General features: G+C 38.0%; 1 protein-coding gene across 3 annotated transcripts; it reads right to left on the bottom strand.

Annotated features, from left to right (window-relative positions):
* Window positions 1-64,044: 64,044 nt before the first annotated feature.
* On the bottom strand, window positions 64,045-71,880 carry LOC107793520 (uncharacterized). Of its 3 annotated transcripts, none has more exons than XM_016615885.2 (10): window positions 71,669-71,880; window positions 70,616-70,908; window positions 69,032-69,170; window positions 68,641-68,762; window positions 68,264-68,467; window positions 67,962-68,021; window positions 66,923-67,061; window positions 66,141-66,259; window positions 65,504-65,734; window positions 64,045-64,322 (listed from the first exon to the last, which is right to left on the bottom strand). In XM_016615885.2, the coding sequence occupies exons 1-10, from the start codon at window positions 71,847-71,849 to the stop codon at window positions 64,128-64,130; spliced, it is 1,683 nt and encodes a 560-aa protein (XP_016471371.1). In that variant the 5' UTR covers window positions 71,850-71,880; the 3' UTR covers window positions 64,045-64,127. The 3 variants fall into 3 exon arrangements, with proteins under 3 accessions (XP_016471371.1, XP_016471372.1, XP_016471373.1); XM_016615886.2 differs by having other exon boundaries at window positions 65,504-65,728; XM_016615887.2 differs by lacking the exon at window positions 67,962-68,021.
* Window positions 71,881-72,089: the final 209 nt, after the last annotated feature.

Raw genomic sequence — 72,089 nt, 5'->3', positions numbered from 1 at the left:
TTGGTAGTGGAAAATGCACTAATTGAATGCCCATTTAAGGGAGTTGAAAATCAGATTAGAGAAGGAAAAAAAAGAGGGGGGCGAAGAGAGCGGTATACACTCGATATACACCCTGGATACACTGGATATACAGAGATAGAGAGCTAAGAAAACTTGGAAGAGATTCTGAGAGAGGGAGAACATTAAAAGAGGGTAGAAGGCTAGGAAATTCAGAGAGGAAAAAAAAAGAAGGGGGCGGAGAGAGCGGTATACACTCGATATACACTTTGGATACCCTAGATATACAGGGGCAAAGAGCTAAGAAAACTTGGAAGGGATTCTAAGAGAGATATAGGAAGAGAGATACACAGAAATAGATACAAAAAAAATCAAAAACGATTACAGAATTTCAGAAAAATACATTGTTTCATTGAGTCATTTGGTATTTTATGAAGTTTTCTTCTAATATGGAAGCAATTCCTGGTTAGCTGATAATAAAAAGGGTTTAAGTCGAGTCTAGTTTGGGGTCTGCTGATTCACTAAGACTGAAATTAGGGTCTGACTATCGTATCACATCTCTTAGTTTCAAAATTAGTCTGCTGGTTCAATTTCTGGTGTTGAATACTACTGTTGTTGTTGGTTAATGCTGATACCTCATTTTTCTGCTTCCTTCTTTCATTTCCAGGTGCACACTTGAACTCAAATTGATGTAGCTTTGAGATGAACATGAAATGAAAGTACTCAGACATTTGTTTACTGGATGATGCATGTTTGGACGACTATACATCTGTAGTTAAGTAGATATTAATGATATGTAACTGTGTAGTGTAGTCTAATTGGATTTATATTCACATGAAACTCAAACTGCGTAATTTGTACCTAATTGGACTGTTTGGGACTGTTAATTTGTGGTTATCCAGTTGTAGCCTTAGTATAGCTTAGAACTTGCTTTAGTTTAACGGTTTTGTTTTTTTTTTAAAAATCAGAAATAGTTTGGGTGTTGCAATTGATTTTGAGATCAGCGTATGATATCCACATTAATTTTAATTTCAAGCTGAAGAGACGTCTCAAACAACTTTGTATTGCAGTAGCTAAGATCAGTAGATTAGTTACTCATATCAACATCTGCGTTTCATTAAGTAGTTTAGTTTAGCTGTATGATGATTGGATGTGAATAAAGTGTGAAGTTAGGCTATTAACCTGTTCGTGTTAGTGTAAGTAAAATCTCGTAATTAAGTTGCTTAGCCTGCTCATCTGAGGTTTATATTCATGACTATTTTTGTTAAAATTCAATTCATGTTTCCCAGTTTGTTTTGCCTTTAGTAATATCCAGAAGTTCACTAGTAGGTAAATAGATAAGAAAAATCTGAATTTTAGAATATAAATCCAATCCAGTCGGTTTAGACGTCTAGCTGTTTTGAATTTTATTGAGATGAGCATATGAGTATGTCAAGTGTTGATTTGAATAAATGTGAAATAGCTCCATCATTTGCAAGTTAATAAGCCTGAATGTCAAGGTTGGGCCTGAATGAAGTCTGTCCGAAGCCCAACTTGAGTTTTGACTGTGTCTTATTCTTACTGGGCTGAGCTTGAAGCCCAAGGGAATTACTGAAATTTTGAATAAAAGTCAAGGACGTAAGTATATTAGTTCTTGAACAATACTAATTAATCAGGGCTTTTTCTTTTATTATTAGAGACAAACTAAGTAGAAAATTGTAGTTTGCTTTAGGTTGGCCTTTAAATAATAAATGAGGCGAGCCCTGCTAAACAAAATGCATAAATTGCGGGGTCCTCTTAAATGTCTATAATAAAATACTTAGAATTCGAGATGGGCCGTTTAGCGAATTTCACAGCCCTCCCCAAAAATAGTAACGCATTAGTCACTTTAGGTACACTTTTAATAATTTACCTTCTTAAACTCGGGTGTGCATTTCATGTGACCCAAATCAAATCCCAAAAATGTTGAATAAAATGTGTTCAGGATTGCGGGTGCATTTCATGTGATGCGATCCAAAGACACGTTTTAAACGACGTTCAACTTTCTCTAAAAATAATTAAATAAAAGCGGTTGAAAGCTAAAATTGGCACATAGGTTCAACATATATTAAAATCAGATAAATAAGCTGAATATGACAGTTGAGCTACCGTGCTAGAACCACAGAATCCGGGAATGCCTAACACCGTCTCCCGGGTTAACAGAATTCCTTACTCGGATTTCTGGTTCGTGGACTGTTAAACAGAGTCATATTTTCCTCGATTCGGGATTCAATCGGTGACTTGGGACACCATAAATCTCCCAAGTGGCGACTCTAAATTTCTTAAAATAAATCCCGTTTGGATTGTCCTTTAATTAGAAAAACTTCCTTTACATATACCCTTTTCCGGGGTGTAGGTGAAAAAGGAGGTGTGACAGCTCTGGCGACTCTGCTGGGGAAGCAAACCCAGAATCTCTAGTTCAGGGTTCAAGAATTCGAGCTTAGAATAATTGTTATAGTTGGCTTTATCCATTATCTGATTTTGTTACATGATTTGGGCCTAATGTGCTAATTGATTGCTTTTACCGCTTTGATATTCTGTGAACTGTATATAAACTGTTGCGAAATCCCTCTTCTCTATGAGTCTTCTAAATCATGAAGAAGTGTGCACTTCGTGTAACTTCTCTTCTGTTAGAATCATATCCTAAATTTAGAACGAGGTTCGGACAAGTTGCAAAGCCGGCGAAGCTTCTGTATTCCCGGTACGCTGCCCCCCCTCGGCTCGAGCTGTCCACTCAGGTAAGCCAGGTCTAGAACAAACACCCAGGTTCTGAACCTAGAATAACTCAACTTCATGCCGGATCCCTAGTAGGAACGCTTATTTGCATCATGTGCATTTGACTTAGGGGATTCAACACAGGGGTTGGGTCCGTCTAGGACAAGCAACCTGAAATGAAAAAGACCATCCTGATGCATCCTACTTGTTTTCTGTGCATTTATTTGTTCGGACTTGCATGCTGACCGGCTTCTGAATTTCGGGAATATCAGAAATTTGAGAAAAAGAAAAAGGAGAGAGAGGAAATAGCAGTGTAGAGAGTTAATTACCTATTTTTAGAATAAAACCAATGCCCAAATACTGTCTAAACTCTGCCAAAATTTTGAGAAAATAAAAAGAAAATATTTTATGTTTTTAAAATTGTTTGTTTTACTCAAAAAAGCAAAAATGCGTGGAAAAAGAGTCTTTTATTTTAGTTTGTCCTATTTTAAAAAACGGAGAAGAAAAATAGTTTGTTTGTTTGTTATAAAAGGAACAAAGGAAAAAGAATCTTGTTTTCAAAAATAGCTAGTTTCTCTGCCCGAACTACACAAACCCGATTCTCGTCTTTCGGGGCGTGATACGTAGGAAACCCACATAGGGTCCGGTCTTCCTAGTAAATCTTAGGTTCTTGGCTTCGCGGGTTCATAGCCAAATTTTGCACTTCTAGCCACCTTTTGGCCAAATAAGTCATTTTGCAAAAGTAGCCTCAATCATGTCAACCATGTGTCCAGTAGGGAGTGTTATTGTCTCACATAGTGTTGGTTTAAAGTTTTCTCATACAGGTGTGGATTTATTTACCGGAGTTTGAGCATGAGAGACACCCCGTGACCATCCAGTCAGGATCGCTCAATCAGGAGTTGCTTAAATTTGTTTTATTTTTATGTTTTGACTCTGTTCTTCATTTTATGTCTGTCTTTTACTTTCTAGTTTTGTACAATAATGTCAAGTCTTTTGTTATTGTATTTTCTTCTTTATATTTGAAAAACATGTGTTGTAACTCAAAAATCCAGAAAAAAAGAGATATTGCATTTTATATTTCCGTTATAAGTTTTCTTTAGATTACTAATTCTAGAAATGGGAAAAAGAAAAATTTTTGAGGTTGTTTTTCCTTTAGGAAATCAATATCTAGGACTTAAAAATGAATTGTTTTTATGTTTCCTCTAAGTATATTAGGACCAAAATTCCAAAAAAAAAGAGAATTTTCTTTTAGTACTTCTTTAAAAGCTTTATTTAAGGTGTTAATTCAAAATCTAAAAAGATTTTCTTTTGAGAAGTTTCTTTGGGAAATTAGTGAATTTTTTTTTATTAGGATATTGTACATAGAAGAGAAAGAAGACAACATACTTTACCTTTGATTTATTTTCGGAGTTTCTCTTTTAGGCAATCAAAATTGAAATCAAAAATATTTTTTTTAATTGTTTCGAAATCTTGCGTCAAGATATCAAATGAAAATTCAAAATATTTTTCTGTGGTTTATTCTTTAGATTTTCTTCCTAAAAAAAAAAGAATAAAAAAAAAATCTCTTCTACGATTTTCCCTTAATAATTCCCATAGAGTATTTGTTTCCAAAAGAGAGAAAAAATATGTGTTCGTTAAGCTTGAGTTTGGAATAGGTTATAAAACATTCAGTTTAGAAAATTCAAATTCTTTTAGTTCTTTTTCTCATCAGAGTAGTCATTAAGGTAAAAAAAATGTCAGTTTGTTTACTTTATTCCCAATCTTCTAGAACTACACAAAGATCTGATTCATGCGGCGTCATGATACGTAGACAACCTACATAGGGTTCGATCGAATCATTTTATTTTTTTTAAAAAAGAAAAAAAGAAGGAAAAAAGGGGAAAAAAGAAAAGAAAAAAGGGTGAAATTATGGGACGTGAGAAATGAGAGGAAAGAAAAGAGTGATAATTAGAAGAAAAAAAAAAGAGGAAGGAAAATGATCAAGCAAGTGCTAGAAAAGCAAAGAAAAGAGAGGTTGAAATGAACAAATTGGGATGATGCCAAGTGACCTTATAACCCTCGAACTCTAGAACCGTTAATTGTGGCTAAATGCATTGCACGCAATGTGATATTTTTGTTGTTAAATGCCCTAACGCTAAAGTGATGGCCTCATTTTGTTATATTCATAGCAGAAGGGTGGTTGGTTTGTGGTTTTTAAAGTGGTAACTCTTCTCTACAACACAAATTCAAAAGACAATGGCAGACAACAACAGAACTGAGTTGGTTGATACCGGTGCCGGAAAGCAGTTGGTTGAACAGGACAATGGGTTGGTTGAAGAGGTAGAGATGTTAAGACAACACATGGCGGACATGTATCAGGCTTGGATGACTAGGAAGGCACCACCCCCGCCACCACCTAGCTTCCTAGATGCTGCCCTTACCCAAACTCCGGACACAATGCCAGATGATCCTCTATACTCTCCAGATCTACCCGCTTATCACAACTTTCCCGACCACCCTAGTAGCTCCATCACTCGTCCTCCAACTATCTTTTCCCAAAAGTGACCTCCTGTCATATCCACTATTCCCAACAATGAATATCCACTCAAAGCTCATGACCAAAACTACCCCGTAGAGGTTGCCTACAAGGTTCCTGACTCATACAAGAAGAGCCCTCGGGATAAGCTTCATGTTGAAAATGAAAGTTTTACAGGAAGAGAAGGGAAAGAAGGGATACCCAGGAGGCTGAAAGGCATAGAAAAATCCTTGAAGAACAAACAAGAAAGGGAAGACCAGGGTAGCATGGCTTACAAAGAACTGTCTGTGTCCCCTGACGTTCGCCTGCCCGCGGGGTTCAAAGTGTCAAAATTTAACTTGTATGATGGGTGTGGAGATCCGGTAGCCCACCTGAGGGTCTATTGTAGTGAAATGAGAAGCGTTGGAGAGAAAGATGTCCTGTTGAGGGCATATTTCAGTAAGAGCCTAACTGGGGCAGCTTTGGACTGGCATATTCGTCAAGATGTTGGTAAGTGGCCTACATTGGGAGACATGGCTCAAGATTTTGTTCGATACTTTCAGTACAGATCAGGCATTACCCCAGAGACTGCTCCTCCCTATCTAGAATGGAAAAGAAGCCGAAGGAAAGCTTTAGAGAGTTTGGGCTCAGATGGAGGGAACATGCTTCTCGAGTCAATACCCCGATTGGTGAAGAAGAAATGGTTGAGCTTTTCCTACGAGCCCAAGGGCCCACCTACTTCAGTCATTTGATCCCGGCCTTGGGAAAGCCTTTCAAAGATGTGTTAAAAATGGGGGAGCTAGTAGAAGAGGGAATCAAGTCAGGCAAAATCATGAGTTGTTCGAAAGACATTCAGAACATCCCAGTAAGCTTGGGTGGAAGAAAGAGAAAAAGAAAAGATGATCCGATGGGCTTTCCCGATCAACACTTCCAGCCTCGACATCGTCCCCATGGATATCCTGATGCACCTGGTGATCATCCCCAATGCCACTTCTCTCCACGGAACTCCCAAAATCGTACATCACTCTCTCAGTACCCAGCTCCACAAAATGCATATCCACCCATACGAGCCTATCGAAAACCCCCTGGATCAGGTTTCTGGCCCAATCAAGCATTTAAGAATGAGATGTTGCTAAAAAAAGAAAAGGCTTTCACCCCATTGGGAGTGTCATACGCCAGTTTGTTCCAAAAGTTGAAACAATTGGACATGTTGAAGCCGATCCAGATAAAAATGCCGAACCCCCTGTCAAAGAAGTTTGATTTTTCTCAAAGGTGCGCATATTGCTCAGATGCCCCAGGACATGACATAGAGAAGTGTTGGAATCTGAAGAATGTGATTCAGAAGCTTATTGATGAAGGCGACATTGTCGTGCAAAATCCAGATGCAACAGACACCGGCCAAAGTCCATCGCCTGTGCATAATGAGACGCATATGGTGGGTATGATTTATTTTGAAAAGGAATGTGAGAATTCTTCTGGGAGCCTCGGAGGCTCACATGCTACTAAGCTTTTAGCGCTGTCAGAGGTTGATCTTAAGAACGAGCCGGCGAAAGGAACCCAAAAGCAATTTGTTAAGAACAATGTGATGAAGACGTGTGAAGTTCCTAGTATTGTTGATGCAGAAGTCAGTGGCTAAGATGTTGAGTTTGAGGATTGAAAAGATGCTCTTTTTTTGGTGATCCAGGGAGGAGCTTTGGTGGCTTAGTTTGTTGTCATTTCTGTTTTCCGGGTTATTTCAGGGTTGTAATCCGGATATTGTCTTGTGACTCAAACCCTTCTATCCTTTTATTTTGTCTAGTTCATTTAGTCGTAATATCTCATTTAGTGCTATCTAGGTTTGTTCTAGGGTTGTATCCCAGTTTGTTTTACTTGTTTTGTTATTCGATCCGTTTCACCGTCTGTCTAATGCAATGTCCTGCCTTTTGTTATTTCCAGTCGTTTTCTTTGTTTAGTTCTTTTCTATCCTTTCATTTTGTCTTTTGTCTAATGCTGGTTCTAGTGACATGACATGCATGCAAAATTCTAGGCCTGGTCTTAAAGTCAGTTTAGTTATGAAACAATGGAACAATTTTGAAGATGATAGGGACATTTGAGGGAAATAAGTAAAGGCATTTTGAGATCACTTCCAGCCCGAATTGTGTGAAACTGGGGCAGGTAGAAAGAAAACTCTACTAAAATGCATCATGCCGCATCGGGTTGAAGCTAAAGGCAAGTTTGCCCAAATTGACAGGAGTCATTCGTGGTAATGAGGGTGAGAGTGTTGTCCAATGGTGCTTTATATTTAACAGATGTAGAAGGCGAATGTGTAGATATGGTTATCAAGTCTGGTACAATCAAAAGATGTTACGATTGTTTTCCTTGGTTTGTTTAATTGTGTTGTTTGTACTTGGCATGTTTTGAAGATTGGAATGACGAAGACATTTTGTTTTGCTATCTAAAACACCTTATCCTTCGTTACCCCTTTGAGCCTCATTTATTTTGTTTCATACCCCTCTTTTAGAATCAGTAGCAAAGTTCAGAAATGCGAGCGCAAAAGATAAGTAAAGGAAAAGGAGAAAATAATAGAACAAAAAAGGAGAGAAGAAAAATGAAAATTGAACAAAAAAAAGAAGAGAAAAGAAGAAAAAGAAAAAAACAACAAAACAACAAAAAAAGAAAAAGGAAGAAAGAAAAGAAAAGAAAAGAAAAGTCACAACAGCAGAGCAATTCCTATGATATGAACTACGTTCGACCTGATTCCTTTTAAGGATACGTAGGCAGCCTCACGGTTCGGTCTCATTAAAATAAAAATCCAAAAGTCCCCAAGCAAGAAACTAGGGAAAAAATTTGGTTGTTGTAAGGAATTTGGTTCCGAAAGTTGTAATTTTGAACCCATGATGAGTTGTTTTGAGCCTTTTGATACCCTTTCTTTCTAACCCCATCCAAAAGCCCACGTTACGGTCCAAAGAAAGACCTTCCGATCAGTCTTCGAGGAATGCAAAGTCAAGCAAGGAGAGGTAATTCATATCAGGGGCAACACTCTGGTCCAATCAGAAAAACAATGAAAATGAGAGAGTCTTATTGGTGAAAACCCTTGCGGGAACCGTAAGGCGATGGTAAGTGGAGAGAAAGAATAAAAAATGAGAGAGGACTGATGGTGAAAACCCTTCGGGCACCACAGGTCGAATAAGGATTGTGAATCAGATAGGATAATCGGAGCATTGAAGCCTAGTTTTACGGTTTAGGGGTGTAACATGAGTTGAACATCAGACTTGCTCAACAGAATAGGCCACAGGTGCATGTCATGGTCATTAGAGTTGGTATCCACATCTGATAGGTTTCTACTTTGTAGTTTTCTTGTTAGGAATCATTTCTTTCCTTTGTCCTTTACTCTGTTCCTTTTGTCTTGTTTACTTCCTTTTTCTGAGTCTGTTTGGTCAGAACAAGTGAGAAATGACTTCAAATTTTGCCGCCAGCTTGCCTATTGCACAAAACGGGATCTGGCCAGCACATCAAGGTGGCATAAGTTAGGAAAGAACAACAAGCGCACTGAGTTGGTAGCAATCAACATGTTTTAGGGTCCATGAGAAATACAAAGGTTTGGTATATTTCAACTCATGAACAGTACAACAGATAGAGGATGTTGGGTGAACGGGTCAAAGGTATTCTCTGTGATGAGATCAACAAAGAAAGTGTTTAACGAGTGACAAATGAGGTCTTCCAAGCAGAAATCAAAGTTGTCATGGCAAGTGAAGGAGCAATAGACCTCAAGGCCAATGCCAATGGGTTAAGTTAGGAAAGAGCAACATGCACATTGAGTGGACGGTAATTGACGTGCTTTGGGATTCATGTGAAATACAAATGTTTGGTACATATCAATCCAAGAACAATGCAACAAGATAGAGGGTGTTAGGTGAACGAATCAAAGGTATTTTCGGTGAAACACAAAGGTTGGTAAATGTCAATTCATGAGCAATGCAACAGATAAAGGGAATTGGGTCTGAACGGAGAAGGGGTATTTTCTGTGATAAGGATGATTGAGAAAGTGGTTAGTCCATAAGCAAGCAAGGTCCTCGAGTGGAAATCAGTTATCATGGGAAGTGAAGGAGCAATGCAAAGTCAAGGCCACAAACCAACCACCACATTTTAAACTGACAAATTTTTTTTTGATTAAAACAGGGGCTAGAAATTTCGGTTGTTTCGGAGAAACCCTCCGTGGAGAAAGGCAGTCACTAAACAAGTTTGATTTTTGATTTTCAGGACCCTCCTGTAAAATGGGACCTAGTTTAAAAAAAAAATCAAAACAATCATAAGTAGCATAAATATACCCTAGGGAATATAAGTTGGTTTCAAAGTTTGCATGTCTAAGATAGGATGTAATTAGGAGTTTTCAGGACCCTCATGGATAATGGGATAGCTTTAAGGCCCTCTTAGATAACAAGATTTAGCGGAAGTCACACCTTTAGAAGATATAACTTAGATTTAAAATTGTCGTTTAGGTAAGAATTGTCAGGACCCCCTGGATAATGGGACCTAACTTTCGAATTCTTAGTAATATTTGGTAATATGATTCAGTTTAACACTCACATATGTGCCCAACCTCCAAACGGGGGTAGAAAGTTTTCTTTGTTTTATCTGTTTCATTGAAGTCAGGAGCCCGCCTGGAGAGCAGAGAATACTTTCAAGCGCAGCAGTTAGGAGCCCACCTGGAGAGCAGGTAATCATTCAAGTTCAGCAGTCAGGAGCCCGCCTGAAGAGCAGGGAATACATTTCAAGTTAGCAGTCAGGAGCCCGCCTGGAGAGCAGGGAATACATTCAAGTTCAGCAGTCAGGAGCCCGCCTAGAGAACAAGAGAGTACAATTCAAGTTTTAGTTTTTAAGTTCTTATTGATATTTGGTAATGTGATTCGTTTTACACTTACATATGTTCCCAGATACCCAAACTGGGGCAGAAAAATTTCCTTTGTTTTCGTCTATTTTGGTTGAATTCAGGAGCCCGCCTGAAGAGCAGGGAATACATTTCAAGTTAGCAGTCAGGAGCCCGCTTGGAGAGCAAGGAATACATTTCAAGTCTAGAAATCAGGTACCCGCTTGGAGAATAGGGAGAAGCAGTTCAAGTTTAGCAGTCAGGAGCCCGCCTGGAGAGTAGGGAATGCATTTCAGTCTTTACATTTTTCAAGTTTTGAAGTTGGGAGCCCGCCCATATAACAGAGGAATACATTGAAGTTTGAAGTCAGTAAAGCGGAGGGTTACAACAAAATCCCCAGCAGAAATCAGAAGGAAGACCACAAGTCGAGCCAGAAGTAAAGAAACAGCGGAGGAAGCACAAATAGACAAGGCAACATCAGTCACAAGATCAAGTTTGGAAATAAATCTTTGTAAAGCATAAATTATAGCTTAGTCTAGCTTCTTCATTTTTGTCATGGTGTAATAAGGAGGTCAGTAGGCAGTATCAGCAGCAGTAACAGCAAAACCGCAGCTTCATTTAGTCCCAGCTACCAAACTTCTCGAACTACATTGACCTGATTCCTTTATAGCCAAGGATATGTAAGAAGCCTTTGAAGCAGAGGTTCGGTCAAATCTTTCAAAAAATGCTTCCCACGGAGTGTTCAAACAGGCAAAAATCGCTCGTGTCCGCTCACTTTATCTTTGCACGAAAACTCTTCGTGTTTCCGGACAAAGAGGGGCAGCTGTGAGCACGTGATTTTTGCCTCACACAAATTACTCCAAAAGAATTCCCAAAATTAGGTCTTTTCTTTAATTATTTGTTATTTAAGGAATTATTGCGTGATTTTTCTGATTGTTTGCATATATTTGTGGGCATGCTTAATTTTATTAATGCATTAAAAATACAAAAATATAGCATTGACATTTAAGATTTGATTTTACATTTTTTGGAATTAATTAATAATTAGGAGTTTTACAAAAATGAAAATTCAAAAAAAAAAATAATAACATATTTTTGTAATTTTAGTCAAATTGTGTGATTTTCTTTTAATTTGGCATTTAATTATTTGTGATAATTATTAGTTAGAATTAATTAGTATTTTTAAGTTAATTTGGTGTTTTATAATTAATTGGGATTGTAGTTTTAACTGTTGAAAAGAAAAAAGAAAAGAAAATTGAAAAGGAAAAGAGAATAAGAAAAGGAAAATCTGGTTGGGCCAATTTAGCCAGGCCCAAAATCAAAACTCAGCCAAACCCATTGAGAATAAGAAGAGGAAAATCTGGTTGGGCCAATTTACTAATTGAGAAGCTCCTAATAGTGGTAGGGTAGTATTTGCATTATCAAATTAGCTAAAAGCACTAATTGAGTGGACAATTAAGTGGATGATTAAATAAATAAAAAGTTGAATTGGTAGAGGAAAATACACTAATTGAATGCCCATTTAAGGGAGCTGAAAATAAGATTAGAGAAAAAAAAAGAGGGAGGCGGAGAGGGCGGTATACACTCGATATACACTCTGGATACACCGGATATACAAGGGCAGAGAGCTAAGAAAACTTGGAAAAGATTCTAAGAGAGGGAGAACATTAAAAGAGGGTAGAAGGCTAGGAAATTCGGAGAGGAAAAAAAAAGAAGGGGGCGGAGAGAGCGGTATACACTCGATATACACTCTAGATACACTAGATATATAGGGGCAGAGAGCTAAGAAAACTTGGAAGGGATTCTAAGAGAGATATAGGAAGCGAGATAAACAGAAATAGATACAGAAAAAAAAATCAAAAACGATTGCAGAATTTCAGAAAAATACATTATTTCATTGAGTCATTTGGTATTTTATGAAGTTTTCTTCTAGTATGGAAGCAATTCCTGGTTAGCTGATAATAAAAAGGGTTTAAGTCAAGTCTGGTTTGGGGTATGCTATTCACTAAGACTGAAATTAGGGTCTGACTATCGTATCACATCCCTTGGTTTCAAAATTAGTTTGCTGGTTCATTTTCTGGTGTTGAATACTACTACTGCTGTTGGTTACTGCTGATACCTCATTTTTCTGCTTCCTTATTTCATTTCAGGTGCACACTTGAACTCAAATTGATGTAGCTTTGAGATGAACATGAAATGAAAGTACTCAGACATTTGTTTACTGGATGATGCATGTTTGGACGACTATACATCTGTAGTTAAGTAGATATTAATGATATGTAACTGTGTAGTGTAGTCTATTGGATTTATATTCACATGAAACTCGGACTGCGTAATTTGTACCTAATTGGACTGTTTGGGACTGTTAATTTGTGGTTATCCAGTTGTAGCCTTAGTATAGCTTAGAACTTACTTTAGTTTAACGGTTTTGTTTTTTTTAAAAAAAATCAGAAATAGTTTGGGTGTTGCAATTGATTTTGAGATCAGCGTATGATATCCACATTAATTTTAATTTCAAGCTGAAGAGACGTCTCAAACAACTTTGTATTGCAGTAGCTAAGATCAGTGGATTAGTTACTCATATCAACATCTGCGTTTCATTAAGTAGTTTAGTTTAGCTGTATGATGATTGGATGTGAATAAAGTGTGAAGTTAGGCTATTAACCTGTTCGTGTTAGTGTAAGTAAAATCTCGTAATTAAGTTGATTAGCCTGCTCATCTGAGGTTTATATTCATGACTATTTTTGTTAAAATTCAATTCACGTTTCCCAGTTTGTTTTGCCTTTAGTAATATCCAGAAGTTCACTAGTAGGTAAATAGATAAGAAAAATCTGAATTTTAGAATATAAATCCAATCCAGTTGGTTTAGACGTCTAGCTGTTTTGAATTTTATTGAGATGAGCATATGAGTATGTCAAGTGTTGATTTGAATAAATGTGAAATAGCTCCATCATTTGCAAGTTAATAAGCCTGAATGTCAAGGTTGGGCCTGAATGAAGTCTGTCCGAAGCCCAACTTGAGTTTTGACTGTGTCTTATTCTTACTGGGCTGAGCTTGAAGCCCAAGGGAATTACTGAAATTTTGAATAAAAGTCAAGGACGTAAGTATATTAGTTCTTGAACAATACTAATTAATTAGGGCTTTTTCTTTTATTATTAGAGACAAACTAAGTAGAAAATTGTAGTTTGTTTTAGGTTGGCCTTTAAATAATAAATGAGGCGAGCCCTGCTAAACAAAATGCATAAATTGCGGGGTCCTCTTAAATGTCTATAATAAAATACTTAGAATTCGAGATGGGCCGTTTAGCGAATTTCACAGCCCTCCCCAAAAATAATAACGCATTAGTCACTTTAGGTGCGCTTTTAATAATTTACCTTCTTAAATTCGGGTGTGCATTTCATGTGACCCAAATCAAATCCCAAAAATGTTGAATAAAATATTTTCAGGATTGCGGGTGCATTTTCATGTGACGCGATCCAAAGACACGTTTTAAACGACGTTCAACTTTCTTTAAAAATAATTGAATAAAAGCGGTTGAAAGCTAAAATTGGCACATAGGTTCAACATGTATTAAAATCAGATAAATAAGCTGAATATGACAGTTGAGAGACCGTGCTAGAACCACGAAATCCAGGAATGCCTAACACCTTCTCCCGAATTAACAGAATTCCGTACTCGGATTTCTGGTTCGCGGACTGTTAAACAGAGTCATATTTTCCTCGATTCGGGATTCAATCAGTGACTTGGGACACCATAAATTTCCCAAGTGGTGACTCTGAATTTATTAATATAAATCCCGTTTCGATTGTCCTTTAATTAGAAAAACTCCCTTTACATATACCCTTTTCCGGGGTGTAGGTGAAAAAGAAGGTGTGACAAGCATTATTGGCCTCCAAAACCATTTAAAATGGTGTGTAACAAGTCCTATTTGCGTAAAAGACAGCTGCAGAAGAGAACGCGTATACGGAACCAAATGGATGTTAGTGACACCGTTTAAGCGCGCAAATTTGGTATATGCTCGCAAACAGGACACGACCGTCGTAAATGTCCTTCAGTTGGTTTAGGTGCAAAACTAATCAAGCTCGTAGTGGGTGTTCTTCTAGTGTACCTAACTACCTATGAGTAGATGTTGTAATAATTAGTTGTTATGTCTATGTTGCAAGATTTATGAAATAAAATAATGCTTGTTAACTATGATTTGTACTTTCTTATTTTACCTATTTAAATAATAATTTAATAAAATTATCTGTATATTTATTATGTCTGTGTTGTCTTGTCGAACTGAAAAAGCTGACCAGCTAACATAAAGTTGTCTTGTCAACATCATGATATTTAACACGCAAAGTATAGTGCCATTAGATAGTACGGTATGTGTGTGTTGTCTTGTCGAACTGAAAAAGCTGACCAGCTGATGTCACACCTCACGTGCTTACAGCTGACATAAAGTTGTCTTGTCAACATCATGATATTTAACACGCAAAATATAACGCCATTGGATAGTACGTTATGTGTGTGTTGTCTTGTCGAACTGAAAAAGCTGACCAGCGGACATAAAGTTGTCTTATCAACATCATGATATTTTACACGCAAAGTATAGCGTCATTAGATAGTACATTATGTGTGTGTTGTCTCGCATATAAATAACAGGCTCATTGTAGTTATTTTGTGTGCTCAAAATTTACTAAAATCAAATATTTTATTAAAAGTAAGGTTTTTTTTACTAAAAACAAATATTACACAAATGACTCAACCTCTTCGTCTACCAAAGTGCAACTGTGGAAAAGCATGTTTGATGCAAAATTGTTGGGACGGTGGTGAAGTTGGACGCCGCTACTGGCACTGTATGAACTAGTTTTACAAGGTTCCCGGCGAACCTATTTGTGATTTTCAGGAATGGGTTGATGAACCATGTTATCAGGAATGTTACAGAGAACAACTGTAGTTTCTTCATAATATGTGTTTAAGACAATAGATACATGAAAAAGAAAGCAATAGAATTATTGCAGACTTGAGGGCGAACCTGAAGGAGGTGGGAGAAGAAAAATGGAAAACACAATGGAATTGTGAAGCACAAAAGGAACGTAAAAAAATATAAACTGGAACTTGTGGAGGTGAAGGCAAAACTGAAAGAGGTAGAAGAAGAAAAAGAACAACTGGAAGAATGATTTAAGTGGTTGGAGCGGAGAATAAATAGCAACCGGGGCTAAACATTGGCATGTATGTGTTTAGTGTATTTTTCATATTTCATGTATTTTTATTATGTTGGCCTGTTATGTTTGTGTTTGTGCTGTAGTAATATTTTCCTTGTTTGTTGTACTAAATTTTATATTAATTGAAGTAGAAGTTAAGTTTAAGTGCTTGTGTTGTACTAAATTTTATTTTAATTGAAGTGGAAGTTAAGTTTAAGTGCTTATGTTGTACTAAATTTTATTTTATGAAATTATCAAACGAATGGAGAACTAAAAAAAGCTAAGCGCATATTTGATTAAATATTGTTGTTAATGTATACAAAAATATTATTTACACTATGTCAATGTGTCCCGCATCCGGTGTGTCTCAATGCAGCCGTTGGCCTAAGGCGCATCCCCTCCCGTCCGGGTACGGTATCAGGATCATCATCATCAAGTCATCTCCTTATAGCCGGATGCGGCGCAGGATGACATGTATCGGTGGTGTTGTCAGCTCCAGTAGAAGGCTACATAATAATATGAAACTTAGTATAGAAAACTACATAACAATTCACAACAATTTATAGTCTTACCATCATCGTCTCTAGATCCTGAATGTAGTCATCTGTCGCTGCATCGCATAAAGCCTTAAAAAGGAAATTAATAAAGTTAAAGAAAATAAATAAGTTACAGTTAAAACAAATTCAAATTCAATACAAATAAACTCATACCTGCGCATGTGAAGTGGAGCCATAACTCAGTCGGCAACTATAAAAATCTCGGGTCGGTCGGTCGATCCTCAACAGTGGTAGACGGGCCTGGGAAGTATCTACCCCAATCCACTCCTTGAATATCCGAGCCCGTAATCAATAATTGACCCGATGGGGTCACCTGCAATGGCATTGGAGTGCGATAAATTCCAAGGCTGTAAGACGGCATGTCCGTCTCATGCATGCCACCTGCCATATCAGCAACAACATCATCAGCAGGAGCCTCAACGCCCCCTTGCTGGGGACCACCTCCTCTCCGCCCACGACCACGTCGTCTGTCACCACCAGCTCGTCGGCCACCACCAGCTCGTGGGATACCACGACCTCGATGGTACTGCGCTGGGTCCATATAATCAGCCTCGTGTGCCTAACACTGATCCGATTAGGCTCGCTGTAGTGTCTGGGCAGCCACATCCATGAATCGACGACTATACTCCTGCATGGCCATAGGATCGTGGACATAACTCTGCATCTGCTGCCCCATATGATAGACGGTATGCAATCCAATCGCCTGCACAAAGTAAAAAATATAAACTACATATTTGGCACTAAATTACAGGTATATAACTAATAATAACAGAAAACATACCAGGGCCTCGTGTCTCCCGGCGTATGGGACATACCGACCGTGTGCCTGATGAACTGGGTTCCTGATAAAAAGTCGGGAAACAGTGCAGTACCATGCCATATAACGTTGAATAGGAAAGTGCTGCGGAGGTGGGGTCAAGTCCCCTCGCTTGTCCCAAGTACCCAACTACTCGTTAAGCCATGCCATAAATGTGTCGTCCGCCCTGGACCAATCATCCCTCTCATAATGCGGAGTCGGTATAGGTTGCGGCAGGCTAAACTGACGAAATACCCGCTCGGAGGCATGGTGCTCGACAATATCGAGGCATATGAGCGGGATAGAAGCCCTCCAAATATGTCGGCCGAACGTGCAATACGCTGGCAGGGTACCTATCACCTCATCGTTGTATGGCGTCCAGATGAACTATCAAATAAGAACACAAACCGTTAGTATGCACAACACTAAGTTAATCTATAACAAGTAAGTTTAGTTAGATATTCACCTGTCCGTCCTCCAACAGATCCAACACATCCCTACAGAGGGGGAGATTATGATGGGCATCATACTCTCATGCAAGAGTACGACGCATAACCCACCTACAGGCTAGAGGGAGTTGTGGAATTTCTACATTAGCCGGTAGCTGTGGTAGAGGTGGCTGAAACTGCAAAAATCGCTCCCGGACCCAAACCTAACATACAAAGTTGACGTAAAGTATAAGATTAACTATAACTAGGTAGAATTGTAACTAATGGACATATTATTTGAATATGTTGTCACATGTAGAAGCGGCAGAAAGCCACCAATGTCTCTCTGTGTGTCGATGCAAGCTCGGCACATCTGCCTGTACAGATATGAGTTGACAGCACCACCTCAGCTGTAGATGGCTGTATCCTCGAACCAGGCAATATGATGCAGAAAACGGAGGCTCACTAGGTTCCCCGAAGTGTTCGGGAACAAAACCCCCCCAAATAGAAGGAGCAACAACAACCTCGTATATCGCTGTACATCCACCTCCGCTGACTCGTCGGTGATAGTATGGTGGATCTGCACCAGGTGGTCTCTAATGGGGACCAACTATATACGACTAGACCCAGACGCTACCGCCTCGTCCTCCGACATGAAACCCGTGAGCATGTGCAGCATATCCCAATATGCCTGCCGCAAACAATATCTCATGGTCGCAGGCAGTAAAACTGGCAAGCCATCAGCAGACAGGCCATATAAAATCTCAGCGTCCTGGAGTGTGATGGTGGCCTCGCCGATGGGCAAATGGAAAGTGTGCGTCTCCAGTCGCCACCGCTCAATCAAGACCGTGATCAAAGCATAGTCGAGCTGTACCCGGCCAATCCTAATAATCCTATATAATCTCATCTCCTCCAGGTAATGGACCACACGGGGATGTAGAACGCGGGGAGGACTCAAAAACTCCCACAATAGATCCACTCTCCTAGCTCGGAAAGTCTGGCGTAAGCAACTGTCCGTCTCATATATACTCGGATCTATGCTGGGGCTGTAAGGCTAATAGATCCAATGTCCGAGGGCCGGGATGTATAGTCGCGTCCATGTCGTCAACTGTAAATTCATATTTTTTAATAACTTAATTGTACAAATTATATATATTTATGATTTCAGGGCTTGATATTTTGAGGACCAGTGACACTAAACTATCATTAATAATTATGTGTTTTAATTATAATTTAAATACCAATGACACCAAACTATCATTAATAATTATATGTTTTTATTATAATTTAAATTCATGTTTTTTAATAACTTAATTGTACATATTATATATATATATATATATATATATATATATATATATATATATATATATATATATATATATATATATATGGGTTCAGGGCTCGATATTTTGAGGACCAGTGACACCAAACTATCATTAATAATTATGTGTTTTTATTATAATTTAAATTCATATTTTTTAATAACTTAATTGTACAAATTACTAATTATGTGTGTTAATACAATTATTAATTTAATTGTACAAAGTATGGGTTTTTATACAATTATTAACTTAATTGTACAAAAATTACATTTTCAACAACCAGTATAAGATACTTAAACAAAAGGAATCCTAAGCTAAAATACTACACATTACTACGCTACAAGGCTCTAAATTTTACTACGCTAAAACGGTCTACGTTTTACTACGCTAAAAAGGTCTAGATTTTACTACGCTAAAAAATAATCTAAACTAACCATAAACAACAAATAAATTTAATTGCAAATAAAACACAAAACGGCATGAAAACACATATATATAAATCAGGATATTAACAGACAAATTTATTTTACAAATTAATTTTTTTTAAGAAAACACTAATATTAAATTCGGATAAATTTAACATGCTAGTTTCAAAAAAAAAAACACAAACCGAAATAGAACACATACAAATCAAATAATATGCATTATTATAAATGTTTCAACTTAAAATAAATCGAAATACCTCGATTTAGAATTTTCGGAAAGCAAAAAAATTGAAATTTTGACTCCAGAAGTGTGAATCAACAATAACACGAAGCTTTACTCGAAAGTGGGACCTACGTTCTTCAAGTTTTATGTGTCGGGGGGACCCAATTTTTTTTTTTTAAAATGAGGGCAGAAGCGGGTATGGGGTGGGGGACCAAGAAGAGAGGGGAAGGTTAAAATAATGGAGGATGAATCGACGAAGAAGACGAAAGGGATTTAAAAAATGTATGTATAGCGCCACAATACCTGACGCTATACATTAATGATGTATGTATAGCGCCAGGTATTGTGGCACTATACCTGGGCGTGTCAGATTCTATACATTAACGGTGCCGCTACTGTTAATGTATAGCGCCAGGTAATGTGGCGCTATATATAAAAATATAATTTTTTTAGCACCTATTTGTGTACTTTGAGTCCAAAAGAACCACATTTTGGTTCCGGACTCTCTTTCTTGCTTCAAAACACCAAAAACCTCATAACAACAGGCTAAGGTCTCACCATTTCCGGAAATACTTTCAAGGAGGAGCAAATACTTTTGATCTTTGACCAAATCAAGAGCAGGTACTCTTTCTGTTTCTGCTATGGCCTCAACGTTCGAATTCGAATGGCCACTTTGACTTAGGATTCAAACTCTACACCTAAAAATCCCGCTCAAAGATCCCTCCTAGAGAAGCCATAGAAACCCTAGTCTCGCACCTATAAATATCAGTGTTTGGCACCATCCTATAAGGAGAGGAGGCCACCCCCCTTTACCCAAAGCTCGAATTTTTAGTCGTCGTTGCTAACTCCTAAAAATTTACTGTTGTTACTCGTTTTATCCCTAAAAGAACACTCTTAGAAGGCTCAGCTCTCTCCCTTTTAAACTCTTTCTCTGTCGGCGTGTAGCCATTATTGGGAATAAACCCATTGCCAAAATAATATTCACGGTAATAAAAGTGGAATAATAATGTAGCACCGAGATATGGTAATTAACAAGAATAAAAGAATAACAACGACACCAAGATTTTTTACGTGGAAAACCCTTTTAATAAGGGAAAAAACCACGGCCCCGAGAGGAGCAACTGATATTACTATAGTAAGGAATTTTACACTTTGTAGGTCGGAGATAAATACTCCAAAGACCACTACAACACTCAAAAGAAATAATCCTCTTTTGAAATTCTCACCTCACTACAATATCGCTCACTCTCTATTTTCCTCACAGACTATTTTCTTATACCTTGTCTGTGAAACCTCACTCTTTCTTTCTCTCTTTGTTGGTGTGTAGAAATGAGAGTTGAAGCTCTCCTTTTATAGCCAAAGCTTCACCCTCTAAAGTCTACAATATTTGACAATTTACACACACTTTTCACAATTCAACAAAGTTGGCTACCAAACCAAAGAAATTCAACAAGGTTGGCTACCAAACCAAACTAATTCAACAAGGTTGGCTACCTAACCAAACCAAGTCAACAAGGTTGATTACCAAACCAAAAAAACTTTTATTAGGCACATGCCTAATACTTCTTCAATGAGATGGACATCATCAATATCCCCCTCCAGTCTCATTTATCCAGAGGAGGTAGCACTGTCTTCTAGTTTGAGTGCATGCCGACAAGTTCTTCGCATAGTTCGAACTTGTTCCTTGGTACCACCTTGGTCAGCATATCTGCGGGATTATCACTTGTAGAAATCTTCAATACTTTTAGAGATTCATTATCTACCATTTCTCGAATTCAATGATATCTCACATCAATGTGTTTGGTCCTTGTAGGGTACATAGAGTTCTTGCTAAGGTCTATTTCACTTTGACTGTCACAATAGACGACATACTCCTTCTGATGCAATCCAAGCTCTTGAAGGAACCGTTTGAGCCATACCATCTCCTTGCCAGTTTCTGTAGCGGCAATGTACTCTGCTTCAGTTGTTGAAAGTGCAACACACTTCTGCAACTTAGAATGCCATGATATAGCTCCCCCTGAAAATGTAAACAAATATTCAGTAGTAGATTTTCTGTTGTCAATGTCACCTGCTATATCAGCATCTGTATAGCCCATCAAGATTGGATCAGATCCTCCAAAGCACAAACAATCTCCCGTGGTACCTCTCAGGTACCTGAGTATCCACTTGACTGCTTCCCAATGTTCCTTTCTAGGATTTTCAAGAAACCTGCTGACAACACCAACTGCGTGAGCAATATCAGGTCTAGTACATACTATTGCATACATCAAGCTTCCGACTGCTGAAGAATAAGGAACTTTAGCCATGTTCCCTTTCTCCTCCACTGTTGTAGGACACATCTTCTTACTCAACTTTAGATGACCAGCAAGAGGTGTGCTGAATGGCTTAGCATTCTTCATGTTGAAGCGTTCTAGTACACGTTCAATGTACTTCTCCTGAGATAGCCACAACTTTCTACTTTTTCTCTCTCGAACTATCTTCATCCCTAGAATTTGTTGTGCTGGGCCCAAGTCTTTCATATCAAATGACTTGGACAGATCTTCTTTCAACTTTGCTATCAACCCCTTGTCTTTTCCTACAATTAACATGTCATCCACATACAACAACAATATAATAAAGTTATTCTCAGAAAATCTTTTGAAGTATACACATGGATCAGAATAGGTCTTTAGGTATGTTTGACTTTTCATGAATGAGTCGAACTTCATGTACCACTGCCTTGGTGCCTGCTTCAAGCCATAAAGACTCTTATTCAATTTGCACACCATGTGTTTCTTTCCAGCCACTTCAAATCCTTCTGGCTGCTCCATATAAATCTCCTCTTCCAAATCTCCATGAAGAAATGCAGTTTTCACATCCAACTGCTCCACTTCAAGATCTAGGCTAGCTGCTATGCTCAAAATTATTCGAATAGAAGTCATTTTGACAATAGGTGAGAAAATTTCGTCAAAATCAATACCTTTCTTTTGTTCGAAGCCTTTAACCACCAATCGAGCTTTGTATCTGACCAGCTTGCCATTTCCATCTTTCTTGAGTTTAAAGACCCATTTGCATTTGAGTGGTCTTTTACCCTTTGGAAGTTTAACCAGCTTGTATGTGCCATTTTTCTGTAGAGATTCCATCTCTTCTTGCATAGCTTTCATCCACTGGTTCTTTTCTGGATGGGACAACACCTCCTTAAGACTTTCTGGCTCCCCCTCATTACTGATGAGGACATACTCTGCGGAAGGGTACCTGCATGACTCTACCCTTGGCCTCTCTGATCTCCTCAGAGGTTGAGGTTGTTGTTCTCCCTGAGTGGGGTGCTCCACTTCCTCGACACCTTCATCAAGTTGCTCCCCTGCTCAATAACCTTACCAGGTTGCTCCCCCTGCTCGGCAACCTCGTCGGTCGTACTTTCTGCACTTGTGGGATTGTTAGTAGTAGAAGGAATAGTAACAAAGTTAGGAATTATACCATTCTTCGCCTTTTCTGACATATCAGCAGCAGTTCCAACTTCACTTTCTCGGAAGACTACATCTCTACTTCTGATGACCTTCTTCTTTACAAGATCCCACAGTCTGTACCCGAACTCTTCATCTCCATATCCGATAAATATGCAGGGAACAGATTTATCATCCAGCTTTGTTCTCTGCTCTTTTGGTACATGTGCAAAAGCTCTACAACCGAACACCTTCAGATGCGAGTAGGACACCTCCTTGTTGGTCCAAACTCTCTATGGGATTTCAAACGCCAACGGAACTGATGGACTCCTATTGATCAGATAACAGGCTGTCTGAACTGCTTCACCCCAGAATGACTTAGGCAGTTTAGCCATTCTGAGCATGCTTCTCACCTTCTCCACAATGGTGCGGTTCATCCTCTCGGCTACGCCATTGTGCTGTGGGGTTCCAGAACTGTCTTTTCATGTCTAATCCCATGACTTGAACAATACTCTTCAAATTCCCTTGAAGTGTACTCACCTCCATTGTCACTTCGGAGGCGCTTTAGCTTTCGACCCGTCTCCCTTTCTACTAGAGCATGAAACTTCTGAAAAACTTGAAACACCTGATCTTTGGTTTTCAAAATATAAACCCATAATTTTCGTGAAGCATCATCAATAAAAGTAACAAAATATTTGTTACCACCCATTGATTCAATTCCATTGGGCCGCAAACATCAGAATATACTAAATCAAGTATTCAATTTTCTTTCAGACGATGTCTGAAATGAGACTCTATGCTGCTTACCAAATAAACAGTAGTCACAATGTTTTACCGTTGTAACTTTGGCATAAGAAATGAGTGATTTCTTGGCAAGAATCTGCAATCCCTTCTCGCTCATATGACCCATTCTTTTGTGCCACAAATCTACAGAAATCTCATCTTGTGCCGCGTTCAATTCACCTTGGCATATTTCTGCATTTGTCCTGTACAACGTGCCACGAGCAACTCCCTTTGCAATCACCAATGATCCCTTAGTGAGTCTCCACTTTTGATTTGCAAAATAACTCTCGTATCCATCTCGGTCTAAAGCAATTCCCGAGATCAAGTTCATCCGCAAATCAGGTACATGCCGCACATCCTTTAGAACCAATGTGCATCCGACATTTGTCTTGATACAAATGTCACCAATTCCCGCAATCTTTGAGTAACTTGTGTTACCCATTCTCACTGTGCCGAAATCACCTGCTACATATCTGCAAAAAAGATCTCTTTACCGGTGTGGCATGGTAAGATGTCGTTGTGTCAACTACCCATTTCGACTCTGGACCTGACATGTGCATGCATTCCTCTTCCTCATTTATAAAGAGGACAACATTATCATTGTTTTGCACCATGGCGGTTGTGTTGTCGTCATTCTTCTGGCCACTAGTTTCACCTTTGCCCTTCCTTGGATTTGGGCAATCTCTTTTGAAGTGACCTGGTTGATCACAGTTGTAGCAATTTCTGACTCTTGATTTGGATCGGTTCTTTGACTTCCCACGAGCTCCGGATCTACCATAGTTGTTCGAACTCCTTTGATAACTCCTTCCTCTACCTTCTGTGATGAGAGCCTGTCCTTGATTTTCAGGCTTCTTTCTCATCTTCTCATTGAGTAGAAGAGCCGATGTGACATCTTTCAACTCAATAGTAGTCTTACCGTGCAGGATGGTTGTTGCCAAATTATCGTACGAAGATGGCAACGAGTTCAATAGCAAGATGACTTTATCTTCTTCCTCGATTTTCACTCCGAGGTTGGCAAGCTGTGTGATTAGTCCGTTAAACACATTTAAATGTGACAAAAAATTCGTACCTTCACTCATGTGTAGGGCGTATAACTGCTTCTTCAGGTACAATTTATTTGTCAGCGTTTTGGATATGTATAGGCTTTCCAACCTTGTCCAAATTCCACGTGCAGTGTCTTCATCAATGATGTTATTTACCACATCATCTGATAAGTGCAACCTGATTGCACTAGCAGCTCTTTCATCCAAGTCAGCCCAATCCTCAGCTTTCATGGTATCAGGCTTTTTGGAATCAACATCTAGAACCTTGTGTAATCCTTGTTGGATGAGCAGATCTCTCATCCTTCTTTGCCATGTTGAGAAACCGTTATCTTCATTGAATTTTGCTACCTCGTACTTTACTCCGGACATTTATTTTTCACCGAGTATAGTACTACCGATAGTGAATAGTATTTCAGTGAACGAGCAGAACCTGTGCTCTGATACCAGTTGTTGGGAATAAACCCCTTGCCAAAATAATATTCATGGTAATAAAAGTGAAATAATAATGTAGCACCGAGATACGGTAATTAACAAGAATAAAAGAGTAACAATGACACCAAGATTTTTTACGTGGAAAACCCTTTTAATAAGGGAAAAAACCACGGCCCCGAGAGGAGCAACTGATATTACTATAGTAAGGAATTTTACACTTTGTAGGTCGGAGATAAATACTCCAAAGACCACTACAACACTCAAAAGAAATAATCCTCTTTTGAAATTCCCACCTCACTACAATATCGCTCACTCTCTATTTTCCTCATAGACTATTTTCTTATACCTTGTCTGTGAAACCTCACTCTTTCTTTCTCTCTTTGTTGGTGTGTAGAAATAAGAGTTGAAGCTCTCCTTTTATAGCCAAAGCTTCACCCTCTAAATCTACAATATTTGACAATTTACTCATACTTTTCAGAATTCAACAAAGTTGGCTACCAAACCAAAGCAATTCAACAAGGTTGGCTACCAAACCAAACTAATTCAACAAGGTTGGCTACCTAACCAAACCAAGTCAACAAGGTTGATTACCAAACCAAAGAAACTTTTATTAGGCACATGCCTAATACTTCTTCAATGAGATGGACATCATCAGCCATAACAGAGGCGTTTATTTCCGTTCGTTCCGGTATTTGATGACTACCGAGTACAGCAAGTTCGAGGTTAGAATCCGATAGCGGCTTACCCTAGTTCACTGTCCGCAAAAAGGTCTGTAACTGTTAAAACTCTCCCTTTATGTCCCTTTTCTGATTAGAAGTAAATTTTGTCTCTATTTGAAATTTGTGCTACAGTGGGCTTTTGATTATGGCTCAAGTATAAATAGCCTGTTATGAGCTTATATTGTATGGAATTATAAGCTATAGCTCGTTTGTTTGTGGAATTATGTCTTTGGCCAAATAGAATAGATTTTAAAACAAAATAACCCATAGGCTGTTAAGTATTCACATGAATGATTTGAGGTTTACTAACTAGATATTTCGCTTGAAAGGTTCTGTTACTTAGCCTATATTTTAAAGAAAAGGAATTGTTCTACTAACAGAATCATGACTTGAGAGTTCTTGTTAGCTAGCATGCCTATATGAATCACCATCTTTAATTAGATATTTAAAGGATTGAATTCTATATCATATTCAATATCTGAAATAGACATTCTGTTGAAGCTAAAATCGGTTCAGAGTATATGGTTATAAATTTAGATTGTCATTAAACCATGTAAGTGAAAAAAGGAAGAATTCTTCTGTTTTAAGGGTTGTAAACTTTGAGTTTTCTTTAGAAAATCATTGAACTATGTCTATAAGATAAAAATATTCTTTATGTAATTTTCATCATTTAGAAACCATGCCGATAGGATCCTAATTAAAAATGTATCTATGTCCAATATATTAGACTAGATATCTTAACACCTCTTCTTCTAGGATTTGTGTAGTAAGAGTAACAGAATATAGATGTGTCGTGGCTATGTATTGATGGAACTTATATAGCTTCATGTTAAGCTGAGTATCAGTTTTTTGCAAAGTGTGTGTTTGGTATATGGCTTTTAATTTTCTCTCAGAACCTGAAGAAGAACGTGCCTATAAGGAATCTCACTCTTTTTACATTGAAGGATACTAATTTAGCACTATGAATTTACTTTAACATTATGTTAAGAACTCTATATTCCATGAATCATATATTCTGATAATAATAGGACTCGCTAATCATTGCGACACTTAAATTAGCTATTGTTCTTACTCACTTTGGGCTGTATAAAGGAATTACTTTGCTGGAATTTGGATGCGATCTGGGGAAGTAGAAAACTTAAATTTTAGATTCTATAAATCGTGGCTGTATAACTCATTTGAAGCCGCATATTGTTAAGTTTATTTCCCTCCATCACGCTTGTCGGACTTAAAATACTTTATTGAAACAAACATGAGCTCTTATATGAAATTCTAGTATGTGTCACATATTCTGACCCTGCTACTAGGTAAAAGTATTTTACATTTACTAATTTGAGATAACCTTAAAGAAATAGGAAACTCGTCTTGTTTGCTTGACTGGTTCATATGGTTGAATATTGCTTCATATCAAAGTTGTTGTATGTAGCAAACTGTTGCTAGTTTCTGGACGTTGCAGAACCGGGAAGCCAATCTTATCTTATGTGTTTTATTTATATGGTTTAGAGTTAAATCTTCACATCTAATTCTTTATTTCTCTTTTTCTTTGCATATGAACTTGGAGCAAATTTGGAGTCTTAATGCAAGACTCACCACCATACCGAGCATGGAGTCATCACATCCCTTATTCTTAGAAGGCACCAAATAGCAAGAAAACAAGCGAAACGCTTGGGGGCATCTATGACATTCTTCTTTTATTTCTTTTGCCATTCATTTTATCTAACTTTTGTGATTGTTAATTTGCTTGTGTATTTGTGTTTTATCTCAAGTTTGGATTTAATTATTTAGGCTTGTGTATTTGGGTTTTATCTCAAGTTTGGATTTAATTATTTAGGTTCTTTGCTATACTTATATCACATAGGATACGATAATTAGAATGAGGAATCTAAGATCGATAATCTAATAACTTTCTTTACTTATTAGCCATTAGAGTATTCATTTTCTACTAAGCTTAACATTATGTTTCAGACATTTTTTTTATAAGAAGTAAAAACGGGTTTCAAAAGAATAAGCTAAGTACTGTTAAAAGAATAAGCTAAGTACTGTTAGAAGTGTATATGCAAAATAATTTTTACCAACTCTCTTAGTCTATCTTTGAAAATAGATTCTTATTATCATTTTTGAAGCTACATTTTGCCATGCAATTACACACATACTTCTTTTTTTACAAGAAAAGAACAGTTATTCGGCTAACTTACTTACTGGTCTTGTCCCATTTTGTTCATTTAAATATTGACACTCAATTATAAGTTTTTAAAACACTTATAAAGAGGCTTTGGCTGATCCAGTTTACTTGTTTTTTTTTTTTAAAATTGCAACTTATGGTTAAGTCAATTTTACAAATTACTATTTTAAGTAACATGCGCATATATTAGTTACAAGCTACTTTCTTTAGATGCCTAACACCTAAATGATGTACTTATATTATATACCTTAGTCTTAATTAACCTAAGTTTGGCCGGTTAACCGTAATTAACGGATCACATAGGGTGCTTTACAACCTTCCCTATAGGATTAACTAGAACCCTTACTTAGAATTTTTAAGGTTAACCAGACCATAAAAACAGAGTTAATTTTAAGCATTACTTAGCTATAATTGGTGTCCTAATTCAACGTTAAAATAATAGGTGGCGACTCTCTTTAATTAATTAAACCTTCAGAATTACCAATATGTTATATTCTAGATTTGACCCGTGTTAAAATAGGGTATAACAAGGACACCACATCACAGATGAAAATTCCACCACGCTTAAAAATACCAAGTCATGTTACTCCATCAAACCAAACTTGAACATTCATAGCCTGATTGCCTCTTCTCCGTCGGAAATACAATTCTGAATCTCTGAATCTTGCATTGAGTAAACATCCTTCCAAGTCATTCACTGCTTCAACGCATAGACAATCATCCTACCATTACACCAATACTGTGACCAAGCAACGCACGAATCGTCATAACAATTAATGCCAAATCTCAAAACCTTAGGTAATACTGATACTGAGCAGAAACAATAGAACGGCCTTCCGCAAGGTGACGATAATAGCCCAATCAAATACGCAGGGAGGAACATCCCGCACCATATCTGTAGTACCATTACAATTTCTCAATTCTCGATCGATATAGCAAGCGCTTCACGTCGTATAAGATTGAGTAGGAAATAAACAAAGGTATAAGCCTCAAAGGAATCAAACCATACGATGAGGAATCAAGAAGGGAAGTGCTCCTAACAGCCTTATAGCCTCTCGAAGATAAGTACAAATGTCTCAGTACCGATCCGCAAGACTCTACTAGACTTGCTCATGACTCGTGAAACCTAAGTGAACCTAGTGCTCTGATACCATGTTGTCACAACCCAAAATCCATTAAGGGTCATGATGGCGTCGGACACCACTGCCGGGCAAGCCAACACCAAGAAGTTAATTAAATTTTTATTTTAGTATTTGTTGAAATCATTCCTTTTATACATTAAACAATAAATAATAAAATTCATTGAAATAAGATGATATCTTTAAAAAACTTAATATTTAATAATGTCATAATCATCCCAGAACCCGGTATCACAAGTGCATGAGCTATTTCTAGGAAATCAAATGAAGTGCAATAACTGTCTGGAATACCAATTGGACAGAAGGTAAATACTATACACTGAAAGAGACTATGCCGGCTGCGGATCGCCTCGAGAGATGCAGCTCACCTAAGTCTCTGTATCATCCGTGCTTCTATGCTCATTAGGCCGCTAGCGGTACATGTGCATGTGTAACAAAAATCCACAGCAAGTGTAGCATGAGTACAAAAATAATGTGTACTCAGTAAGTATCCCGTCTAATCTCGAAGAAGTAGAGACGAGAGGTCGACTTCGATACTTACTAATGGTCAAATAATAATATACCAATAATATAGTAAATTGAGGGTTTTTATAAAAAAAAAATAGTTGCAACTCAATAGCATGAAGCAAGTAAACAATTCTTTTATTCATAGGGAAATTTACAAATTCGTTTTCATCATTTATACATTTATTCTCAATCCGGGGAAGCAATATCCTCATTTATAAATATCAAGGCAAGCAATACAAGCATGCGCAAATCATGCGGAGGACGTACGACCCGATCCAATATTATTTAAATTGTGCACTGCCAGAGGGTCGAATGGCGCGAACCATAGATGCATCTATTCAATCTACCGAGGCGTTTGGTCGGTTCCACAATAGATAAACATATTCAAAAATTCAAATCAAGAATTCATCAAGGAGAAATTATTCAGGAAAAGGCAAGTTTCTCTTTTAAAAGTCAAGAAGAGATATCTCGACTTGTAGAAATTTATTTATACATTCGAAATGTGTTTAAGAATTTTTAAATTGGCAACAAGGTTGCAAATATTACAAGTAAAGCATGTTTTTGGGCCCTAAACTGCCCGGACTTAAGCATAATAGTAGCTACGCACGGACTCTTGTCGCCTTGTGCGTACGTAGCCCCCACAAATAGGAGCACATAATCAGTTAACTCACTTATAGGGATAATTCCCTCTTACAAGGTTAGAAAGGAGACTCACCTCGCTTCGAAGTTCCATAACCGACATTCCACGCCCTTTCGAAGACTCAAATTGATGCACAACATTCCAAAACTAGCCAATAATTATGTAAGCTCATTAATACATGTTCAACTACTCATAATAATCTAATTTATAGCAATCCCTAACCCCGATCGAAAAGTTGACAAAAACACCCTTGGGCCCATGTGCCCGGATTCCGAAATTTTTCAAAGGTAAAGTTTACCCACAACCTCACGAACTCAAATGTATAATTGGCTCTCAATTTCATGTCCAAAATCGTGGTCAAAATCCAAGAATACAAATTTTCTAGGTTTTCTTCAAAATCCCAAAATTTCTACTAATTTACATGATTTTTCATGTTAAAATCTAGATATAATCCAAGTAATTAACTTGCAATAGGTGGAATCACTTACCTTGACATAGATGATGAAAATGGAGCTCCAAAATCGCTCATAGGTCGGTTCCCACGGAGGAAATGAGATGAAATGATCCAAACCCATTTCTTTACACTTATACACTTCCCAAACGACTCTTCTTCGCGTTCACGAGACCCCCATCACGTTCGCGAAGAAGAAAATTCCCAAAAACCATTTTCCAAACTCTACTCAGACAGCCTCTAGTATAATGGCCATAACGTTTTGCACAAAACTCCAAATGACAAATAGTTTAATGTTTTGAAATCTAGACACCAAGATATACAACTTTCATGGTTTGGTCATCTCCCAATTCCTTATAGATTATGAGATTTAAGCTATCAAAATCAGCCCTGTGCAACACAAATTTCTTCTTCATCTTCCCGGATAGCCTGTAGTATACCAGTCATAACTTTTTGTACACAAATCCAAATACTCAATGGTTTAAAAATTAGACACAAAGGGCTACAACTTTTAGTTTTGGATCATTTGCAAATTCCTTATAGATTGCGAGATATGAGCCTCCGAAGTCAGACCTGTACAATAGAGATTTCCTTCTTCGCGAACACGAAGAACAGAGTCCCTGAAGCCAAATCCTTCTTCACGAATGCAAGTCTCCTTGCGAATGCGAAGAACAACACCAGACACCAGCAACAACTATTGCAAAATAGCCCGAAATGATCCAAAACCACCCGAAACACACCCGGAGCCCCGTCCAATCACACAAACCAGTTACATAACATAACACGGACCTGCTCGAGGCCTCAAATCACATCAAACAACATCGAAATCATGAATCTCACCCCAATTCAAACTTAATGAACTTTAGAACTTGAAAAATCTACATTCGATGTGGAAGCCTATCAAATCACGTCCGATTGATCTTAAATTTTGCACACAAGTCACATTCGACATTACGGACCTACTCCAACTTCCGGAATCGGATTCCGACCCTGATATCAAAAAGTCCACTTTCAGTCAAACTCCTCAAAAACCTACAAATTTCTATCTTTAGCCAAATGACTGCAAAATGACCCACGGACCTCCGAATTCACTTTCGAATCGCGCTCCCAACATGAATCACCATACGAAGCTATCCTAGACTCGGAATCCCAAACGAACATTGATAACACTGAAATGCACTTCAACCCAAACTCATGAAATTCTTCCAAAAATGCTAACTTCCACAATAGGTGCCGAAACATTCCCGGGTCTTCCAAAATCCGATCCGGACATACTCCCAAATCCGAAATCGTCATACGAACCTGCTGGAACCTTCGAATCCCGATTCCGAAATCGTTTACTCAAAAATTCAATCTTAGTTAATTCTTTCAACTTAAAGATTCCGAAATGAGAATTCTCTTTACAAATCAACTCCGTAACTTCCCGAAATTCAATTCCGACCATGCGTACAAGTCATAATACCTGAATTGAAGCTGTTCATGGCCTCAAACTACTGAACAACATGCTAGAGCTCAAAACGATCGGTCGGATCGTTACAACATGAATTAATAGGTGAAAACGAAACAGAGAAAGGAAGTAGCTTACGTGAAGATGATATCTTTGTTTTTCGAGATGCGAGCCAAGCTTCCTATGTGACGGAAGAACAATTAGTCTGATGTGAAGATAAAATATACATCTCACTCAAAACTTTATGAGACAAAATAAGCTATAAATCGTCGACTTGAAAGCACGTGCGAGATCAAATCGCGAAGTCCAGATTCAAAATTATTTTTGGGTGCTAATACGTTAAAACATACTATAATGAGCAAAGGAAAAAATGATAATTTATTATGAGCATGCGCGTATGCAAATTTTTATATGATTTAATAAAATTTATTAGGTGATGAGAGAGAATCTGTAACCTTAAGAATGAAGTCTTTACCTGTAACAATAACATAAAGGATCTCAGAGTTCAACTGGTATGAATCCTCATTTCAGATGCAACAATACCCAGGAACGCTGATGCAACAGTACCCAGGAGCGCTGATGCATAACATGCATAGATCAGTTTTCTTATAAACATTAGGAAAATATATATTAGGTGTTAGATGAGAGAAAACCTAGAACTTGTGATGAGAGAGAACTAAAGAATGTTTAATAGTTGGCTTGTTTTAGCACTAACTTCATGTCACAACAGTATTTTTTTAGAACTCTAATGTAATTATGGTTAAGGAATTATTATGCTATCAAAAGAAGAAAGGGAATAAATCCAAATATAAAAGGAATTATTTCACATTTGATTAAAGTCCTAAATATAAGGTAGGGTTATGTATTTATTTAGAATTCTAATTATGGAAATATTAAGGAAAAATTTCAAATATAAAGAAAATATTATCTATCTATTCTATATTATATTAAAAGCACGAAAGCCATTAGCGAAATGTCGTTCGCCTTTTTTACCCCTTAAAACATGTAGTTCACATTGGACAATACAGTAATTTGAGTATTTCATTAATTTTGGATACTATTATTTAATTAATTTTCCTACAATTTAGGAATAGTCATTTATTGTTAATAAATTTTTTGCCTAAACGTTCACTACACGCTAGGAAAGAATGCTTTCTAATTCCATTTATACTTTGGAGTACTAAATTTCTCCATTCTCCTTCTTAGATTTAGGAGACTTCCTTTTTTAGTTAATTAAATTTGCCTAAACTAGGAAAGTTTGTCGTTCAACTCCATTTATATTTTGGATTATTAAAATTTCCCTTTTATCATTTTAAGTTTAGGAGATTTTTTTGTAATTAAGATTTTGCCTAATTCTTACTAGACAAAATAATCATTTAATATATTTTTAATATTTAAAATTTTGAGATCAACTAAAATTTTAGTTGTTAATTTTTTTTCTTATCTGTGTCACCAGTATAAACTTTTTGATAGGTGAATTAAATTTGAATTGGAATGGATTGAATAGTATTTATTATATATTCCTCAGAAAAAAATTATTTTGAACATATTGTAATTATTCTCAGACTATTTGTTATGTATATCTATTTTATTGTTTGGTAATTATAATATTTTATTACGAAGTAAACATTTTGTACAAGAAATAAAAATAAAATTGACTGAGAGCTGGACATTCCCCAGTCCCAGGTAAAATAAAACTCTTACAATCCCGAAAACAACTAGACAACAACAAACAATCACAAAGAATTTTTTATCACAACTCAAAGTTCCTATGTAATAACCTAAGCAATATTCATCTTATATATAACCGTAATGTGCTAATAAATAGCAAACTCCTTATATAACATATTTTGAAATATTTGACAATTGTAAAATAAAAGTTAAGTAAGGAATTTATACTTATTGTCTTTGCCAAATTTCTTGTGAAAAATAACTTTAATTGTATAATTAGAAATTTAAAAATACATGTGCTTTATTAAATAGTTAGAGTTATTATCTCATATGCAAATAGTAAATGTGTAGTTATTTTATCCAAGTCACCCAAAAATCTCTTCTCAACATTTTTATTTTTTTAAATCCAAATATTAAATTCACAATAGAAATGAAAAACTAAAATACTCAGTTTCTTATTTAAACAAATTATTTTGTTTTCTTATAGAATTATTTTAGAGATTATAATCCATTAAAGTATTTTTAATCAAACCAGACTTAGAACTGGCTATAGACACATATGGAACCTAAACATCAATTGAACACTGATGAAAGAATAAATTTTACATCTGATTTTTAGTATGTACTCCATATTTAGACTCTTTCTAAAATAATATTAGCATATACATCCTTTCGAATCTATCAACCGTAAGCAATTCAGTATCTGTCCTACACTCTTGCTTACATAAGAAGGCAACTTCGGAATATAGAATCTGGATGCATACTTATAAGTTTGGACAGATAAAAAGCTCACTCCAAAATGAAAAAAAGAACTTACACTTATTTGTTTAACTTTTAAGTAATACATGACTCAAACATAATTTTAAATATAATAACCATGATCTTTTAAAATCTTGTATTCATAAAGAATGGGTACACGCGCAATGCGTGTACCAGAAGACTCAAACATAATTTTTAATATAATAACGTATTTTATTTTATTTATTTTTAAAAAAAGAAATTTCATATAAGATAATTATTTATATAAAATTAATTTGTCTTAGTTCTAACCTTTAAACTATTATAAAAGCACTAGTCTTCTGGTACGCGCGTTGCGCGTGTACCCATTCTCTATGAATACAAAATTTTAAGAGATCATAGTTATTATATTAAAAATTATGTTTGAGTCATGTATTATTTAAAAGTTTACAAACAAGTGTAAGTTTTGTTTTTCATTTTGGAGTGAGCTTTTTATCTGTCCAAACTTATAAGCATGCATCCAGATTCTATATTCCGATGCATCCGGAAGTTGCCTTCTTATGTAAGCAAGAGTGTAGGACAGATACTGAATTGCTTACGGTTGATAGATTCGAAAGGATGTACATGCTAATATTATTTTAGAAAGAGTCAAAATATGGAGTACATATTAAAATTTAGATGTAAAATTTATTCTTTCATCAGTGTTCAATTGATATCCAGATAATCAAACATCATTTTTCACAAAACTTCTATGTGTGTTTTTTATTCTACTAAGATAATTATTTATATAAAATTAATTTGTCTTAGTTCTAACCTTTAAACTATTATAAAAGCACTAAGCCCATGCGTGACACATAGATCAATTATTTTATTTTATTTTTTTTAAAAAAAAAGAAATTTCACCATAAAATTATCATCTAGGTATATTTTTAGTTTGTGCGACTTGATCATTAAATAAATTTTTCCTTATTAAATAATTCCTAATATGAACCATGTAGGACTCTTAATATTTAGAACTTTAAAATCAATCAAAATTTTATCTAATATAAATTCTCATCTTATTTGGACTATGTAACACAACTATAATATCCTTAATGTTAAATAAAATTGCAGTTATAATAAGTTTTTAAAAATTCTATTATTTTATTATATTCATTGTTTGATCTCTAAGTATTTTGTATATTTTGCTCATTTCAAAAAGTTATATAAATATTTTTTATGAAGACCATATTATTGAAAAAATCTTTTATATCCTGTTGGAATTAACATAAAATAGGAAAAAATTATAATAGTATAGTTATATATAGATATAGATAATATTTTTTATGAAGACCAAATTATTGAAAATATCCTTTATATCCTGTTGGAATTAACATAAAATAGGGGAAAATTTATAATAGCATAGTTATATATAAATATAGATAAAAACTAAAACCCAATTTAGCTCCTACATATATATGGAGAAAGTAAAAGCAATGAGTTGAAAATGAAAGGAAACTTTATTAGTATGGACTGAAAGCACGTTTAGAGCGGAAAGGAATTGGAATATTATTAATATTATAAATGGTAAGAGAATAATTAAATGACTATTTCTAAAGAGTAGAAAATTAATTAAATAACTCTTCCTAAACAGTAAGAAAATAATCAAAAAGACTATTTTATCCGGGCTGAACTTTATTCTTTTAAGGGTAAAAAAGGCGAACGACATTTCGCTAAGGGCCTTCGTGCTTTTAATATAACTAGTCTCTATTTCACGTGTCTCGCATGTGTAACCCTAGCAATTATTTTAAAATTTATATTTAAAGATACTAAATTTTAACTTATAAGTAAATGTCAGTGTCAATTCTAGTCCTTGATAATTCTATTTGCTTGATTGGATATATTTTCAAGATGTGTTTTAAAAGGTGGGGGCGTAAGGCGAGGCGTTTTATTTGAGTCGTAGTGATACGTAAGCGCCCCACATATCTTTATATTTTTAATTTATAAATTAATAATATAATATTATAACTTAAAACTTGTAGATAAGTTGTAAATAAGATAAGTTATATAATATATAATTAGTTATATAAAATTTGTTTTTACTAAATACTAGTATCTATGAACATGCGTTGCACGTTAATAATGACACGTGATGATTTAAACATTTATTTATATGAAGGAATAATAAAATTTAATTAATGAGAGAAATTTGATGTTTAATAATACAACGAATCATCTAAATGCCGAAAAATATTATTACATTAGCATAATACATGAGTTTAAAATAAAATGACATCATCAAAACTTACACAAATGATCAATTTTATCATGTTAGTTAGATAATTATATATTATAGTGTCACGACCCGGAGTTCCCACTCTCGGGAGTCGTGATGGCGCCTAGTAATATGAGCTAGGCAAACCAATCCTTAACAGCTTACTTCATTAACAAATCACTTCTTTTAACAATTATCAGTGATAGTATGAAAACATCAGAATTTAATAAATGTACGGAAGACTTAAATTAAAGAACCTGAACAATAATACGGAAATCAACATATGCCTCTACCCAAGAACTGGTGTCACATTACTCACGAACTTCTAAGAGTACTAAATACAACCGTTTGAAAGAAAAATATAAATTGTTTGTCTCGAATACATGAGATAACAGACTGAAATAAAGATAGAGGAGACGCCGGGCCTGAGGACGCTTGCAAGGCTACCTCGGTGTCTCACTGGACTGAAAGTTGGCTCCCGCGCTACTGCTGCTGTCCAAGACCTGGATCTGTGCAAAAGAGCATAGAGTGTAGTATCAGCACAACCGACCCCATGTGCTGGTAAGTGTCTGGCATAACCCCGGCGAAGTAGTGACGAGGCTAGGACCAGACTCCAAATAAACCTGTACAGTTATATACTATATGGCAGAAAAGTAAACACGTAATAGCAATCAAAGCTAGAAAAGGGAAAACATGCTCCGGGGGTAGCAGATAAAAAAGAATACCAAAGAATAGTAAGGAAACTACAATTTAACTTCTAACACGGATAAAGAGAAATAAGGCAACTTTCACTTTCAGTTTCATCTTGTTGCAGGCGAGCAACTCGATCCCATTTCTCATATCTTGTGGTAGGCGTACCACCCGCTCCCATTTCACTATATCTTGCGGTAGGCGTACCACCCGCTCCCATTTCATTATACCTTGTGGTAGGCATACCACCCGCTCCCATTTCATTATATCTTGTGGTAGGCGTACCACCTGCTCACATTTCATTATATCTCGTGGTAGGTATACCACCCGCTCCCATTTCATTATATCTCATGGCAGGCGTACCACCCGCTCCCATTTCATTATATCTTGTGGTACGCATACCACCCGCTCCCTTTTATATTTCATCACACAATCACAAGAAATCCCGGCAAGAGAACATAAATAATATAATAACTTCCTGGCAAGGAAACACAACAATGTTATAATTTTCCTGGCAAGGGAACAACAATATTGAATTAGTCATCCCGGCAAGGGAGAATCAGCTATAACCAACCTCAACTCAACTTGTACTCAGTTCAATTATTGTAAATGCTCAATCATAGAAGATCATTAAGTAAAGCACCCAAGTATCATTTAAGAACACAACAACTTTCAATTTAAGACTCACGGTCATGCTTGACACCAACGTATAGATACTCGTCACCATGCCTATACGTCGTACTCAACAAGAAGCAAGTAGCAAGTATGACTCAATTCCTAATCCCTCAAGCTAGGGTTAGACCAAACACTTACCTCGATGCATTGATCAGCACTCAAGTCTCAACTATAGCTTTACCCCTTGATTCCACTACCAATCCGCTCAAATCTAGTCACAAGTTACTTAATTACATCAATAAGTGCCAAATGAATCAACCCCAATGCATGAAAATGAGTTTTCTAAAGTTTTACCCAAAAGTCAAAAATCACCCCCCGGGCCCACGTGGTCGAAACCCGAGGTTCGGACCAAAACCCGATTACCCATTCCCCCACGAATCCAAATATATAATTTGTTTTGAAATCGGACCTCAAATTGAGGTTCAAATCCCCAATTTTAGAAAACCTAGGTTCTACCCAAAACACCCAATTTCCCCCATGAAAATCTTTGATTTGAAGTTGAAATCATGTTAAAAGATGTTAAGGAGTGAAGAAAATGAATTAGAAATCACTTACCAACGTTTAGGAGAGGAAATGTTGTTTGAAAAATTGCCTCTTATGTTTTGGGGTTTTGAAAAAGTGAAAATAACTGAAATTCTCGTTTATTTATACCCCTCTCAGACCCCCAGTGCGGACCGCATCAAATGGACCGCGGCCACACAGCCTCCACCGCGGACCGCACAAAGGCGACCACGACCGCGCTGGCCCCTCCCTGAAGACCTGCAGTTCAGCACCCTGGGCGGACCACACAAAGGCGACTGCGGCCGTAGAGCCTCCACCGCGGACCGCACAAAGGCGACCGCGGCCACGCTGGCCCCTCCGCAGTCGCACGCGATTTATTGCAGACCGCACTAGAGGGTTCAGAGACTGCAACTTCTTGAACCTGCAACATCTGACTTTCTAAGCCTAAGGCATTTCGGAGCCCACTCGAAACTCACCCGAGCCCTCGAAACTCCAACCCAAATATACACACAACCTCAAAGATATCCTACGAACATATTTGTGTACTCAAATGTCCAAAATAACATCACCAGCATCGAATTAAACCTCGAGATCAATAAAATTTCTCAAAACTCTTTTAAATATCAAATTTCTCAATTAAGGTCCGGATCACGTCAAACGACGTCCGTTTTTAACCAAATTTCATAGGAATGACTCAAGTCATATATAAGACCTGTACCGGGCGCCGGAACCAAAATAAGGGCCCGATACCATTGCTTTCTAATCAATTTTCACTTCGAATTTCCTTAAACAATTTCTGAAAACAATTTCACTTAAAAATTCATTTCTCGGGCTAGGGACCTCAGATTCCGATTCCGGGCATACGCCCAATTCCCATATTTTCCTACGGACCCTCCGGGACCGTCAAATCACGAGTCCGGGTCCGTTTACCCAAAATGTTGACCGAAGTCAAATTTATTCATTTTAAAGTCAAGACTTAACATTTTTCATAGAATTTTATATTTAAGCTTTCCGGCTACGCGCTCGGACTGTGCACGCAAATCGAAGCGACTCTAAATGAGGTTTTCAAGGCCTCAGAAGCACATAATGGGTAAGAAAATAGGTGATAACCCTTTGGGTCGTCACATTCTCCACCTCTAAAACAACTGTTCATCCTCGAACGGACAGAAGAAGGAACTACGTGAGTCGAGGAATAAATGAGGATAACGGCTCCGCATATCGAACTCAGACTCCCAAGTCGATGCCTCAGGAGGCTGACCTCTCCATTGAACACGAACTGAAGGAAAACTCTTCGATCTCAACTGACGGACCTGCCGGTCTAGAATAGCCACCGGCTCCTCCTCATAAGACAAGTCCTTGTCCAACTGGACAGTACTGAAATCTAACATGTGGGATGGATCGCCGTGATACTTCCGAAGCATAGACACATGAAATACTGGATGCACGGCTGATAAGCTAAGCGGCAATGCAAGTCTATAAGCCACCTCTCCCACTCGATCAAGAATCTCAAATGGACCAATGAACCTAGGGATAAGCTTGCCCTTCTTCCCGAATCTCATCACGCCCTTCATAGGCGACACTCGGAGCAATACCCGCTCATCAACCATAAAAGCCACATCTCGAACTTTGCAGTCTGCATAACTCATTTGCTTGGACTGAGCCGTACGAAGCCTCTCCTGAATGATCTTGACCTTGTCCAAGGCCACCTGAACCAGATCCGTACCCAACAACCGAGCCTCCCCCAGCTCAAACCATCCAACCGGATATCGACATCGCCTACCATTCAAGCCTCATAAGGAGCCATTTAGATACTCGACTGGTAGCTATTGTTGTAGGAAAACTCTACTAAAGGCAAAAACTGATCCCACGAACCTCCAAAATCAATGACACAAGCTCGGAGCATATCCTCTAGAATCTGAATAGTCCGCTCGGACTGGCCGTCTGTCTGGGGATGAAAGGTTGTACTCAACTCCACCTGAGTGCCCAACTCTTGCTGAACTGCTCTCCAGAAACACGAGGTAAACTACATACCTCGGTCCGAAATGATAGACACATGCACACTATGAAGGCAAACAATCTCCCGAATATAGATCTCAGCTAACCTCTCGGATGAATAGGAGACTGCCACAGGAATGAAATGCGCTGACTTGGTCAGCCTATCAACAATGACCCAAACTGCGTTGAACTTCTTCCGAGTCAGTGAAAGTCCAGTAACGAAGTCCATAGTGATCCGCTCCCATTTCCACTTGGGAAGCTCAATCCTCTGAAACAATCCACCAGGACTCTGATGGTCATACTTAACCTGCTGACAATTCAAACATCGAGCCACATATGCAACAATATCCTTCTTCATTCTACGCCACCAATAATGTTGCCGCAAATCCTGATACATCTTCACGGCGCCTGGATGAATAGAGTACCGGGAACTATGGGCTTCCTCTAAAATCAACTCTTGAAGCCCATCCACATTAGGCACACAAACTCACCCCTGCAATCTCAAAACTCTATCATCACCTAAGGTAACCTGCTTGGCACCTCCACGTTGCACCGTGTCTCTAAGGATACACAAATAGGGATCATCAAACTGTTGATCACGGATACACTCCAATAATGAAGATCGAGCGACCGTGCAATCTCACAAATCGATTGGTCAAAGCCTGAACATCCAACGCAAGTGGCATCTCACCGACCGGAATATAAGCAAGACTGCCCATGCTAGCTGACTTTCTACTCAGAGCATCGGCCACCATGTTGGCCTTTCCTGGGTGATATAAGATAGTGATATCATAATCCTTCAACAACTCCAACCATCTCCTCTGCCTCAAATTCAACTCCTTTTGCATGAACAAATACTGAAGACTCTTGTGATCAATGAACACCTCACATGCCACGCCATACAGATAATGCCTCCAAATCTTCAATGTGTGAACAGTGGCTGCCAACTCTAAATCATAGACCGGATAGTTCTTATCATGAATCTTCAACTGTCTCGAAGCATAGGCAATGACCTTGCCATCCTGCATCAACACTGCACCAAGCCCAATACGGGAAGCATCGCAATAAACTGTGTAAGGCCCTGAACCTGTGGGCAAAACCAACACCGGTGCGGTAGTCAGAGTTGTCTTGAGCTTCTGAAAGATCGCCTCACACTCGTCCGACCATCTGAACTGGGCACCCTTCTGGGTCAACCTGGTCATCGGGGCTGCAATAGATGAGAACCCCTCCACAAACTGACGATAGTAGCCCGGCAATCCCAAGAAACTCTGAATATCTGTAGCTGATGTTGAGTTCTTGACTGCCTTAATCTTCTTCGGATCAACCTGAATACCCTCTACTGATACAACATGACCCAGAAATGCAACTGAACTCAGCCAGAACTCACACTTCGAGAACTTAGCATATAACTGACTATCCTTCAAAGTCTGAAGAACCACTCTGAGATGCTGCACGTTCTCCTCCTAGCTGCGGGAATATATCAAAACATCATCAATAAAGACTATCACGAACGAGTCCAAATAAGGCCAGAACATTTGGTTCATCAAATCCATAAAAGCCGCTGGGGCATTGGTTAACCCAAATGACATGACCAAGAACTCATAATGCCCGTACCGAGTGTGGAAGGCTGTCTTAGGGACATCGAATGCCATAATACTCAACTGATGGTAGCCAGATCTCAAGTCGATCTTTGAAAATACCTTGTCACCCTGAAGCTGATCGAACAAATCATCGATCCTCGGCAGTGGATACTTATTCTTGATGGTGACCTTGTTCAACTGCCAATAATCAATGCACATTCTCATCGAACCATCCTTTTTCTTAACAAACAACACTGGCGCACCCCAAGGCAAAACACTGGGTCTAATGAAACCCTTCTCAAGCAAGTCCTGCAACTGCTCCTTCAACTCTTTCAACTCAAGTGGGGCCATGTGATACGGCGGAATAGAAATGGGGTGAGTGCCCGGAGCCAAATCAATGCAAAAGTCAATATCCCTGTCGGGCGGCATACCCAGCAGGTATGAAGGCAATACCTCATGAAACTCACGAACCACGGGCACAAAATCAATAGAGGAAACCTCCGCACTAGAATCACGAACATAAGCTAAATAGGCCAAGTACCCCTTCTCGACCATACGCCAAGCCTTCACATAAGAAATGACGCTATGGGTAAAATGATCAGGAGTCCCTCTCCACTCTAAACGAGGCATACCCGGTAAAGCTAAGGTCACAGTCTTGGTGTGACAACCCAAGATAGAGTGGTAAGGTGATAGCCAGTCCATCCCCAATATGACATCGAAATCGACCATGTCTAGAAGCAACAAATCCACACGAGTCTCAAGACCGCCAATCACAACTACACAAGAGCGATAGACTTAATCTACCACGATAGAATCACCCACCGGCGTAGACACATAAACAGGAATACTCAACGAATCACTAGGCATGACCAGATACGGTGCAAAATAAGATGACACATACGAGTATGTAGACCCTGGATCAAATAACACTGAAGCATCTCTATCACAAACCAGAACCATAACTGTAATAACTGCATCTAAAGCCTCATCCTCGGGCCTGGCCGGGAGAGCATAACATCGGGGCTGGGCCCCACCACCCTGAACTACCTCTCTAGAACGGCCTGCTGCTGGCTAGCCTCCACCTCTGGAGCTCCACCTCTACGACCTCTACCTCTATTTCTAGCACTTCTACCCCCACCTCTAGTTGGTTGGCGGGCTGTGGAACATCTGGTGCCTGAACCATAGCACGAGAACCCTGATGCAAAGAACTGCTCGAAGCCCGAGGGTAATACCTAGCAATGTGCCTCGTGTCGCCACAAGTAAAACAAGCCCTCGACTGCTGGGGCTAACGACCCTAAAAACTATGAAGCGGCGGTGCACTAACAGGTGCTAGTGGTGAACTGAAGGACTGCTGATCGGAGTACTGAATCAGAGGACCACGACCACCTAAAACACCGTGAAAAGCCTGAAGAGCTGACTGAAAGGGCCTAGGAGGATGACATCTACCATATGAATCTCTACCTCCAGAAGAGGTATCACAGAATCTACATGAATGACGGGGCCTCTTATCCGACCCCTGACCACCTCCCTGCGACAGAACCATCTCAACTATGTGGGCCACATTGGCCGTCTCCTGAAAAGTGATCTCACTCCCGGACTTCTTGGCCATATAAAGACGAATCGGCTGAATAAGACCGTCAATAAACCTCCTCACCCTCTCTCTCTCTCGGTAGGAAGTATGACAAGAGCATGGCGAGCTAAGTCGATGAACTTGGTCTCATACTGGGTGACCGTTATGGAACCCTGCTGGAAGCACTCGAACTGCCTCCGATAGGCCTCTCTCTGAGTAACGGGGAGAAACTTCTCTAGAAACAATACTGTAAACTGCTCCCAAGTCAAAGATGGCAACCCGATTGGCCTAGATAAGCAATAATTCCTCTACCAAGTCTTGGCGGATCCAGACAAGCGGAATGTAGCAAAATCGACCCCATTGGTCTAAACAATACCCATGTTCCTGAGAACCTCGTGACAACTATATAGAAAATCCTGGGGATCCTCAGAAGAAGCACCGCTGAAAGTAGTAGTGAAGAGCTTGGTGAACTTATCCAGCCTCCACAAAGCATCGGCGGACATAGCCGCTCCATCATCGGTCTGAGCTACTACACCCGGCTGAACTGCTCCAACTGGTTGAACTGCTAGAGTCTGAATCTGAGGATCTACATGCTCTGAAGTGCGTGTAACAGGAGTCTGAGCCCCTCCTCCAGCCTGAGAAGTGGTTGGGGCTGCAGGAAGCAAACCTGCTTGGGTGACACTCTCCATGAGGCCCACCAATCAAACTAGAGCATCCTGAAGAACCGGGGTAGCAATAAACCCCTCTGGGACCTGAGCTGGGCCCACCGGAACTGCTGGGGCCGGAACCTCCTCCTCAAAATCAACCTGAGGCTGCGCTACTAGTGCTGCTGCTCAGGGCTGAACTCTGCTCCTACCTCGGCCTCTGCCCCTAATGGGAGTTGTTGCTGGGGGATCGGGCTGCTGAGCGATAGATGAGGAAGCGCGTGTTCTCGCCATCTACGAAAGAACAGAATAGAAATCCAATTAGCATTTGAGGAACAAATCCGCACGACAAGAAAGAACAATTGTGAAATTTTCCTAACTCTGTAGCCTCTAGGGGATAAATACAGACGTCTCCGTACTGATCCCTCAGACTCTACTGAACTTGTCCGTGAGTTGTGAGACTTATGTAACCTAGAGTTCTGATACCAACTTGTCACGACCTGGATTTCCCACCCTCGGGAGTCGTGATGGCGCCTACTAATGTAAGCTAGACAAGCCAGTCCTTAACAAATTCATTAACAAATCACTTCTTTTAATGATTATCAGCGATAGTATGAAAACAACAGAATTTAATAAATGTACGGAAGACTTAAATTAAAGAACCTGAACAATAATACGGAAATCAACATATGCCTCTACCCAAGAACTGGTGTCACATTACTCACGAACTTCTAAGAGTACTAAATACAACCGTTTGAAAGAAAAATATAAACTGTTTGTCTCGAATACATGAGATAACAGACTGAAATAAAGATAGAGGAGACGCCGGGCCTGCGGACGTTTGCAAGGCTACCTCGGTGTCTCACTGGACTGAAAGCTGGCTCCCGCGCTACTGCTGTTGTCTAAGACCTGGATCTGTGCAAAAGAGCACAGAGTGTAGTATCAACACAACTGACCCCATGTGCTGGTAAATGTTTGGCCTAACCCCGGCGAGGTAGTGACGAGGCTAGGATCAGACTCCAGATAAACCTGTGCAGTTATATACTATATGGCGTAAATGTAAACAGGTAATAAGTAATCAAAGCTGGGAAAGGGGAAACATGCTCCGGGGGTAGAAGATAAAACAAAATACCAAAGAATAGTAAGGAAACTACAATTTAACTTCTAACACGGATAAAGAGAAATAAGGCAACTTTCACTTTTAGTTTCATCTTGTTGCAGGCGAGTAACCCGATCCCATTTCTCATATCTTGTGGTAGGCGTACCACCCGCTCCCATTTCTCATATATTGTGGTAGGCATACCACCCGCTCCCATTTTAGTATATCCTGTGGTATGCGAACCACCCGCTCCCATTTCATTATATCTTGTGGTAGGCGTACCACCCGCTCCCATTTCATTATATCTTGTGGTATGCGTACAACCCGTTCCCATTTCATTATATCTTGTGGTAGGCGTACCACCCGTTCCCATTTCATTATATCTTGTGGTAGGCGTACCACCCGCTCCCATTTCATTATATCTCGCGGTAGGCGTACCACCCGCTCTCATTTCATATATCTTGTGGTAGGTGTACCACCCCCTCCCATTTCATTATATCTCGTGGTAGGCGTACCACCCGCTCCCATTTCATTATATCTTGTGGTAGACGTACCACCCACTCCCTTTTACATTTCATCACACAATCACAAGAAATCCCGGCAAGAGAACATAAATAATATAATAACTTCCCAGCAAGAGAACAACAATATTGAATTAGTCATCCCGGCAATGGAGAATCAGCTATAACCAACCTCAACTCAACTTGTACTCAGTTTAATAATTGTAAATGCTCAATCATAGAAGATCATTAAGTAAAGCACCCAGGTGTCATTTAAGAACACAACAACTTTCAATTTAAGACTCACGGTCATGCTTGACACCAATCTGCTCGAATCTAGTCACAAGTTACTTAATTACATCAATAAGTGCCAGATAAATCAACCCCAATGCATGAAAATGAGTTTTCTAAAGTTTTACTCAAAAGTCAGAAATCACCCCCCGGGTCTACGTGGTCGAAACCCGAGGTTCGGACCAAAATCCGATTACTCATTCCCCCACGAATCCAAATATATAATTTGTTTTGAAATCGGACCGCAAATTGAGGTCCAAATCCCCATTTTTAGAAAACCTAGGTTCTACCCAAAACACCCAATTTCCCCCATGAAAATCTTTGATTTGAAGTTGAAATCATGTTAAAAGATGTTAAGGAGTAAAGAAAATGAGTTAGAAATCACTTACCAACGTTTTGGAGAGGAAATGTTATTTGAAAAATCGCCTCTTATGTTTTGGGGTTTTGAAAATGTGAAAATAACTGAAGATCCCATTTATTTATACCCCTCTCAAATCCCCAGTGCAGACTGCATCAAATGGACCGCGGCCGCACAACCCCCACTGCAGACCGCACAAAGGCGACCACGGCCGCGCTGGCCCCTCCCTGAAGACCTGCAGTTCAGCACCCTAGGCGGACCGCACAAAGGCGACTGCGGCCGCAGAGCCTCCATCCCAGACCGCACAAAGGCGACCGCGGCTGCGCTGGCCCCTCCGCAGTCGCATGCGATTTCTCGTGGACCGCACTAGAGGATTCAGAGACTGCAACTTCCTGAACCTGCAACATCTGACTTTCTAAGCCTAAGGCATTCCGGAGCCCACTCGAAACACACCCGAGCCCTCGAAACTCCAATCCAAGTATACACACAACCTCAAAAACATCCTACGGACATATTCGTGTACTCAAATGACCAAAATAACATCACGAGCATCGAATTAAACCTCGAGATCAATAAAATTTCTCAAAACTCTTTTAAACATCAAATTTCTCAATTAATGTCTGGATCACGTCAAACGACGTCCATTTTTAATCAAATTTCATAGGAATGAGTCATATATAAGACCTGTAGAGGGCACTGGAACCAAAATACGGGCCCGATACCATTGCTTTCTAATCAGTTTTCACTTTGAATTTCCTTAAACAATTTCTGAAAACAATTTCACTTACAAATTTATTTCTCGGGCTAGGGACCTCGGATTCCGATTCCGGGCATACGCCCAAGTCCCATATTTTCCTATGGATCCTCCATGACCGTCAAATCACTGGTCCGGGTCCATTTACCCAAAATATTGACCGAAGTTAAATTTATTCATTTTAAAGTCAAGACTTAACATTTTTCACAGAATTTCATATTTAAGCTTTCAGGCTACGCGCTCGAACTGCGCATGCAAATAGAAGTGACTCTAAATGAGGTTTTCAAGGACTCGGAAACACATAATGGGTAAGAAAACAGGTGATGACCCTTTGGGTTGTCACATATAGTTTAAAAATATTTAATATGATGATATCTTAACAAATAATTCTTTGTGGACAATATTATTTTTTGCATATTTCCTGCTAATGCTTTGGTTGCTCTACCTTAACCAAAACTCTTGTTGTCGATCTTGATATCCCTCTTGAAAGTGCAACATACAGTTGTTCGCGCAAGACAACATATTGCGATAAATATAGTCCAATGTTTAGGATGTTTGCCCTTGTGCTTTATTTATTATATTTACAAAACATAAACATACTAAAAATTATTTTCACACAAGTTTAAAAGGATATTCCTTAGTTTCGAAAGACGAAAGGTGAATCTAGGAATAAGAATATACTTAGAAGTACATTGACCAGTATCATAATTTTTGCATGTATGACGTTATTGTCAAAATTTCTATATACCATTGTGTGCTATTACATAAGCTATTCGGCATATCTAAGTTTTTCAGTAGCATGAAGGACATATTTTTCTTCAAAATCAACCTATATACAATGCAAGATCAATTTTAACTTAGTCTACTATATATACGGTGACACTAACATATGTAGGAAATAATAAACTTGACAACAAACATGTATGATAGAAGGTCATTTCGTATTAAAGTATTTAAGTATTCTCTTGGTAGTAATTATTAATATCATTTTTTGCTGAATCAAAAACAGAAAAATATTTTGTTATTTATATAAAATTTTGCAATCAACCTTTTATTTAGTTGGTCAACATATTCATTACTGCTAGCTAAGATATCTTTTTAATTCTATCATGCGAGTAAGAAAATAGTTCAAATATAATATAAAAATATATTATCATGGGGGTATTTCTTTCCCTCAATTTCGACTCTTTATGTAGTCCATTTAATATTACTTTTATTTTTTCTTCGTATTGGACATTATGGAGTGGTAATGTATTGTTTATACAGAGGATTCTTATAAAATTGATTTTATTAAACCTTCCTACATATTTTTAATAAGAATTTAATAGATAAAATTTTATTAATTTTAAAATATTAAATATTAAAAATTAGCATAAAAGGTATTGTAGTCCAAAAAATAGGTAATTGCAATTATGTCCTTTCCCTGTGAGTTCTTCCGTTTAATATTTTAGGGCTATTTTGGTATATTAATATTGTATTTATGCTTTTATAATAATATAGGGTCTCCTTTTTCTAAATTGATTTGGACAATATAATACATTCTCAAATTAAATTAGTAATAAGACATTAGAATACGTTTTCAAATTAAATTAGTAATAGGAATTTTTATGAAGTATATCCTAAAAGTAATAGGATTATGTGACTAAATAATTACTATTTTTCTTGGCAGTGATTACTTTTTCTATGCTAATGGTGATACTAATTGTAGAAATATTTGATGTAGTAAATTATAAAAATAGAAAAGTATAATTTAACAACCAAACTTTTAAGTAAATTACTTATCGATTTAAAATTAAGAATGACAAATAGTTTGCTGTGAAAGAAAATATAGAGGCAAACCTAACCTTGTATGATTAAAATATTAGGACAAAGAACACATAAGTTATCGTGTAGTTCTATTGTTGGAAAAAGTAGGATATAGTTTATTCATACGTTTATGCTTTTACATGATTTTGGGTTTAATTCATATTTTTAGATTGTCGATGGTTTTCTCTTTTCGTTTTAAATAATTTATATGAAGTAAAATTTTAACTAACTTTAATTAGACAATCTAAGAAAGTAATAATACTAATAGGATTCCTAAAAGTAATCATGTAGGATTCCGAAGGTGTAGTATTATATTCTAAAACTAATAGGATTATAAGACTAATATCTAGAATTCCGGTTTTGTTCTTTTATTATGAGTTATTATACTTAATATTAAAAGGTTATTTTTGTAAAACGACATTATATTGATGCTTTTATAATAATATAGATAATTAATGTAATACTTTTAAAGTTACTATGAAATATAAATCAACTATAACGTCTTAATTTTCAAACAATTAAAAACTATGGTTTCTTAAAAAATATTATCAAACAATATATTTTACCTCCTAAAAGTAAATACACTATAAATTTTATCAATAATGTAAATTAAAATATTACTTCTTCATGAATAAATGCAAAATTACTTATTAAATAGCAAAGAAACAAATGTATAATAATTTTGAGAGACACAAAACTAAGACATGAAGATATAGCAAGTAAAGATATAAATTCTGGTTGTCGATTTCCAAAAAATATATTTAAATAATATTTACCTTCACGATGTTCTCAATTAATAATTATGCAATACAAAGAAAAAATATATTTTACATTTTACTGCACATGCTATTTAGTAAGAGAGGTTTCCATTTTTTCTTCTTGTCCCTGTCAATCTCAAAATGTTTGCATTTCTTGATTGGGTATTGTGATTTGTAATCCTGGTGTTGAAATTTGAAAACTTTGGCAAGTGAAGGTTGAGCTAAGTTGGAACATAATATGTCAATATTTTAGACCGAAGTTGTCACGATCCGGATTTTCCACCCTCAAAAATCGTGATGGCTCCTACTAGTGAAAGTCAGGCAAGTCAACCGTTTGAACAATTTACCTTTTTCTCATCTTTAAACCTTTAACCATTATGAACCAACAGTTTATAAACAGCGGAATTTAAACAAGCGGAAGAAACAAATAAAACCATTTAAATATTTTCAATACAATTTCTTAAACAAAGATTACCCAGAACTGGTGTCACAACTTCACAGACGGTCTAGGAATACTACAAACAAAGTCCGAAAAATAAATACAACACTGTTTCTGAAATACGTAAATGAAATAGGAAGAAAGGATAAGAGAAGACGCTAGGGCCTGCGGACGCCTGCAGAACTACCTCGGAATCTCCGACTGGACTGAAGGCAGCAACCTAAAGCTACAGTCCGTACACTCCAGTACCGAGATCTGCACATCTGCAGAGTGTAGTATCAGCACAACCGACCCCATGTGCTGGTAAGTGCCTAGTCTAACCTCGATGAAGTAGTGACGAGACTAGGACCAGACTACCAAATAAACCTGTGCAGTTAAATCATATACATCGAAAAATAAAAGCATGAATGTATAGTTAAGAATGGGAGGGGGAAACATGCTGTGGGGAAACATCAAATGATAATAGAAGGACAACAGGTAGATATAAGGAACACCATAACTCAATTATCAACAAGAATCAGAAATCAACAAGTGCACGGTATCACCCTTAGTGCTTTTACTCTTGTCCTCACCATAAGAATCAAGATAATCTGCACGGCACCACCCTTTGTGTTTTTACTCTCGTCCTTACCATAAAATCAATATAATCGGCACGGAATTGTACATCGTGTGACACGGCATCACCCTTCGTGCTTTTACACTCTTCCTCACAAAATTATACACGGCATCACCCTTCATGCTTTAATGCTCTCTCACCAAAATAATGCACGGCATCACCCTTCGTACTTTAACACTCTTCCTCACCCAAACAAAAATCACAAGCAATAAGGGCAAGGAAATAAATAAAATTACAATAAAATCCCGGCAAGGGAACAATAGTTGAACAATCAAATCCCGACAAGGGAAAAATAGTTCAACAATCAAATCCCGGCAAAGGAACAATATCAAAACATCAACATCCCGGCAAGAGAGATAGCATTAAAAGCAATAGCATCCCAGCAAGGGAGACAATATATTAATCCTCTTCTCTTTTCCACATTTACTTCACATCTCGCTTCACAACTTGATCCAATGTTCTATAAGGTTCAATTGCCAATTATATTTCCACAATTCATTATACAACTTGAGTCAACGCTCTTCAATATTCAAATACCACTATTACTTCCACAAGCTTTGCTCAACAATAGGAATCATCACATAAGGCATGAACAATACAATGGAGTCACATTAATCATAGTATAAGACTCACGAGTATGCTTGACACCAACGTATAGATACTCATCACCATGCCTATACGTCGTACTTAACAAATAACACATAGCAAATATGACACAACTCCTAATCTCGCAAGCTAAGGTTAGACCAAACACTTACCTCGATGCCACGAACACAATTCAAGTCTCAACTATCACTTTACCTCTTGATTCCACCACCAATTCGCTCGTATCTAGTCACAAGTTACTTAACTATATCAATAAATGCTAAATGAATCAATCCCAATGCATGAAAATAGGTTTTCTAAAGTTTTTTCCAAAAAGTCAAAAATCACCCCCGGGCCCACATGGTCAAAACCCGAGATTCGAACCAAAACCCGATTACCCATTCCCCCACGAACTCAAATATATAATTTTTTTTTGAAATCGGGCCTCAAATCGAGGCCCAAATCCCCAAAATTTAAAAAACCTAGGTTCTACCCAAAACACCCAATTTCCCCCATGAAAACCTTCGATTATGAGTTGAAATCATGAGAAAAGATGTTAAAGATTAATAAAAACAAGTTAGAAATAACTAACAATCGATTTGGAATAGTACTTGTCTTTGAAAAATCGCCCAGAGAGTTTATATTTTGAAAGAGTTTGAAAATTGAAAGATTTTCGGCTAAGTCATGAATTTGCAGGTCGCAGATGTCGCGGTTGCGACTAGGGTTCGCAATTACGAACCCTTCAGGATCGGCCACAATCGCATTTGCGACCACTGTTTGCAATTGCGAACTTGCATTTGCGACGGGGGAGTCGCATTTGAGACCAAGCGGGATTTCTGGGCCTCTTCGCATTTGCGATCAGCCCTGCCCAGGCCTTCCCTCGCATTTGTGAGTCAGGTTTCGCAAATGCGAAGCCTGCAAACCTGCAACATACTAGCTAAAAACCTGCAACTTTCTAAGTCTAAATTTCACTCTAAGACCTATCCAAAACTCACCCGAGCCCTCGGGGTTCCAAACCAAACATGTATACTAACCCAAAAATATCATACGGACTTGCTCGTGCAATCAAATCATGAAAATAACATGTAAAACTATGAATTAAACTTCAAAACTCATCATTTTAATCAAGAACACTTAAAGTTCATAACTCTCCAACCGGAGGTCCAAATCACGTCAAATAAACTCCATTTTTTATCAAATTTTGCAGTTGTCATTTAAATACTTTAACAAGTTTGTACCGGGCTCCGGAACCAAAATACAAGCCTGATACCAATGGTTTCAAACATTAATTCTTTTCTTTATTCCATAAATAATTCAGCAAAATAATTTCTTTCAAAAATTGATTTCTAAGGCTTGGGACCTCGGTATTCATTTCCAGGCATACGCCCAAGTCTCATATTTTGACGCGGACCTCCCGGGGTTGTCGGAACACATATCCGGGTCCGTTTGCTCAAAATATTGACCAGAGTCAACCATAATCAAATTTTAACTCTAGAAATTTCTATTTCTCATATTTTCACATAAAAGCTTTCCGGATATACGTCCGAACCATGCATGCAAATCGAGTTAAGGTAAAAAGGTGGTTTTAAGGCCTCGGAACACAAGATTTGTTTCTAAAACAAGTGATGACCATTCGGGTCATCACATCCTCCACCTCTAAAACAACTGTTCATCCTCGAACGGACATAAGAAGGAAGTACCTGAGTCAAGGAAAAGATGGGGATAACGGTTCCGTATATCGGACTCAGACTCCCAAGTCAATGCCTTAGCAGGCTGACCTCTCCACTGAACACGAACATAAGGAAAGCTCTTCGATCTCAACTGATGAACCTGCCGGTCTAGAATAGCTACCAGCTCCTCCTCATAAGACAAGTCCTTGTCCAACTGGACGGTACTGAAATTTAACACGTGGGATGGATCACCGTGATACTTCCGAAGCATGGACACATGAAACACTGGATGCACGACTGATAAGCTCGGCGGCAATGCAAGTCTGTAAGCCACCTCTCCCACTCGATCAAGAATCTCAAACAGGCCAATGAACCTAGGGATAAGCTTGCCCTTCTTTCCAAATCTCATCACGCCCTTCATAGGTGACACCCGAAGCAACACCCGCTCACCGACCATGAATGCCAAATCATGAACCTTACGGTCGGCATAACTTTTTTGCCTGGACTGAGCTGTACGAAGCCTATCCTGAATGATCCTGACCTTGTCCAAGGCATCCTGTACTAGATCCGTACCCAACAATTGAGCCTCTCCCGGCTCAAACCATCCAATCGGTGACTGATACCGCCTACCATATAAAGCCTCGTAAGGAGTCATCTAGATACTCGACTGGTAGCTGTTGTTGTAGGCAAAGTCTGCTAAAGACAAAAATTGATCCCACGAGCCGCCAAAGTCAATGACACAAGATCTGAGCATATCCTCCAAAATCTGAATAATGCACTCAGACTGCCCGTCCGTCTGAGGATGAAATGTTGTGCTCAACTCAACCTGTGTGCCCAACTCCCGCTGAACGGCTCTCCAGAAATGTGAGGTAAATTGCGTACCTCGGTCCGAAATGATAGACACGGGCACACCATGAAGACGAACAATCTCCCGGATATTGATCTCAGCTAACCTCTCGGAAGAATAGGAGACTGCTACCGGAATGAAATGTGCTGACTTGGTCAGCATATCGACAATAAGCCACACTGTGTCGAACTTCCTATGAGTTTGTGGGAGTCCAATAACGAAGTCCATAGTGATACGCGCCCACTTTCACTCAGGAATCTCAATCTTCTAGAACAAACCACCAAGCCTCTGATGCTCGTACTTAACCTGCTGACAATTCAAACATCAAGCCACATATGCAACAATGTCCTTCTTCATTCTCCTCCACCATTAATATTTCCGCAAATCCTGATACATCTTAGCGGTGCCCGGATGAATAGAGTACCGAGAACTATGTGCCTCCTCTAAAATCAACTCCCGGAGCCCATCCACATTAGGCACACAAACTCAACCCTGCAGCCTTAAAACTCCATCATCTCTTAATGTAACCTGCTTGGCACCTCCGTGCTGCACCGTGTCTCTAAGGACACACAAATGAGGATCATCATACTACCGATCTCGGATATGCTCCAATAATGAAGAACAAGCGACTGTGCAAGCTAACACACGGCTGGGATCAGAAACATCCAACCTCACGAACTGATTGGCCAAAGCCTGAACATCCAAAGCAAGTGGTCTCTCACCGATCGGGATATACGCAAGACTGCCCATAATGGTTGACTTCTTACTCAAAGCATCGGCTACCACATTGGCCTTTCCCGGATGATATAAGATAGTGATATCATAGTCCTTCAATAGCTCCAACCACCTACTTTGCCTCAAATTTAGCTCCTTCTAATTGAACAAGTATTGCAAACTCTTGTGATCCGTGAAAACCTCAAATGACACGCCATATAGATAATGCCTCCAAATATTCAACGCGTGAACAATGGCTGCTAGCTCCAAATCATGAAATTGATAGTTCTTCTCATGAATCTTCAACTGCCGCGAAGCGTAGGCAATGACCTTGCCATCCTACATCAACACTGCACCAAGTCCAATACGAGATGCGTCACAATAAACTATATATGGCCCTGAACCTGTGGGCAAAACCAACATGGGCATTGTAGTCAAAGCTGTCTTGAGCTTCTGAAAGCTCGCCTCACACTCGTCCAACCACCTGAACTGGGCACCCTTTTGGGTCAACCTGGTCATCAGGGCTGCAATATATGAAAACCCCTCCATAAACCGACAATAATAGCTTGTCAAACCCAAGAAACTCCGGATCTCTGTAGCTGATGCTGGTCTAGGCCAATTCTTGGCTGCCTCTACCTTCTTTGGATCTACCTATATACCCTCTGCTGATACAGCATGACCCAAGAATGCAACTGAACTCAACCATAACTCACACATCGAAAACTTCACATATAACTGACTATCTCTCAAAGTCTGGAGGACCACTCTCAGATGCTGCTCATGTTCCTCCCGGCTGCGGGAATAGATCAAAATATCATCAATGAAGACTATCACGAACGAATCCAAGTAAGGCCAGAACACTCGGTTCATCAAATCCATAAAAGCTGTTGGGGCATTTGTTAACCCGAATGACATCACCAAGAACTCATAATGCTCGTACCGAGTGCGGAAAGCTGTCTTAGGGACATCGGATGCCCTAATTCTCAACTGATGATAGCCAAATCTCATGTCAATCTTCGAAAATACCTTGGCACTCTGTAGCTAATCAAACAATTCATCAATCCTCGGCAATGGATACTTATTCTTGATTATAACCTTGTTCAACTATCGGTAAGCTATACACGTTCTCATCGATCCGTCCTTTTACTTAAAAAACAATACCGACGCACCCCAAGGCGAGACACTAGGTCTAATGAAACCTTTTTTAAGAAAGTCTTGCAACTACTCCTTTAACTCTTTCAAATCAGGCGGGGCCATACGATATGACGGGATAGAAATGGGCTGAGTGCTCGGAGCCAAATCAATGCAGAAGTCAATATCCCTATCGGATGGCATACCCGGTAGGTCTAAAGGAAATACCTCAGGAAACTCACGAACAACAGGTACATAATCAATAGAAGGAACCTCAGCACTAGAATCACGAACATATGCCAAATAGGCCAAACACCCCTTCTCGACCATACTTCGAGCCTTCATATATGAGATAACATTATGGGTAGAATAACCAGGATTCCCTCTCCACTCTAAACGAGGTAAGTCCGACAAGGCTAAGGTCACAGTCTTGGCATGACAGTCCAAGATAGCGTGGTAAGGTGATAACCAGTCCATCCCCAATATGACATCAAAATCAACCATGTCCAAAAGTAACAAATCTACACGAGTCTCAAGACCCCCAATCACAACTATACACGAACGATAGACACGATCTACCACAATAGAATTACCCACCAGTGTAGACAAATATACAGGAGCAATCAAAGAATCACTAGGCATGACCAGATACGGTGCAAAATAAGATGACACATAGGAGTACGTAGATCTTGGATCAAATAAAACTGAAGCATCTCTACTACAAACCAGAATAGTACCTGTGATAACTGCATCGAAAGCCTCAGCCTCAGACATGGCTGGAAGAGCATAACATCGGGGGTGGGCCCCACCACTTTGAACTAAATCTCTAGGATGGCCTGCTGTTGGCTAGCCTCCACTTCTAACACATCTACCTTCACCTCTAGCACCTCTACCTCCAACTCTAGCTGGTTGAGCAGGCTGTGGAACACTCAGTGCCTAAACCATGGCACAGGAACCCTGATGCTGAAAGCGGCTCGATGCTCGAGGGAAAAATCTAGCAATGTGACCTGTATCACCACAAGTATAACAAGCCCTCGACTGCTGGACTGCTGATCCTGACGACCTAAATGACCATCCCGAAAACTCTAGAGCGGCGGTGCACTGATAAGAGCTGGTGGTGCATTGTAGGACTGCTGATCAGAATGCTGCATCCGAGGGCCACGACTACCTGAAGCACCGTGAGAAACCTGAAGTGCTGACTGAAAAGGCCTAGGAGGATGGCCTCTACCATGAATCCCTACCTCTAGAAGAGGTACCACTGAATTTGCTAAATGATGAGGCCTCTTGTCAGATCCCTGACTACCTCCTTGCGATAGAACCATCTCAACTCTCCTGGTCACATTGGCCGCCTCCTGAAAAGAAATCTCACTCCCCGTCTCCTTAGTTATCTGAAGTCGAATAGGCTGAATGAGCCACTTAATGAACCTCCCCACTCTCTCCCTCTCTGTGGGGAGTATAAGTAGAGCATAACAGGTCAAATCGATAAACCTGTTCTCATATTGAGTAACAGTCATAGAACCCTGCTGGAGACGCTCAAACTGCTTCCGATAGATCTCTCTCTGAGTGACAAGAAGAAACTTCTCCAAAAATAGCTGAGAAAACTGATCCCAAGTCAAAGTTGGTGACCCAACTGGTCTAGCCAAATAATAATCCCTCCATCAAGTCTTGACGGATCCAGATAAGCGAAAAGTAGCAAAGTCGACCCCATTGGTCTCTACTATCCCCATGTTCCTGAGAACCTCATGACAGCTGTCTAAATAATCTTGGGGATCCTCAGAATATGCACTACTGAAAGTGGTAGTGAAGAGCTTGGTGAACCTGTCCAATCTCCACAAGGCATTGGCAGACATAGCTGCTCCATCGCCAGTCTGAGCTACCACACCCGGTTGAACTGCTCCAACTAGTTGATCTGCTGGAGTCTGAAACTGGGGAGTCATCTGCTCCGGAGTACAAGTAGCAGGAGTCTGGGCTCCTCCTACAGCCTGAGAGACGGCTGGTGCTACAGGAAGTAAGCCTGCCCGGGTGACACTCTCCATAAGACTCACTAGACAGACCAGAGCATCATGGAGTACTGGAGTAGCAATGAACCCCTTTAGGACCTGAGCTGGGCCCACCGAAACTGCCTGGGCCGGAACCTCATCATTAAACTCAACCTGAGGCTCCGCCACTGGTGTTGCTGCTCTGGGCTGAGCTCTGCCCCTACATCGGCCTATAGCACGGCCTCGACCTCGCCCTCTACCCCTCGTGGGAGCTGCTGCTGGGGGCTCGGGCTGCTGATCAATGGATGAGAAAGTGCATTTTCTCGCCATCTGCGAAAGAACAAATTAAAAATTCAATTAGCATTGAGAAACCAAACCGCACGGCAGGAAAGAATAGATGTGAAGTTTTTCCTAACTCTGTAGCCTCTAGGGGATAAATACAGCCGTCTTCGTACCGATCCCTCAAACTCTACTAAGCTTGTCCGTGAGTTGTGAGACCTATGTAACCTAGAGCTCTGATATCAACTTGTCACGACCCGGATTCTCCACCCTCGGGAGTCGTGATGGAGCCTACTAGTAAAAGTTAGGCAAGTCAACCGTTTGAACAGTTTACTTTTTTCCCATATGTAAACCTTTAACCATTATGAACCAACAGTTTATAAACAGTGGAATTTAAACAAGCAGAAGAAATAAATAAAACTATTTAACTATTTCCAATACAATTTCTTAAACAAAGACTACCCAGAACTAGTGTCACAACTTCACATACGGTCTAGGAATACTACAAACAAGGTCCGAAAAATAAATATAATATTATTTCTGAAATACGTAAATGAAAAAGGATGAAAGGATAGGAGAAGACGCCAGGGCATGCGTACGCCAGAGAACTACCTCGGAATTTCCGACTGGACTGAAGGCAGTAACCCAAAGCTACGGTCTGTATGCTCCAGTACCGGGATCTACACACAGTGCAGAGTGTAGTATCAGCACAACCGACCTCATGTGCTGGTAAGTGCCTAGCTTAACCTCGGCGAAGTAGTGACGAGGCTAGGACCAGACTACCAAATAAACTTGTGCAGTTAAATCATATACAACGGAAAATAAAAGCAGGAATGTACAGTTAAGAATGGGAGGGGAAAATATGCTGCAGGGAAACATCAAATGATAAAAGAAGGACAACATGTAGATATAAGGAACACCATAACTCAATTATCAACAAGAATAAGAAATCAACAAGTGCACGACATCACCATTTGTGCTTTTACTCTCGTCCTCACCATACGAATCAAGATAATCTGCACGGCACCACCCTTCATGCTTTTACTCTCGTCCTTACCATAAAATCAATATTATCGGCACAGAATTGTACATCGTGCGACACGACATCACCCTTCGTGCTTTTACACTCTTCCTTACAAAATCATACATGGCATCACCCTTTGTGCTTTAACACTCTCTCACCAAAATAATGCACAGCATCACCCTTCGTGCTTTAATACTCTTCCTCATCCAAATAACAATCACAAGCAATAAGGACAAGGAAATAAATAAAATTACAATAAAATCCCGGCAAGGGAACAATAGTTCAACAATCAAATTCCGACAAGGGAACAATATCAAAACATCAACATCATGTCAAGGGAGATAGTATTAAAAGTAACAACATCCCGGTAAGGGAGACAATATATTAATTCTCTTCTCTTTTTCACATTTACTTCACATCTCACTGCACAACTTGAGCCAATGCTCTATAAGGTTCAATTGCCAATTATACTTCCACAATTCATTATACAACTTGAGCCATCGCTCTTCAATATTCAAATACCACTATTACTTCCACAAGCTTTGCTCAACAATAGAAATCATCACATAAGACATGAACAATACAACGGTGTCACATTAATCATAGTATAAGGCTCACGGGCATGCTTGACACCAACGTATAGATACTCGTCACCATGCCTATACGTTGTACTCAACAAATAACACATATCAAATAGGACACAACTCCTAATCCCTCAAGCTAAGGTTAGACCAAACACTTACCTCGATGCTACGAACACAATTCAAGTCTCAACTATCGCTTTACCTCTTGATTCCACCACCAATTCGCTCGTATCTAGCCACAAGTTACTTAACTATATCAATAAATGTTAAATGAATCAATCTCAATGCATGAAAATAGGTTTTTTAAAGTTTTTCCCAAAAAGTCAAAAATCGCCCCCGGGCCCACATGGTCAAAACCCAAGGTTCGAATCAAAACCCGATTACCCATTCTCCCACGAACCCAAATATATAATTTGTTTTGAAATCGGACCTCAAATGGAGGTCCAGATCCCCAAAATTTGAAAACCTAGGTTCTACCCAAAACATCCAATTTTCCCCATGAAAACCTTTGATTTTGAGTTGAAATCATGAGACAAGATGTTAAAGATTAATAAAAATAAGTTAGAAATGACTTACAATCGATTTGGAAGAGTACTTGTCTTTGAAAAATCGCCCAAGAGAGTTTATGTTTTGAAAGGGTTTGAAAAATGAAAGATTTTCGGCTAAGTCATGAATTTGCAGGTCACAGATATTGCAATTGCGACCAGGGTTCGCAATTGCAAACCCTTCAGGACCTGCTACACTCACATTTGCGACCACTATTTGCAATTACGAACTCGCATTTGCGACCAAGGGGGATTTCTGGGCCTCTTCGCATTTGCGAAGAAATGATCGCATTTGCGATCAACCCTGCCCAGGCCTTCCCTCGCATTTACGATGGGTTATTCGCATTTGCGATCTCGCATTGTGAGCCAGGCTTCACAAATGCAAAGCGTGCAGACCTGCTATATACCAGCTAAAAACCTGCAACTTTCTAAGTCCAAATTTCTCTCCGAGGCCTATTCAAAACTCACTCGAGCCCTTGGGGCTCCAAACCAAACATGTACACTAACCCAAAAATATCATACGGACTTGCTCGTGCAATCAAATCGTGAAAATAATATGTAAAACTATGAAGTAAATCTCAAAACTCATCATTTTTCATCAAGAACACTTAAAGTCCATAACTCTCCAACAGGAGGTCCAAATCACATCAAATAAACTCCATTTTTTTTTTTACCAAATTTCACATTTATCATTTAAATACTTTAACAAGTTTGTACCGGGCTTCGGAACCAAAATACGGGCCCGATACCAATGGTTTCAAACATTAATTCTTTTCTTTATTTCAGAAATAATTCAGCAAAATAATTTCTTTCAAAAATTAATTTCTAAGGCTTGGGACCTTAGAATTCATTTCGGGGCATACACCCAACTCTCATATTTTATTGCGGATCTCCCGGGATCGTCGGAACACAGATCCAGGTCCGTTTGCTCAAAATGTTGACCAGAGTCAATCATAATCAAATTTTAACTCTAGAAATTTCTATTTCTCATATTTTCACATAAAAACTTTTCGGATATATGTCCGGACCACGCACGTAAACCGAGGTGAGGTAAAAAGGAGGTTTTAAGGCCTCGAAACACAGAATTTGTTTCTAAAACAAGTGAAAGGACATCACAGAAGTTGAGCTCAATTGCTATTAAAAGATAATATTTATTGACGGAAAATAATTAAGAATTAGAGATCGAGGAGGTCACTCACCGTAAAAATATATTTGGCATTGTTCCTACTGTAGGAATCGAAAATCTTTTTTTGGTAAGCCTCAGGAGAAAAAAAAAAAAAACAACGACATTTTGCTGTTGGTTATCATCATTGCTAATTAAATATGTTGTGTGAAGCAAACAATCAAATATCAGATCAAATATTTCAAGGATAAAAATAAAACAAATTACAAAATACAAAAAGAGGTTAAAACTCCATCTATACAGTTTGATTATATGTAAATGTAGCATTTCACGTAAATAAAAAAGAGAGAAAATTATGGATGTGCCTTTCTAATCCAAGTATGATCAATTTTGTAGGGCCAATAGTGTAGTTTAAATCGGAAAAAAATTTCATTATTAAATAATTTACAATTAGATCCTTAAATTATATAAATATTTAAGGGCATAAAAGTCAATCAATATTTCGGGGATATTTTAGTCGTTCAATATTTATCATAAATTATTCGTGCTTTTATAATAGATAACTAATTTTTACGTACGTGCGTTGCACGTAATCCTCAATCCGTTATTTAGATGAAAGAATATATAATTATAATTATTAAGATATTATTACAAGAAAAATTATCATATCATATTAACGTGAAAAAATGCAACTATTATTTAAATGTTGAACTCACTGTAATTACTTACATTAACATAATACTTGAATTCAAAATGCTTGGATATTGTCTGTATTGCAAAGATGATAAATTTTGCTAAGCTACATAATATTTGTATCGCATCTTACCTAGTACTTGAATGTTTTTAGTGTATATTCCCTTCTATCACTTTGGTCGTTCTGTCATCACTTATCACCAGAACTGTTATTGTCATATTGATATCTCTTGAAAGAAAACATATTGTGTTATTGTTTAAATATGTGTTTTATTTATTGTCATTGAAAAACAAAAATGTATTGGAAGGAATATTCTTTATTTTTTGGAGGCGAAAGTTTATTTGGAAAAATAGCATTATTGTCAAAACCTCAACGTACCATCTTTGTAAATTATGTACTAAGTCATTTGGGAGATCTAATGCATTTTTCTTCAAAATCAATCTGTCTCTTAAAATTTTTGCTTTTACCCAGTTTGAAATAGATATCTTTTTAGTAGCAGTATGGTAGAGATGAGACCAATGTTAATATACACAGTACATATACAAGATATGAATATGTACATCATGACTATAAAGTCAACTCAAAACAATCATAACTGTGTCATGATCTTTGCTTTTTTATTATTCTTATCCCACATAAATAAAATTAAAATTAGAACTGCTATAACGGTAATTTGAAAGGAATCCTTCATGATTCTAAAATATATATATATTTAAGCCATTATATGATAGTACCGATGTTTTAGTTTTGGACAATTTACCTGTGAAATAATTTCCGTTAGATTAAACGCTTTTCTTCAGTTATGTTGTTTAATTTCAACTTTTTCTCCAACTCAAATTCATATACCTTTTACTATTTTATTTCACAGTCCAATTCCTAATATTTTAATTTTATTCCAAATGAAATTCTTGTTTGAAGAAATAGCACAAAGTTTATCTGACTTGGAGTTATAAATACAAAGTCTTAATTGATTTTAGATTCCAAAGGTTGTATTGCATCGGTTATGATGAAGCATCTAAAGGAAGAATATTGTTGTCCAAAAAAAAAAATTACTATATGAAGCGCCAGTTCTCCGAGAAGATGGCTAACGATAAAGTCCCAAAACAATTTGACCCGAAATTTACTTTGTAGGTTCCGTATGTGTAATTTAAATCGAAAAAGAATTTTAGCCTTAGATGATTTACAATTATATTCTTAAATTATATAAATATTTAAGGTTATAAAAGTCGATCAATATCTTAGGGATATTTTAGTCGTTCAATATTTTAGTATAAATTATTCGTGATTTTATAATAACTAGTTTCTATGAACATGCGTTGCACGATAATAACAAAAGAAAGACGGGCAAAAGTAAATGCATAAAGACAAGCATTTTTGTTTTACCAAAAAGGACCCCCCAAAGGTGCATAATTTACGTAAATGTTAAATAGAATGTGAAATAACAAATGCTACACCTAGGGGTAGCAGTGACCTGCAAATTAACCACGTGATGGGGCACGGTGTAATTATTACATCTGTTGTAGCTTTTGAATGGCGAGGGTTTAAAATAGCGAAGCTACAAAAATATATACCAGCAAGCTACAGCGATATTCTCTTTAGACCAATAAAATTATTTGATATACGGTGAATTGACAAACAGTCCTTGCTCAGCAAGCAGGGACGTCAACGACTTCACCTGCTCCTACCGTGCTTCTTATATAGGAGAAAGTTCAAAGAATATTTTTTATGCAGTTGGTGGAGGAAGCTAAACGAGTGAGTAGGATTATTAAGGGAAAACATTATTTTTAACATGAGCATCTAACCAATGGTCGAAAGATATCATGTTCGCGTTCATAAGAGATCATGTTCATGTTTTTTAAGAGATCAAAACGATGATATGCACATTCACCTTCTTTCCTCCTCTTCTTGTACTTTCTATGTGATAATTTGGCCTTGTATAGTTTTTGCATGGCTCTTTGTTTTATACATTGCCAGCTCCTCCGGCTATGTCGGCATTTTGTTTTCTAACTCTTTGTAATTTTTTTATGTCAAATGATGTCCTTTTTTTTTTTTTCCTTATGGAAGGTTACAACTACTTTCGAGTTTTTTCAGTATTTTATGTATATAGCCGCTTACATTGAAGACAGGTTGATAATTATATTGAAACGTATGATTTCTGATCCCATGAAACAATCATATATCATAGAAAATTTTCAGATGTCAGATAATATACATCATTCTAGATGGGTTGCAGTACTATTTGCCAATACAAAATTTACCAAAAATGTTGGACAATATTTCTTCAGAAATATCTTCTCCACTTATTTGTCCAAGTGCCAAAGCAGCTTCCCTTAGGTCTATTGTCCAGAAATCAAGGGGCATATCTTCCTGAATTGATGATTTTAACCTCACGAAAGCCTCCTTGGTTCGAATAAGCTGCTCACATTGTCTCTGGAAATTATAAAACCAAAAAGCAGCTCTCGTTTAGCTAAGAATTGCATTTTTTAGTGAAGCCATGAAAGACTATAAACAAAGGATAAGCTGCCTAAAACGATGATTTCGTAGACGACGATAAACAAATAAAAAAGAGTAGTACTCAAAAAAATAAAAGCACAGTACTTATAGTGAAGAGTAAAGACACAATACTCTAGGTCGCAGTGACACGGCCTGGCTCATTGCCCAAACAATAACCTTTTGACAATAGGCAGAAAGGGGCAAATAGGGACTTCTACCTAAATTTGGAACGCAACAAAAGTCTACGGCTACAAAAGTTGGTCTTTTAGACTATAAATAATAGATTTCCAGGGCAACTAGTGATTCAGGTTGAAGGATTTCCTAAGCAATTCCAAGTTTCTTAGTAGGGCCAGTTCAGTTGGACATTTGACAAGACGCATGGAGGCAAACTGACAAAATCACTAGATTGCTGTGGCTAAGGTTGAAGACTGCAGACTAAAAAGGTCACACCGACACCTAATGTGTGAAGATACTGATATAAGATCTAGAACTAATACGGTTCCTGTCTTTATTGGTTTAAACTTAGTAGGAGGAACAAGCATCACCATTCATTCATAAAAGTTACAAGGAGAAAGAAATAAGAAAGATCTTCTGTAATGTAATGACAGATGAATTTAGATTAGATGCAAGAAATATTAAGTGACAAGCAGTTCGATAACTTCGCAAAGTACCAACGGAACCTATCTATGCGTAACCTTGGTGTTTAAGACAGGATATGGATAAAGATGTAAACAAGACGATTTTTCAGTTACTAACTCTCATTTCATCATTCAATTGTCCTCTATCCCCTTTTCTCCGTTAGGGTACAAAAGCTAGATAGTAGAATATTACTACAGGAAGGGAATGAGAACAATTTGATTTCTTTTCAAGGATCGGGTCTGAAGCTTACTTTTACTTTTTACTTATGATTTCAACTCCTGATATAATGTTCAAAAATCATATGCCATTTTCACATCAGAGGTATCTAGCAACAAATCAGCATTCTCCTCTTTCCTTTTACATAGAATTAAGCCATTTTCTATTAATACTATTTTACTAGAACAAGTATATGTAACAATGCCAGTACACAGCTCTACTTTATGCATTCAGAGGGAGAAAAAGAAGATCAGGAAGCTAACCTGGTTGACTGTCCATCTGCGACCACCAACAGGGATCTTATTGAGACCCATAATTTCTATTATTGCTGCCTCAAGTTCTTGAATCCCTTGACCATTGACAGCACATGTTGGAATGTGCTTGTTGAAGGAGAAGCCGCATGTATTGACCCATTCATAAGAGTCGGAGGGAGCGCAGTCTATTTTGTTGATTACCAGAATCAGTGGAGAGCTACATCCAGCTGCGGTCTGAAACTATAGGAATAAACTTAATCTCAAATGTGTCTCCTAATACCAGAAAACAATAACAGAGTTGCAGAAACAAGAATCAACTGCAGCTCTCTAACAGTAACAGAAAAGAAAAGCTAGGTCATTCCTCATTACAGAGACTTTCTTCTATAAGTTCCATGATAAAGGAGAGAGTAAAGTTCCATGTTGGCTGCATAATATAGAGCACACCAACTTCCAGCAGTTGAAAAAAAAAAATCTTGTTAGACTTACTTCGACAAAATCAAATAATGGAAACCAATGATAACAAGACAAAATAAAGCAAGACTATTTTTTTCAACTTAATGCAAAACAGATTATAGAAGTTCGTAGATCAGGGAAGAAACAAGTATTTCATATTCAAAGTTATACGTGAATGGAATAGCTTATAAACCTGATTCCTTTGGATTCTCTCAAGAAGCTGTGTATCCTCCAGAGTCCATCCCTCTGCTGCACTTATGGTCATTATTACGACATCAGCATTTATAGCAACAGCTTCAGATCTTTCCACACCTGTGAACAGAATGCTACGAGAATCAAATAAAATAAAAACTCAACACAGGTAGTTCATGTCATATTTCATGGACGTAAGAAAAAGAGACTAGGAAAAGGAAACAATATCATTAATTGGGTTCAACAAATGTAGTGCTGAGGTACCATAAAAGGGACCATCATTGGGTGACGACTACATTCACCAAGAACTTTGACCGGAGATTCAACAGAAAAATGCTTATTAAGGGCCAATGATAACTCTGACCAAGTGTTACAGTTTGGACTCTTCATATAATTAACTAATATATGATTCTTTCGAGACACAATTACGAGCAAACTTTTAAAATGAAGCTATGTTTCCTAACTAAATGCTAAATTCCACAAGTTAGATTAGAAAACCAATGTAGCAATGAGAGAAATACACTTGATAAAGGTTATAAGAACTATTGACCGTCTGACTCTGAAATAGACGGTAGACCCCAAAAGCAACAAAAAAGAACCATATTTTTTCACGAACACTTAATCTGTGTATAAGGAGCTGCCAAATTGCCCTTCAAAGATAAATAGAATCTGGTTCATTAATAATTTTATCTTTCAATGACCAAAAGTTTCAACAGATAAGAAAATGGCAGGTTTCAGTCACCATTGGAGAAGATATAAACATGGCAAACAGAAAGGTCTTACCAATTTTTTCCACAACATCATCAGTCTCCCTGATTCCTGCTGTATCAAGAAGTGTAACAGGAACACCACGGATAGAAACATTGGCTTCTACAACATCCCGCGTAGTACCAGCAATATTTGTAACTATTGCTCTATCAGTCTGCACGCTAATATAAGGCACGTGATTAGAAATGAATGCCAGAAAGATAATAACACAGGAAGCAGACACTTTAAACTAGATTAATTCTAAAGAGTGAGGAAGTGTGCTTAATATGACATTTTATTTTTTGAGAAAAATATTTGTCATGAAAAATATTTTATAAAGTTTTTTGGCCTTGTTACTACTAGTAGCAGCAGTAGTGGTAGGGCTTTGATAGAGTAAAGATATACAATCATGTTTACATGTTCAAGAAGCAACTGGAACGCAATACGAGTTAAAATACTTGTAGAGGAAAATGACTTGCACTCCTAAGAACACAAGTTATTTCATTTTAAGTGACAAATTAAGGGAGAACCAATTATATATTAGGGGATTGAAATGGCTCATTATTTTTTTTTTACACCATCTTATAGTTGTGGGTTTGGGAAGAAGTTCTGAACTGTGGCTTGTAGATAAACTCATCATGATCAACTGAAACTAGCACAGCCTATTGCTGGCTAAATGTATATAATTTAGATTGTGAAACTAGCGATTCAGCCACTATGTATACTTTCTATACCAAAAGGAGCAAATTGGTCTATGGCAATATGAAGCAAGGTGATGAAAGAGTTCTTCAATTGATCCCTAGAAATGTCTCAAGTAGAGGTAATGGTGCAAGTCACATCCTGCGAAAATTATAAAAAAAAGAGAGCTGGCCATTGCATGGAACCTCTCTTAGTATGTGTCTCCAGTTACAGTCTTACAGATGGGATTTCTATTTACTGGTCTACATTTTGTTTCAGATTTAGTTGATGTTTCAAGAGTCTATGCCACTGTTAAGAGAAGTAGTGATAACTAATCAGGAAAATAATCAAGTAAAAGGATGAGATGGTAAATAATGGATATAATTTTGGAATATACTTTGCTCCATGCATTAAGAAGGCTTGATTTCCCAACATTTGGTCGACCAATAATTGCAATCTGCAAGATATTCATTAAAAATCATGTTATCTTAATTATCAGTTGAAAGCAGGGTAAAAAGGCCATTCTTTGGATGCCAGCTAAAAAGCTAGATGTGCTATAAGCTAATCTCAAATTCTATGATAAATTTAAGACATGTGTCCTTTGTTTCTTTCTCTTTTTTGCTTTTAATAATTAGTTCCTAGAGACAACATCCACTAGCCTTGAATAAGAACTTGGTCAGTATTTGTGCAATATAAAACCTGTAGTCCTGACTGCAGAAGCTTGTCATAGTTGGCAGTTTCCAGTGCATCATCCAGATCATGCAGCATCCCATATATTTTGTTCATAATAAGATTTAGATCAATGGGTGGCATCTCATCGTCGAAATCAAGGCGAGCCTCAATTTCAGCTAGCAACTCGATGCACTGTGTTCTTAGTGATTTGACCAAAGAAGAAAAAAACCCCTGACAAAAGGAACACATTGTTCAGCATCATTCCCTAGCACTAAGATAAAAGGCAAAAAAAAAATATAGTGCTGAATTTATTCTTTATTGATGTATAGAAGGTCAACATTCTTTTCCTTTAAAGGGGGTCAAAAACTCTTTTAATTAGAAAGTGATTTTATACAGCTGAGCACCTCGATTCCTGCCAATGCAGCATCTGCAGCAGCCACTGACTTGGCCGATATTAACTTTTCCACATTCTCAGCTTGAGAGAGATCCAAACGACCATTTAAAAAGGCCCGGAGAGTGAACTCGCCTAGTAAAAGTGAGAACATAAAAAGAGGTGAGTTGGAGCAGAAAGATTCTCACCTCTTCTATCGCTGCACAGAAAAAGGTGACAGTTGCTGTGTAATATAGCCTAGTAACTAAAGCTTTATCAATGCAATGAAACTATACAATGATGTACAGACAAATGAATCTTCATAACAGTTTTCAATCTATAGAAACCAACTCTTCCCAAAAACTTAGCTGCTGCAGGTTTAGACATTAAAACAATCAATTAAAGAATATAAGGATGATGCTAACCTGGCTCCGCGAGCCTCGCACCAGCCTCCAAACAAGCCCTCAAAACACGTTGAAGACACACTTCACTTCCATGACACTGAAGCTCAACCACATCTTCTCTAGTGTATGACTTTGGGGCCAGCATAGGAATCACTAGAACCTAAGCAAGAAAAATATTCAAACTATTGACTCCAAGAAAATATTCATACATACAGTTTCAGACCACTATTCACAATGGCATTAACTTGGATGAATTTTTTTTCCTGGAGTCCGGACACTATTAGCACATTGACCACCTTGCTTCCTACTTATCCCTTCTTTCTTACATCAAAATCTAGAAAACAATGCACCTAGCCCATATGTAATATGACATCATGTACGAAAGATTGCATAAATTCCATATGTTGGTGCTTTCTTTCCCCTATTTTTCTCTCTCAAGTAATGGATAAATGATAAACTTGTTCAGAAATAAAAATAGAAGGACGATCATACAAGCGCAGCAAAATTTGCATATATATTCTAAAAATTGGTGCCTCGTTTTCCTCCATTTGTTTTCTCTTAAATAATGCACAAATGACAAATTCAAAATAACTTTGAGACGAGCCCAAACAGATGATACTATCTCATTTGGGCTCTAACCAACCACATAATTTGAAGAAGGGCACTAAGACACCCTCGATTTCCCTTCTCCTCCCCCACCGCCCACCCAAAAAGAAAAGATTCACCCAAGCGAGTCCCAAATTTCAGTAAGGTCTTCCTTTTAATAAAAGCAGATCCAAATGAATGTCATTAGAGGCATTCATTACCAAGCTCCTTAACGATGATCAAATTTTCATAAATTCTTTTCTCAACACCTGTTCTACGCATGGAATTCATTCAGTAATTTTATGATAAAGAACTAGACAATATATTGAAAATCTAAAAATTTAGATAATTGCCTATGTGCCAAATTTATCAATAAAAAGGTATGTCTATGATGCGTAATATATTTAACAAGCTAAAAAAAGAACATGTATAGGTACACGTACTTTATTTATCACAGACACCTGACACGGATTTCCATCGGAACCTATAGTTGGGCATCCAAAATGTGAGTTGAAGACACAACCGAACTTAATTCCAAGCAATATATAGACTACGCAAGATTACCAACTTATAAAACATTGAATACTTTACTATCTCTTTATTTCTTCAAAGTAAAGGCATAAAACACATTAAGCTGGCCCGAACACCGCTGTTATAAAAAAGAAGAAGAAAAAGGCATGAAAAATATGTAACCAGTAGGAATTTTAATAAGCTATAGAACAGGAAGTTTTGCTCTGAAACACTCACTCCTTTTCATTCTACAGACACCTTTCCCTCACCTTATCTAAGGGGTTATAGAATTAAAAACATACCCAGTTCCCAAAAGATATGAAAATAAGAAGAACAGATAAAAGTACTAGAGATAGTAAGGAGAAGTAGTAACCAGTAAGGGTTAAATTCAGATATGAAGCAACAAAGGCACCAAACCGTTCAATATTTCCAATGTAGTACAATTCATGTCAAAATTGAAGAACAAATGCACCGAAATAAGAAGGGAAAAACAAGAGTATCAAATTAGACCTCATCAATCACATTCCCATTAGAGTCAGAAACAACACCATACTCTATAACATGGCTTTTAGGCCTCCAATCGGAAGAACTCCTTTTCTTCTTGTTCAACTTGGGATGAAAAACACGACCAACTATAGGAACTGCAGACGGACCAGATAACCGAATAATCCCAACTGCAGCTGCTGGACCACCCAAAGAAGTGACAATAGCAGCAATGGTACTAGTATTCACAGCTGGGTCAAGAGGGCTCACTGTTCCAGACCCAAATAACCTCTCATCTTGCTTCAGCACCAGAGTACTCTCTGCAATAAAATAAGATTGAAACTTCAGACTAAGAATCAATTATTTCAGCACCACAGTATTCTTAGCAATAAAAAGATTGCACTTTTAGCATTAAAAACCAATTCTGTCAGCACTACAGCATTCTCTATAACAAATATATTGAAATTTTAGCATAAAATATTAATTCTTTCAGCACTCACAGTATTCCCAGCAATAAAAAGATTGCATTTTTAGCATTAAAAACCAATTCTTTCAGCACTACAGCATTCTCTACAACAAAAGATTTTGAAATTTTAGCATAAAAACCAATTCTTTCAGCACTAGATACTCTCTGCAATAAAAAGATTGAAACTTTAACATTAATAACCACATTTTTCAGTAGTAGAGTACTCTCTTCAATAAAAAGAATTTAAACTTTAGCGTTAAAACCAATTCTGTCAGTACTACAGCATTGTACAGCAATTTTTATTTTTATTTTTTGAAATTTTAGCATTAAAAGCCAATTCTTTCAGCACCACAGTATTCTCTGCAATAAAAACATTAAGACTTTAGCATTAAAGCCCAATTTCTTCAGAACTATAGTGCCCTCTGCAATAAAAAGATTGAAATTTTAGCATTAAAACCGAATTCTTTCAGCACTACAGAATTCTCTGCAATAGAAAGACTGAAATTTTAAAAACTAAATATTTCAGCAATACAGTACTCTCTGCAATAAAAATATAGAAGCTTTAGCATTACAAACCAGTTGTTTTAAGCAAATGGGAAGATGAAAGAAGTCACCTTTAGCAGTAGCATGAGGTTTGGGAGTAGTGGGTTGAGAAGAAGAAGAAAGAGGGAATAGAGAAGAGAAAGTTGAGTGAATTGGGATTGACAATTTTGGGAAGATGGAGGAGGCTATGGGTGGGGGCAAAGGGGAACGTAGGTGGGTAAGGAAATGGCGGAATACAGGTAGCAAAGCCATTACTGTGGCTTTTGGGTTTTAGAATTTGGGGTTTGCTCAAAACTGATAAACCATGTGTTGATGAACTTTCCTATTTCTGTCACGTGCGTTGCACGTGACCGAGCAACCGTGCTTGTTTTTTTTTTTTTTTTTTGGGTTTCCAACCCGGTGTCCGTGCTCACATTTGAGCCCGATTATATCCGGATTCGTGCCGCGTAGGGCTTCATTCGGGAGGAAGCACTTCCTACCAAGTATGTTTTC

Source organism: Nicotiana tabacum, chromosome 16 (genome assembly GCF_000715075.1).
Source record: "Nicotiana tabacum cultivar K326 chromosome 16, ASM71507v2, whole genome shotgun sequence".
In the NCBI taxonomy this organism is placed as follows: domain Eukaryota; kingdom Viridiplantae; phylum Streptophyta; class Magnoliopsida; order Solanales; family Solanaceae; genus Nicotiana; species Nicotiana tabacum.
The sequence above is the reverse complement of the archived record's forward strand: the minus strand, read 5'-3'. Positions and strand labels throughout refer to the sequence as shown.

What these genes read in the sequence shown, in the direction of transcription:
- LOC107793520 (XM_016615885.2), bottom strand. Translation starts at nt 71,849, where the DNA reads ATGGCTTTGCTACCTGTATTCCGCCATTTCCTTACCCACCTACGTTCC. An exon ending in CTGCATTGGCAGGAATCGAG is followed by an intron (nt 68,468 to 68,640) that starts GTGCTCAGCTGT and finishes TCCTTTTGTCAG; the next exon opens with GGGTTTTTTTCTTCTTTGGT. An exon ending in TGATGTTGTGGAAAAAATTG is followed by an intron (nt 66,260 to 66,922) that starts GTAAGACCTTTC and finishes TTCTGTTCACAG; the next exon opens with GTGTGGAAAGATCTGAAGCT.